This window comes from Xiphias gladius, chromosome 5, assembly GCF_016859285.1.
Source record: "Xiphias gladius isolate SHS-SW01 ecotype Sanya breed wild chromosome 5, ASM1685928v1, whole genome shotgun sequence".
NCBI lineage: Eukaryota > Metazoa > Chordata > Actinopteri > Istiophoriformes > Xiphiidae > Xiphias > Xiphias gladius.
In genome coordinates, this window is record NC_053404.1 from 23,496,288 (window position 1) to 23,568,376 (window position 72,089).

Sequence of the window (72,089 nt, forward strand, 5' to 3'; positions counted from 1 at the left end):
TGTACTGAGACAGGAAAATATTTAACATTTACTCTACAGTCTGAATTATATATGTGTGTATATATATATGATTTATAATGTTACCTTCATAACTTCTTTAATCTCTAATTTTATTCTAATACATTTTAACCTTCTTGCTCTGAAAGTGTATCTAACGTCCCATTATCAACATCAATTCAAGTTTGACAGATACAATCATCCAGATAGGAGACATACATTATTTACACAAGCTTTGGCTCAGCCCCCAGACTCAAGTTCCTGTTCAAAAAATTGTTTTAATCTGTTCAGTTAAATGATAATTGATTGATTATTGATGAGTGAGGTCAAGCAGCTGAACGGTCCCAGTACCACTACTACTCCTACTGCTACTATTGTCAATACTACTGCTGCTAATACTGTTAACACTACTATCGAAGCAGTAGCAGTATAGTAGCTCCTTCTACTGCTACAGCTACTACTGCTGCACCTTCAAGTAATACTATGGCAACTGCTACTACTACTGTTACTTAGAAGTGATGAGTGACTGATTATCAGGAAGGACTATTGATATGTACTAATGATTGATTATTATATTAATGTTAATAAATTATTATAATGTATTATATTATTTAATATAATAATATATATATCATTATATATTGATTATAATATATATTGATCAGGAGGATAAAGCTGACCTCTGAACAGTCCAGATCACATTGAGGGGGAAGTATTAGTAAGTATTGATGACTGATTATTGATCAGGAGGATAAAGCTGACCTCTGAACAGTCCAGGACACAGTGAGGGGGAAGTGGTCCAGATTGAGCACTTGGCTCAGGTACTGCCTACTGGGAGGACTGATGGTCCATAGAGAGTTACTGCTGCCCTGCAACTCCGCCACTGTCACATCTTCTCGACCGTATGCCTCCAGGAACTGCAAGGCACTCTGGGAAGCACAGGCGACGGAGTTACTGCAAGAATTAATACTATGAACTGTGTGTGCTAGTACTGCGGATAACTTACAGGTGTGTAGCTGTAGGAGCTGATGAAGGAGCTGAAGTCTTCTTCGGTCAGATCTTTGAGCTGATTTTGCTGTGCACTCATCGTGAAGATTGGCTGTAAACAACAACAACAACATGTTATAGTACTAGTAATACTGCTGCAAATACTGCCAATACTACTGCCCCTACAACAACAACAACAGATCAGTAATAGTAATACTGCTGATACTGTAGTATTACTATGTTATACTACTACTAATACTATAGTTTTCAGCAATAATGGCACATGATTAATAACAGTGATACCATGACCACTACTACTACTACTGTTAACAAGAACCATTGGTCAGTATAAATACTACTGCTAATACTTCTACAAAGCATATTAAACCTACTTGTGCTACTACAAATACTACCACTGCTACTGCTGCAACTACTAGAGGGGAGTTTTTCCACTGTCACCAATTTCTTGCTCATGGTGGGAACTGTTGGGTTTCCCTCTGTAAAACTGTAAGGACTTGACCTTACTCTGTAAGGTGCCTTGAGATAATGAATGATATGATCTGGCTTTATATAAATAAATAAATAAATTGAACTACTACTACTACCACTACTACTTTATGACTATTATTTCCAACAGTACTTCCACTACAAATGCTACTCCTAGCAGCACTTCTACTATGATGACTACTACTAGTACTAATACTACTATTACTACTAGTAATGGTATTTCTACTACTACTATCATTAACATTAGGATGTCCAGGTAATGTTCTCGGTCAGTGCAGATGAGCCTGTACAGGTGTGTTTACCTGGAAGCCTCCCAGTGTGATGGTCAGAGAGACATCGAGCGGTCGGTTGACAACTCCGGCGACAGATTTTATTAGTGACATGAAGAGCAGCGGAAACCAGACAATACAGATCAGTAACAGAACAATCAAACCGCCCATCCCGTACTTCACCACCCGCTTCTTCTTCTGACCCCGAGGCTGAGGGTACCTCTGTGTAAAAACATACACAAAAATACACAAATAAATACGCATACTTCCTCTAAACACAGGGCTGACGATACCTCAGCGTACAAATACACACAAAACAACACAAACGTAACTATAAACGCACAGATGGACTCGTACCTTCTCAGACTCTCTCCAGCACTTTAAGACAAAGCAGTGAGCGTAGACATCCTCCACACAGATCCATGAGGACAGAGACAGGGTGGTGTCAGTCCACACCCAGTCCATCACAGCCCTCAGCTCAGTCAGGAAGGGAACCAGACGGAAACTGCAAGAGGACAGGCAGACAGACAGGTAATGAGACAGACAGAGAAAGGTTAAAACATGGCAACAATTAGGGAGCCGGAAGTAATCTCTGGGAACACTATTTAGTTAAAATAGAATTTTTTTAAATATAGCCTGATACAGAGCTGTAACAACATCTTGTTCCAGTCTTTGTGCTAGGCTAGGCTAGCAGTTCCCCCCTGCTCCCAGTCTTATTGCTAAGCTAACACTTGGACAGTTGTCTTTGTGTTTGTGTCGGTGTTGGACTCTGATGGTGACTCACCCCTGGAACAGGAACAGGTTGAGGTAGTTATGGCTCTTTGTCAGGAAGTTTCCCAGAACTCGTGTTGGGTAACCAGATCGAATCTGATAGGCCGACAGCCCGAAGTAAACACACTTCACAAAGTACCAGAGCTGAGCCACCAGGTTCTGATTGAAACGCCTTGAGACAGACAGACAACAACAGTAACAACGCTGTTGTGCAAGTCCTGTTTGTGTTCTTATAATTGTGTGACTGACTTATCTTATCCAAACTTAGTTCAACTTAACTCAACTCATTGTATCCTACCTTACCATAACTTATTTTCGAGTTGTCATATATATTAACTTGGCTTAAATCAGCTTTTCTTTGTTAAGCTTAATTTACTTATCTTTCTTATCCCATCAACTCAGTTTGACTTATTTCAACTTATCTTTTACATTTCTTGACTTAGTTTGACTTAACTTATATCAATTTAGTGAAAATGCAGCTGTTAATGAGGCAGCAGATAAAGGTGAGTTACCTCTCAGTGACTGTCGGCAGGATAAAGAACATCCAGAAGTGAATCCCAAAAACCAGAATCACCTGGAATACCAACTTCCCCAAAACTGTCTTCCGTAAATACAGAGCCCTGTCTATCACCATGGTACCTACAGACAGACAAACAGTGAGACAGGTAAACAGACAGACAGGTAAACAGTGCAACAGGCAAACATAGAGATATAACGATAGATAAGTTAACTTTTAGGCAGACAGATAGGTAAACATAAAGTTAAACAGGCATGTGGGTAGACAGACAGGTAGATGTACCGAACTGGATCAGGACCATCACCAAGAAAGCTTCAGGCACTTGATCTTCTGAGAGGGACGAAGTGATGTCAGCAGCTGCCGAGTGTTTCTAAAAGTCATTAGAATAAAAAAAAAAAGAGTCCACAGAGGTGAATACAGTTTCAGCTCAGAGTGAAATTTAAACAACTTGGTCAGTTAATCAAACTTTACTCCAAAGGCCCAGAAGCCAAAGACGATGATGATGAAGTCGACTGTGTCGGCAAGGAACATGAGGACGTAAACATCGGTGACGGCGCTGTACTCTGGTTGGACGAGAGCTCTGAAGAACTGACAGACTGGATGGTAAACAGACATACACCTGAGAGAGAGAGGGGTCATTTAGTCATGTCGTTTGTCAAAAACACAAAGAGTATTCACTGGACAGTTAGCTTTAGTGTTGGCATACCTGCTGACAGAGTACTTCTTGGCTCTGATGGAAAGTTCTCTGAGTTTCTCCAGCAGCAGATCAAACCTGCTGAGCTGCTGAGGTCTGGAACTCACACTGCCTGAAAACACATGAATGATGGTTGACCTTCTCACAAAGCAAGATTACAGTGTGGTGTGCCCCAGGCCCCATTCTTGGGCCACTGTTATTTCTTACTTATAGAAATGATCTAATATCCAACTGGAATGGCAAAAATATAAGACAACCCTGATTATGAGATTACCTCCACCCCTTTCAAACAACTGTGTTTCTGTTTCTGAACAAGAGAAACACTTTATCAGACTGATGGGAAAGTTTCCCCGATATACTGTCGGTCCAAGGATTTTCTCTGGACAAAGAAAAGGAGCCGCTGTTATAATGAACACTACAGACTGGGACCAAAATTATCTGATATTTTGAGGACAAACACTGTTAGAGAATTTTCTAATGGGTTACACAGGTCAAGGGCCTTGAGGTCTCAGTTGAAACAGCAGCAAACATTTCTGAAAGGCACACTGTCTTCTCTCCTTGAGACGTTGGGCAGCTGTCTGAGGTTACTTGGGTAAAAACAGAGCCATTCTGACTGTTTTTGACTGCCAAGACGCCAGAGATTGGGGTCTGATAGAATCCATGGGCATAGCCAGATAACAGTGGCTCCAGACCAGGATGCACTGATGTTTTACTGAAGGCTACATGCAACATGATCTGAACGAACATGGGTGAACACATTTCCCTGTTTACAGGGAAACCAATAGACTAACTCCACAAACTGTGGAGGCATTGAGATTGACAATTTCTGGGCATAAAGTATTTGCAGCATAATCTGTAAGAGTTAAAAGACTGAGCAAAGAAGACTGAGCTTCAGAATGGAGATGGCATCATGCACATAAACTTGAATTGATCATTTTTCCATTTTCCTCGGCCAAGCTTCAATAAATACTTTCAGCATAAAACATCTTGGCCTCATGAACACTTTCTTCACTGACGAATTGACCAATAATCAGCAAAATCTCCACAATAAATACTATCTTCAGACTGTCCTCTGACCCTTTATGGTTCTTCAGTCTGTCCTGATCCTTTCATTCAGTGTTGTTATGTTAAAGTATGTTCGATTCTACCTGCGGGAGAGCGCAGCTGGGTGGAGCTGGAGCGTGTCCGTCTCCTGCTTCGTTGTCGCAGTGTGTTGGTGGGGTCAGCCACATCCATGGACGTGGCACCATTGGCAGAGTTGGCCTGGTTTTCGTGGGGATTGAGAGCATCGGTCTCCATGGTAACAGTCTGGTCCCAGAGTCCATGGCACTGCAGAGGAGAATGAGGGAGGATGAGTCAGTTTTTGTGTAATTTAGTGTTTTATACCTTCAGTATGGCTCTGTGATAGTATAATTTAGTGATTTTTACCTTGAGTGTGGCTCTGTGGTAGAATAAAGTGAGCAGCTGCAGCAGATCGTACAAGACGTAGCCTTCCTTCTTCTCCACCCCCAGGATGTTTGGGGGGTGGAAAGGCTTAGATCGGTCCACCTCCAGCTTCTGGTTGAATGGAAAGAAGCCAAACTGGAAGAAATACTTAATGACGATGGTAACCTGAGGACGCAGACAGGTAGACAGACAGCTTAAACATCAATCGGACAGATGGATAAGTTACAGTTATTTATAGTTATAAATGATAAATATTTAGTGAGTTATAAATAAAGTTATGAATGTCAGCAGAGTGGTTTGACCTCGGTGTAGATGATGGCCGTCATCCAGAAGGTCTTACTGGGTCGAGGGACAGACAGTGTCGCCCAGAGAAACACCAGAACAGGAAGTACCAATGTCAGACAGCTGGCTGACACCATGTGGTTCAACACGATGACCAGGTAACACACCGTCTCCGACCTGGGGAGGGGGGGTTTACCTATGTTCATACTGTCTGAGGAAGCTTGAGTCATTTAATATTAGTCTAGCTGAGTCTTTACACCAAACACTTTTAATTCAATCTTTAGTCTGTTCAGCTGCTGAAGTTAAGTGATATTCAAAGATAAATGTCATTCAGTCTCAAAGAGAATCTAAAGAGCTTGTGTCATTTGGAAACGCTGAAACATAAAGAAGAGTATTGTTTACCTGGCTGCAAGAATGTTGTAGAGGGCGTAGCACAGCTGGAGCAGCTGTGGCTGGTTACTGTAGAAACGGTCTGATGCCCCCAGCTCCTCGTCGTAGAAAGTCCTGAAACACAGGAAGGCAGAGTGTCAAGCATCAGCAGATGACAAGTGACTGACCTCTGTGACTTCCCTGTCCTCACCTGTTCCTCAGCAGCTCGCTTGCCGTCAGCTCCTGAGTGCGAGATGCCAGTGGAAAGGAAGTGGAGGCCGAGTCAGACAAGAAATCACTCTGCTCCCCTGGAGTCTGAACCAGCAGCTGCTTCCTAAATCCTGAGCCTGCCTCCCCCCTCCTCCTCCTCTGTTCATCCTCCCTCTTCTCCCCTGCCTCCTCCTGGAGGTCCAGCCCCAGAGCGAGGCTGTAGGAGGGGGGGAGGAGGAGGAAGGAGGGGGAGGCAGGGGAGGAGGCGCTGGTGCAGGTGTGAGTTGGTTGTATGTCAACAGGGAGTTGTTGGTTCGATTCTTCACCACTGTTCAAACAGAGAGAGACACTTAACACCACAGATGGCCAACTGACTGAGCTAATGCCAATCTAACCTCATGGTTCAATACACCGCACACAGATAAAAGCAGTTGTTTAAAAAAAGCTGGGAAAGATATTAAATACCCCATAATTCAAACTACACCTTGATTGCTAACACGCTACAGTTTAATGCTATATCAGGCAGGATTATAATTGTTTGTTATGCACGTAGGCGAGCATGCACGGGAGTCACTTGAACACGTTTATGTGGCAGTTTCTTTTATACCTGAATGCGGTGTGTTAATGTTTGTTTTCGTCTCCGTTTGGAACTGGAGTCCTGATAGAAGCTGAATCAACCAATGAGCTTTCTTGACGCACAGGTCTGCATGGCTTGTTGAGATTTGGGAGGTGTGCACCTACAGTTACACATAACATCTTTCAGGAGAAGTGTTTGGATTGACATTTCCTGCCGCACTGATGGTAGGACTAGAGCTATTACATAGTCATAGGCCATAGTGAACAAGAGGACTCATACACCTGAATACGACAGTTCAAGTGGGTGGGTGCTGTGCTAGAGGCCACTCCGTAGGCGAGCATTAGTGAAACAGGAGCTGAAAAGCGAAGCGACATGAGCTGTGTTTGGCTGGTTGAAGACCAGGCGTGCTGCCATATTTTGCACGTCTGCAACTTGTTCGCACCCACAAACTGAACGACCCTTCCTCATTTGATGTGCACCTGACATTCATTAATAATCCAAGATGAGCAAAGTGTTAACTCCTGAAATAAAGGATGTGTGCTTGTTTTGTGTAATTCAATATACACGAATACTGTCATCAGATCCGACTGGTATCCCAAAAAATCAAAAACTACAATCAGATCTTTCCGAAAAGCTACAGTTAGCTAGGTAACAAGCTGATCTTTTCTAAACACAGAAGAAAACACATGAACATAAAGAATCATAGAATCATATATATTTATCAATTTATTATGTCTTTTCGGGAGGACCAACCTTTGTGTCCGACTGATCTTTTCTCCCTCTGAGGCTGACAAAGAAGATGAAGATTGGACCCTCTCCATTCTTGACAGTTTAGGTCGTGATCTTTGGCTGGTTTTAGCCACTACGCATTCTAGGAAATCTTCACTTTTAACTTCCACTGCTGGATCACCTTCTGCTGGTACTGTCTCTGGGACAACTCCTGAAGCTGGAGCATCTACTGCCCCCAAGGTTTCATCTGGTTCATCAGGACCATCTCCTCCTAATACTGGTTCTGTATCTGTTTCAGGTAGATCCCTTCCTGGAACAGTTTCTGGTTTTGTTTTATTTTCACAAACTCTTTCTAATACTGCCTCTTGTGTTTTCATATGTAGTTCACCTGGATCATCTCCTGATACCTTTTCCAGTCCTCTTTCAGTATGTGGATCTGCTGGACCATCTGCTCCTGATACTCGCTCTGGGCCTTGTCTAGTATGTGGGTGTTTTGGATCATATTTTCTTGACACTGGTTCTGTTTCTGGTTTATTTTCTGCTGTTTGACCTCCAGCTTCTTCATCTGTATCAGGACTTATTCCCTCTTCTTCTTCTGCTTCTTCCTCCCTTCCTCTCAATGCTGAGGCCTGCCCCTCTGCCTCATGGATACTGTAGTCCAGACCTGACTCTCTGGATGTTTTCATCATCTGCTCTTGGTAGTAAATGTTGATTGCCTCTCTGGTGGGCAAATTACCCTGATCAGCCAAACAAATAAAAAACAAAAATAAAAGTGAAGCACATCCTCCATCTTTGTTGTAGTTGTAACAAATTGCCCCGTCGGGAACTGTGGTCCTGAGTGTGTACCTGTTTGGCCTGCTGTGTTAGCATGCAGCGCTCAATGCGGAGGACGGTGGAGATGTCGATGTGTCCCTGACACAAACCGCTGAGCCATGCAGTCAGAGAGTCCAGCAAAGCCGACAGCAGAACCCAACAGAACTGCAGTGTGTTGGAGAACCGATGCAACACAGTTTCTGAAACACACAACATAACTTGAAGATAGTCGGCGTCATCATTCACCGTGGATCAACACATTTTTAATGTGAACCTTATGTGTTTCTAGTTTGTTTCAGGTGGGTAAAACCTACTACCTGGTCCCTCCTCTTTATCCTCATCCTCTCCATCCTCCTCCGTGTCTTCCGTCACTTCTATGACTCCAACTGCTGAAGAGAAGGAGTCACAGGTAACTGGTGGATTCAGGTAACATTGGTATGCAGGCGACACACAACTCAACATTTTACTATCTCTGCATAGCATGAATACTTTAGACTCAGTGTTTCTAGAAGATCAATCTCACAAACATTCTTGTAGTTACACAGAGAGGACACTGGAAGTCTTGTGTTGGGTTGTATATGGCTGGACCGTGTATGTTCAATGTGCAAAATTGAGGACGTAGTTGAAAACACTCACATATACAGTAATTTATTACAGCCAAATTCCCAATAAATCTGGTCTCACTTACATGTTTTTCTTTTTCTGTTGTCAGACAATGGAACAAACATGAAATAGTGACTGAAATTAGTCCATTTATACTACATGTTAACCAACCAGTCACTTCCAAGCTATTTCCAAGCTGCTGCTCTGCACTTCTAAAATTCTGATTTATTACCACGATGTTGTCTGACAAAATCACTATACACATAATTTAAAGACAGCGGCTGCGCTTTGATTTCGGCTGTATTTACCTGTAAAATTATCATTCAGAGAGGAAGTTAGAAGCTCATTCATGTCTGTGTTAGCTGCTATGCCGTCAATTGAATGAGACGCATATAAAGGTGTGCCTGCAGAGGGAAAGCCTGACCTTGCACTTGCGGGGCCATACTGGCAACTCTATTCTATGGAAAATAGCTAACTGTTTTTCCCCAAAGCCGCTAGATTTGTCGCATTTGGGTCTGAAAAGTCAGTAAATCTAGCTACAAAGACGCTAAGTTGGCAACACTGTCTGTAAACACCGCTCCCTGATGACGCAATAGCAACTGTTTTCACCAATTCATTTTGAAAGAGCATGACCCATGGGGAAACTCCAACTGTTGGTCCGGCAACCAGTGTTATAACTTAATCACTCAGTCATGTGGCATTTGGCCGACTAATGGTTTAACTTCATCAGTCAGTCAGCCATGGACATTCACGTTTGTAGGGCTGTCCTCACTGTTGCGGTCAAGCCAAAAACAGTGATGAAATATATTCAACATTTACAGTGAAAGGTAACTGGACCTTCTGCAGATTCTTAAAGACAATACCCTCTACTGAAAACTGACTGGTGGGTAGTCCCCACCATTTACCATCTGTGGGTTTGTATACATTTGTCATCGATATTTTTTCCTGTTTGTATCAGTGTTTTATCACTATTGTTTCATCACTCTGTAGATCCTTCTGTATGCTTTCGTATGAGATTGTGCTCTGTGAATAAACTTTTTTTTGTTGTTAGAGCTTAGGATTTCCTGTTTTCTTGTTTGCTGTACTTGCCGTCTTTAAGACTTATGTATTTCATATGCCATCTAAGACCACTGTCTTCAACACAGAGACCTGTCCATGTTGTTGACTTATTATGTCTTTTAACTCTAAAAAATAATAAATGTGTAACTCTTATCAAAAGATGCTGCTTTATCTAGTTAGTTCTGTTTGGAGTAAGGAAAATGGAATTTATGTTTTATGCGTGAAATGTGTGAAACATTTTATCAAACAAAAGGAGGACACTTCCTCTTCACCTCCTCTTTTCTCCTCCTTCCTGCTCTTTCGTTCAGAGGAATTCTTCTTCCAGAGTTTCTTTTGGTTGTTGCGAGCTCTCATTGCTGTTCTGGAGTCTGTTATCCAGGCATGGTAGACAAACTGAAAAATGCAGACAGACAGCAAAGATAATATCAGTTCATCAGTTTTGCCTCTGAAGGCAAAAATGATTCTTCAAACCTTTGTTAGCTATTTGTTCTCCATAAATCTACTCATAAATGTATTTAGATTTAAAACGTTCTCTCTCTGACATCACAGTTTTACATGCATCAACTCATCACACGTTACTGAACACTGACCTCTTCTATCTGTGTGAAACGTCTGGTGTGTGGTACGAGTGGTTCTCATCATCACCCTCATCAAAAGACCAGATTATGGGGGATATCATTAAAAGGAATGGTGTTCATCCCTCCAGTAGAGTTCCTCATACATAAAGAATCTATAAAAAGGAGCACTGGAGCTGTTCTGGAAACTTGAGGTAGAACATCTTACTGCTGGGCTTTATGTTCATCTGTCATGCAGCTGTAAATCAGGTTAACACTGACTGACAATTGGCATCTGCACTAGAATTTAAAATAAAGTCCAGTGGATTTGGACAAAAAAATGAGTCTATGTAGACATATAAAGTGTAGGATCTGTCGGAGTTACAGTCGACAAAGTATATTTTCTCTGTTCAATACAAAATCTCTTTGCTAAGACTGGAGAAAGTCCATAACTGTTCTTCAATTTTTAGTCAAGACATCAGTGGCTGCAGTTGATTCAGGGTGACTTGGACTGTATCATGATATGACAGCAGGGGGTGGAAAGTATTCTATAATAATTAGAAGTTAGGTCCTCAATTTAAAACACTTAGGTAACAGAGTGTCTCTGTATGCAGATGACGTTTTTTTCTACACATTCATTTCACAGCTTCTTTCTTCTGAGGTCCAAAGTTCATTTCTGACATTCAAAAACACTCTCATCTCAAGGTCAATTTAGTAGCTGTCCTGGAGCTTCCAACCATATCACATGGTATTTATCAGCTTGGTAGCTTTATTTATTGTTCAAAACTCAGACCAGCACATTTCACCCATCTTTACATCTCGACACTGTCTTCCATTAGCTTTTAGAATTAATTTGAAAATTTTATTGATAACTTCTAAGGATCTAATGGGTCTTACACCTGGTTATATTACCGAGCTGTTAACCCCCTTTGTCCTCCCCCCACCGTGTGAAATCTGAGAATACTCTTTTCTCATTCAACGGTTGAGATTTCTGTAACAAAGGTGATCATGTCTTTGCATTCAGAGCTCCCACACTCTGGAATAACCTACCTGTGGAGATTAGGGTTACTACAGTTTCCTCTTTTAAAACCTCACTTCTACACATGAGCTTTTAAGTCTTTTATCTTTTCACTCACTTATATTACCTGATGACGCTCAGTCTTATCATTTTATGTCATTTTATGTTTTCCTTTGGTCATTATGGGGTATTGAGTGTAGAGTGATGACTGACAAAATGAATTAGAACGATTTTAGCATAAAGCTGCAATATAAAATAACATTCTTTTACCTGTTTTATCTTGTGTTTTTGTAAAAAAGTTTGTAACCATGTTTCAAAAAATGTTACATAAACAAAGGTTATTGTTATTATTTATTAGCATATTTAGTTTGCTCAATTGCTGTGCAAATAGATGTTTGTCTATTATTATAATTATTGAACATTGACAGTTCCAGACAGACTCAGTCTGCTGATGAAGACCTTGTTATACAGCTGACAGCTCCAGAGCAGCTACTAATTAAAAACTGTCAACATGATAGTTATTGTGGTCCCCAACCTTTTTTCGGTTTGGGTTTCCTTCATACCTTCGACCCCTCATCACAGGTTAGGTGTGTTCATGATGTCAGGAGATCAGGTATACAGTCATGGATACTCTCACCTGGAAGGCTGATTTCTCAGGAAGTTCCTGCTCCTTCTTCTCCTCCTCCTCCTCCTCCTCCTCCTTCTCCTCCTCCTCCTCCTCACTGTCGGTCTCAAACAGGTAGTAGTCACCACTCCTCACCACTGCAGGCAGACAGACAGTTACTTAGACAGACCACATAATGAAAATAAAATGGACTGACGGGTGAAAGCGATGATGTCGGAGGTCATGTGACTCACTGGAGGCGTGGTTCACCCAGGGTCTCCACCACTCCTTCTGCCGCTGACCCTTCTTGTTTTCCTGACCTACAAATCAAAACATTATAAAAGTAGAAGCTCACATCAGCTGATTCTGTGATTGACATCCGTGTTTCCCAGTCTTTTACCATGACAAAAGATGTTTGTTTGCAGACCATCAGTATGGAAGCTGTCTTGAGTCAAAGTCAACATCTTTTCTTTTCCTCTGCGAAACTTCTGCTGTCGAGATTTAATCCTCTCCATCCTGAAGGATAGAAATAGACAGGAAGTGGTTCACAGGTCAGACCAGTCTGGTTTTACACATCCCCGGTCTGGTTCAGCTTTGGACATAAACAGTATGACTGTTCAGTGTGTCAGGTAGGACAGGTGTGTCCATTAACAACTGGCCCAGGATTTGACAGACAGAATTTGATTAACAGTGTGAAGTAGCAACTCAAAACCTGATGTTTAAACATATACATACGTATAAAGGTTTGGTCGTTATGTCTGTGGCTGGTGTGTGAGTGAACAGTTTTGATTTGGATTCATCTCAGTCTCAAAGTTTTAACTTGGACTTGTCTTTGTCTCAGTGATTTGAATCGGACACATCTCGGCCCCAGTGTTTTGACAGACTCATCTCTGTCCCAATCCTGTTTTGACTTAGACTCATTTCAGTCTTGAGCCACTTTTTACTTTGACTTGTCTTGGTGTTGGGGGCAATTTGATGTTTTGACGTAGACTTTTCTGGGTCTTGAGTACATTTGGATTTGTTCTTTACTTGATCTGCTACCTAAGTCTGTTTACATTCAGTCTTGATTTAATCTCTGAGCTGTTGGACTTGGATTTGTCCTGGTCTTGTGTGGTGGAATTGCAGCCCTTTTTGTTCCTTACTGTCTTTTCAGCAGGTCCATGGATGTCTTCTCCACCTCCAGTCTCGCTCTTACAGCTTTCACTGTGGATGCCTCGAAGAGCTCTGCCCCCCTGCAACACACACACGTATTAAGATCATGTGACTGTGTGTCTTAATGTGTATGCTATTCTACCTGAGTGTTGATAATGTGTACCTGGAGGCCAGTAGTTGTGTATTTTGCAGGTCCAGGACCACATACAGGAAGTAATGACTCCTGAAGACTCTCCTCTGCAGCAACAGGAAACAGAAACAGACGCCGTCCCAGATGATCCCCGCCTCGTCACTCGGCAGCTCACACTGTTTACTGCTCTGCTGCTCCGCTGCAAACATCAAACAAATAACAGAGATCACAGAGAGACAGAAAGGTAAACAGACAGACAGACAGATACGTAGACAGACAGTTAGACAGACAGACAGACGGACAGACAGATAGACAGACACTTTACTTACGTTTGGTGTATCCTTTGATGGTGCAGGCCAGACTGAAGAGCTGAATCAGCCAACAGTGATTCAACACCAACGACTTAATGAAACCACAGGCCAGGATCTGACAGACAGACAGGTGGAGAGACAGACAGACAGACAGGTAGACAAACAGGTAGGGAGCAAGACAAACATGTAGAGACAGACAGGAAGAAAGACAGTTATTGAGAGAGAGACTTCCCCATTTGACTCTGAATACCTTAGTAAATATGAATGATTGGGCGACTGTGATGATGATGATGATGATGATGATGTCTCACCGACAGAATATTCTTCATGGTGATGACAAACACGTTGTAGCCAATCAGACAGTCCCAGTACACCAGGATAGATTTAACTGGTTTCAGCAGCAGTTCTCCACCCACCAGGAGGAAGTAGAAACAGGCCACCAGGTAACCCATACAGAAGATACTGATCCTGGAACAAATCAGCACTGTACTGTTGGTGTTTTTTGTTTTTACAGAAAAAACAAGCTATAATCTTGAATCTCAAAAAATCAGGTTTAATACCAGATTTTGTGATTCACTCCTAAATTTTGTAATAAAATCCAGAACTTTTGAGTTTACCCACATTTTTAGGTTTAATTGTGAATTCTATGAGTTAATTCCAAATTTTTTCATTTTACAAACATTTTTTTGCTTAATTTTGTGAGTTTAACCATAGTTTTGGGTTATGATTTTAGATTTTCAGATTTAATTCTAATTTCTAAATAATTTACCATAAAATTTATGGTATTTTGTGTATAATCCCAAATTCTTACATTTTATAAACATTTTAGTTGAATCTCAAATTTTTTTAATTTTTTTAAAAAGAATATGGTTTAGTCCCAGATTTTCAGTTTTAACCAAAAATTTAAGGTTTTTAGTTTAAATGTTTCAGTTTCATCAAATTTGCTGGGTTATATAATTTGTTCAGGTTTATGTGAAAGATGTTATCTTAATCTTAAAATTTCACGGTAGCAAAAATTTTTATCCATGACTCTATGAGGGTTTATAAAATTTCAGGTTTAACCCCCTATTTTGTGATTTAATCCCAAATTTTTTTCTTCAAACCTGAATTTTAAGGTTTAACATACCTTCTTCTGGTCTAATTTTGAGACTCCTGTGTGTCTGTTTTTAGGAGCTATGATGTTACGTAAAGAGGAAACTTTACTTTGAAAAAATAGAGTAGATACAGATATATGTATATTGGTAGAAATAGAGTACGTAAGTAAGTGTGGCCCCACCACTCACCTGGTGGTCCCAGTAATGAAGATGATGGTGAGGACGAACCAGAACATGTAGCTGAAGATGATAACCTTCAACATGTCCAGGTAAGACCTAAACACATACAGAGAGGTCAGAGAGACACGCAGGAGGACAGGTAGAAAGAAAGACAGGTGGACGGAGCGGGCTTTACCTGCACAGCATGAAGTCAGGGACCATGTTGAGACGGAGTCGTTCGATTAGATCACAGATCTGTCCGTCGTCTCCGTCCAGCTCACTGTTGTCTCCTGCAAGGATCTGAACTGACGACTGAAGCTCCTCCTCAAACACCTGCAGCTGCAGCGACGCCCCGAGGAGGAGCAAGAAATCATCTGAAAAGTCAGGAAACACACAGCCGCACTGTAAAAATATAATAAATATAAAAATATGATAAAAATATGCACATGTATCTGCCACTTTCAGGGTTAGCCTCAAATTTTCAAATAAAATCAAAGTTTTTGGTTTTACAAAATATTTTGGATTTAAATTTCCGGTTTTCCTTTAAAACCCATTTTGGGTTTTCCAAAATTATTCATTACAAACTAAAACCAGAAACCATAATTTCAAGATCTAATCAAATGCATTCATGTTTTTACAAAGATATTGGGCTAAAAGCCCAATATTTTGCTACTAATCCACAATTTTCATGGATTTGATTCTTTGGAGTTTTATGTTCAGGTTTTAGATAAACATTTGAGGATTTTTTGGGTTCAATTGTAAATATCCGTATTTAACACCAAATCTTGGAGTTTAATCCTGAATTATTTGGCTTTACAAGACTTTTCGGTTTCTTCCTGAATTTTCACATCTGGTAATTCATTTTCAATATTTTACAAATATTTGTGGTTTAAAATTCCTTTTTGTTGATCTAAATCTGGTTTATTAAAAGTAATTATTTCTAAACTTGTGTTTTACATATCATTTGGGAGGTTAAATTTAAATTCTCTGATTAATCCCAGGTTGTGGGGGTTAATCTCAATGTTCCCAAAAAGTTTTTGTTTTAAAACAAAAAAATCTAACTGTACTTCTGGCATTCCTGAGACTCAAAAATGTAATAAAATGTTGTTGTGAATATATATTATTAAACATTGTGTTATCTGATGATGATGATGATGATGATGTTGATGATGGTTTTACAGAGGAGGAAGAGTGGGTTCGGTGGTGTCAGGTGATCAGGGAGGAAAAGCCATTTCACCACGTTGGAGTCCATGTTGGAGGACGGAGGTCTCCAGGGATAATCTGAAAATACAAGACACTTTCAGGTTTTCCCTTATTTCTTCTTAATTTCTAATTTCTAGATTTAGTTTTAATTGAGAAATTTACAAAAAAAATGTTCAACATGAAATTTTGTGGTTTAAATTTTCATGTTTAATCTCCAACGTTTGAGTTTAATCCTTAATCCTGAAATCGCTTTCATCTCTGTGTACAAAGAGAAGTCAAGGACATATTTAGCCTATTTTAGCACTAAAACTGGAGGCAAGGGTTAAGTGTTAGTTTAGCTCCATCAAAACAGAAAACATCCAACTTCCAGCACTACCTTTATCTCTTCAGAATAAAAGCCTTGATGAGTTTGCTACCATGATTTTTAAACTTTATTGTGGAGTAAATAATACCAACATGTCTTCAGATGAGTTTGTACCTTTACAGGCAGCAGGAGGGAATCCGATGCACAGCAGGTACTGGAAGCACAGCAACCCTGACAGGAAGTAGCAGTACTTGGGCCACACTGAGGCAATGCATTTCCTGCTGCGACATGATAGGACAGCGATGAGGCCAAAGGCGTGACCTACGGCGAACAGATCCATCCGCTGACCAATCACGTTCACGGCCAACAGGAAGCAGGTCTGAGAAGGAGCAATTTGAATGTTTTTATTCAAGGAGCGGTTAGCTTGTTGCAATGCTCACGTGAATGTGTCTCACCTCCAGTCCGAACTTGTAGAAGAAGTAGTTGAGGAAGTATTTAACGCAGCTCAGCACATTGTCGTCCAAGTGACGCCTGGTGATGTCATGAAACAGTGTTCTGGTGGAGGGTGGGACTTTGTTGTGGCGGAGACGGTAGAGCTCCTGGTGTCGGTACACGGTGACCTCGAACGCCAACAGTGCTAACATCATCAGGTTATACTGTAAAGGTTAAGACGGGTTAGTATGATGCTAAGTTATCAGAGCTAACATCATCAGATGGTACATTAGAGACATGTTAGCATGATGTTATCAGAGCTAACGGTGCTACAAAAGCCTGATTGAAACAAGAATTATTTCAGGCTATTTTTGTCTTTTCCAGTGAGAGAAAAAAAATGCGCTTCGGAGGTTTTGAACCTTTTTAACTTGTCGTAAACCTCTTTACACTTCATACTTTTACCAAAAAACTTCATTCAAACTTAAAACAACTCTTTAAACTCAAACATATCATATCAGCTCAGTTTTTTCAGACATTCATAGTTTTTCTGTGATCGTAGTTTTAGTTTTATACTTTTTTTCAGATTTCACTCACAGGAGATTCGTCCTGTTAGCACTTCAAAATAATTCCATTGCATCTATTTCAGAACCCTTAAGTATCTATTTGACCTGACACTTTCAACTATTTTAAATGTTTCAACAGCAGATATTCAGCTTTACTCTAAATTTTCTTGAAAATGTATTGATTGGTTATGACACCCCTCCTCACCCTCAGGTAGTCGAGCAGTTTTCCATCTGTTTTGCGAAGCCCCACCCACTGGGCGGGATCAACTGGACCAGAGTACAAAACAGAGCACGACAGGTCGGTGCTGGAGTTATCTGGCTACAGAGAGACAGACAGGTCGGAAATAGGCAGACAGGTGTACGGGCAGACAGTTAAGACATTTTTGCCATGGTTACCATGGTGCAGTTGGAGGAGTATCTGATTGGCTGGACGACATTGAGTTGGTACAACATCTTACAGACGGTCACCACACAAGTCCAAACTGTACAGACTCCTGACAGCAGGGGGCGCCAAGCCCTGCAGGGTAGAGCCACACCCACACACAGCACGAAAAGCAGGTTAAACACACACACCTGCAGAGAGAGAAACAGGTCAGAGAGAGAGAGAGAGACCAGACGGGTTCAACACATATACCTGCAGAAAAACAGTTCTGACAGAGAGACACACAGACAGACAGGGAGACAGGTCACTCAGACAAACTGTAACACACATCAGACAGAGAGACAGACAGATGTTAAGACAGGCCAGTCGGACAGACGGACAGACAGATACACCATCAGACAGTAAAGAGACCAGATCAGACTCTGACCTCCTTCACAGACACCCAGATGATGTAGGAGGAGACGATCTTGACGATGTGTAGTTCCAGGAGCCACCAGAGGAAGCGCTGCAGGCGCTGCAGGGAGAGCAGGAGGCGCAGGAACAACACAGACAGACGATCCACCACCAACCTCCAGGAGACCAGCACTGAGGAGGAGACACCAGGAGTCTGCTTCCTGTTGCATAGTGAACCACTCTATTTCAGGTGTGACGATGCAGTGTGTTTACCTGTTATGCGGTCAGACAGGGTTTCCCTGTCAAACACACAGGGATACTCCTCCTCCTCTTCCTCCTTTATCCACTTGTCTTCTGTCTCCTCCTCTCTCTCCCTCTGTCCACTTCTCTTCTCCTCCTCCAGGAGGATCTGTGGGCCTCCTCCCACTGACAGGTCAACCAGGCTGCCGTCAGAGTGGACCAACCTGCAGAGGGGGAGAGAGAGACAGGTGGGCACAGGTGAGGATCAGCAGGACAGTCAGACCTCCTTCAGGGGTTGAGGGTAGAGACACATTTGGCTCTAAACTTTCTAACCCTTACCTGAATTACAGAGGTCTAGAGACTAGTTGTAGAGGTCTGGGGACTAGTTGCAGTAGAGGTCTGAGGGCTAGTTATAAAGGTCTGGGGACTAGTTGCAGTAGAGGTCTGAGGGCTAGTTATAAAGGTCTGGGGACTAGTTGCAGAGGTCTGGGTAGGTCAGCTGCTTTCCAGCCCTCTGTGAGCTTTGATTAGACAGTCAGAATCAGGGTATCAAACAGGTCAAACAGCCAAAGGCAAGCAGGTAAATGTGTGTGTGTGTGTGTGTGTGCGTGTTACCTGGTGATAGTGCTGTTGTGTGTGTCCACCACAGTCTTCAAGTCGGTCAGCTGCAGGAACGGCTCATGGAAGTAATGCAGGTGAACAATACATACCTGCAGAACAAAGACAACAACACACTCCGTTACCGCAACAATGATTTAAAAAAAAAGAAGAAAAAAAAATCACATTTATCACGATCATGAGAAACTCTGTTGCTGCGCCTGTACTGTAGAACTGTGTACGAGTGAGCACCAGTAAGAACGCAGCAGGTATGAAGATCCGTGTGAAGAGAACAGGAACAGAGAACTTCTCCAAACCAACATCCTCCAACCTGGCGAGACAGAGACACATTAAAGACATTAGAGATATTAGAAACATTACAGACATTAGAGACAAAAAACAAGAGACGAAAACAAACAAGACATTAGAAACCGAGACATAGGAACCATTAGAAACATTAGAGAACCAATCAGCCGACTCACATACATAAAAACCAATCAGAATACAGTTACAATCACGAATCCGATTAAACATTTAACAACATAATAATCAATCAGATGTAATCAATATCCTATTTGTGTACCTGTGTGTACCTTTGTGTGCACCTGAGCGTGTACTCGTGTGTGTACCTGACACCTACCTGTGCGTGTAACTGTATATGTAACTGTGCGTGTACTTGAGTGTACCTGAGTGTGTGCCTGCGTGTGTGTATCTGAATGTACCTGTGTGTACCTGTGAATACCTGAGTTTGTGCCAATGTGTGTACCTGTATGTATGTACCTGAGTGTGTATCACTATGTATCTGTGTGTGTACCTGTGTGTGCTGAGTCCAGTGTAGTAACTCCAAGTGTGGGGGGATGAGGGGAATTGGAAGGTGTAGACCAGGATCAGAACCAGCATGGAGTAAACCACCACGGCTACCCAGAAACCCCTGAGTAAGGCACGCCAGCGTTCATAGTTCAACTACAGAGACACAGACAGGTAAAGAGAGACAGGTAGAGAGAGACAGACAGGGGGAGAGAGACGGGTAGATTTTGTAAATCAGGTTAATGAATCTCCTCTTTCTAGAACAATCTTACGCCTCGTCATTTCAAACCTCAGGGATCAGTGACCCAAATCAAACAGTAGTAGTACTTGCAGTAATGACTTATAGAGGGCAACACAGCAGAGGTACCAGCAGTACGTAAAGTAGCAATACTTGCAGTTTTACCTGGTACATAGCGATGTAGCAGTACTACACACAGCAATGGTAATTTTAGTGCATATATGTATTACCTGGTACAGGGCACCACAACAAGGGAACCAGCAGTAGTACATGCAGTAGTAATACTTGCAGTACTTGCAGTATTACCTGGTACAGTGCTACACAGCAGAGGAACATGACCATGTAGATGACTTTGTAGAGGACGATTTTTCCCTCGAAACTAACGAAGAAGAACATCGTTCCACAAACATAGATCCAGTATTTAACAAACATCCGGGTTACGACGGCAACCAAAGCCTCCATCTGAACTCCTCCTCCCCCCAGGAGCAGCACCTCCTCATACGACACCTCCTCCTTCTTCTGCAGATCCTGATCTGCCCTCTGATCCTCTGGAGGACAGGAAACAGAATCAGGCAGAGCGGTCATCAGTCAGACAGATAGGTGACCATCAGACAGACAGTTGACGGGTGATGAGTCGGACAGATGAACATCAGACAGACAGGTTATCGGTCAGATAGACAGGTGTCTTACCTTCTATGTGGACAGTGATGGTAGACAGCTGCGTGTCTTTCTGTCTTTCTTTTTTCTCAGTCAGCGCCTGACGCAGCAGCAGCCAGAAGGTCAAAAGACACAACAACTGCAACAAAATAATCAAATTAAACCATCTGATAATCAGATGAATTATAATCAAATTAAATATAAGGTTAAACTGTTTGATAATAAGATTAAATATAATCCGATTAAACCATCTGATAATCCGGTTAATTGTAATCAGATTAAATATAATGATAGATTTGTCTGATAATTAGATTAATTATATAGATTAAATGTAATAATCAGATTAAATACCCTGTCGATCATATTGTATTCTGTATTGATCAAATTAATCAGAATAAATATTGAATAATTTAATACAATCAGTTCAACAGTACAGCAATAACAAAGAGACATTTTATTTTATTCAAATCCATTGCAGTAACAGTAGCAGTAGCAGTAGCAGTAGTAGTAGTAGTAGCAGTAGCAGTAGTAGTAGTAGTAGTAGTAGCAGTAGCAGTAGTAGTAGCAGTAGTAGTAGCAGTAGCAGTAGCAGTAGTAGTAGTAGCAGTAGCAGAGGCAATAGTAGTAGTAGTAGTAGTAGCAGTAGCAGTAGTAGTAGTAGTAGTAGTAGCAGCAGTAGTACTAGTAACAAAAGCAGTATCAGTGGCAGCAACAGTTGTATTAGTAGTAGTAGTAGTAGTAGTAGTAGTAGCAGTGGCAGTAGTAGTAGTAGTAGTAGTAGTAGTAGCAGTAGTAGTAGTAGTAGCAGCAGTAGTACTAGTAACAAAAGCAGTATCAGTGGCAGCAACAGTTGTATTAGTAGTAGTAGTAGTAGTAGTAGTAGCAGTAGTAGTAGTAGTAGTAGTAGTAGTAGTAGCACTAGTAGTAGCAGTAGCAGTAGTAGTAGTAGTAGCAGTAGTAGTAGTAGCAGTAGCAGTAGCAGTAGTAGTAGTAGCAGTAGTAGTAGCAGTAGCAGTAGTAGTAGTAGTAGTAGCAGTAGCAGTAGTAGTAGCAGTAGCAGAGGCAGTAGTAGTAGTAGTAGTAGTAGTAGCAGTAGTAGTAGTAGTAGTAGTAGCAGTAGCAGTAGTAGTAGCAGTAGTAGTAGTAGCAGTATCAGTGGCAGCAACAGTTGTAGTAGCAGTAGCAGTGGCAGTAGTAGCATAACAGTACTAGCAGTAGTCCTAGTGGTAGTAGTAGTAGTAGCAGTAGTAGTAGTAGCAGTAGCACTAGTAGTAGCAGTAGCAGTAGTAGTAGTAGTAGTAGCAGCAGTAGTACTAGTAACAACAGCAGTATCAGTGGCAGCAACAGTTGTAGTAGCAGTAGCAGTGGCAGTAGTAGTAGTAGTAGTAGTAGTAGCAGTAGCAGTAACAGTAGTAGTAGTAGTAGTAGTAGTATCAGTGGCCGCAACAGTTGTAGTAGCAGTAGCAGTGGCAGTAGTAGCAATAACAGTACTAGCAGTAGTCCTAGTGGTAGTAGTACAGTGGTAGTAGTACCTTGGAGGCGAGCTCCCTGCAAGGGTCATTTTTTCTTGGGAACAGTCCAGGGACTTCCTGTATGGAGGGGAAGCTGTAGATGTACTGTAGGATGACCAGCAGGTTGCCGTAGGCGACCAGCCAGGGCGATGACATCAGCGTGTACTGCCGACGCTCTCGCATCATCCAGAGGACACATGACCACAGCAGCAGGACACATGTGAGCCAGGACACGTATGTGATGGACCAGGCCATCATGGAGATCAGAGCGCAGATATAACTCTGCTTGAGGAGGAAGCTGAAGGCCATGGACGCAGCACTGACTCCCCCTTCCTCACCCCTCGACACCTCCTCCCCCTCCTCTTCCCATCCGTCTCCTTCAAAAACACAGGTCTCCAATGTGTCTGCAGCATCAAACACAGCAGAACAGAAGGACGGTCACAATGTGTAACTACACCTGATCGGTTCCTGAGACCAAACACATGATTCCGGAGCTCAGTCCACCCTTTCAGACTGTTAAAGAACAGCACAGAGAAACTGCAGAGTTGCAGGTACCTCACTACTTCTACTGATAAGAAACTAAGCTTTGATGTGAACATGGAGGGAATTTACAAAATGTTCAATGTTTTGAATGTTGACAGACGTGATGGTTTTATTTTACAGATCCATCAGTCAGTCCTCACCTTCTCAATGATTTCCTGGTTTGATCATCTAAATGGAAGAAAAAAATCAATTATGAAACAGAGAGTGAAATCACCCGTCTGACATTTTTAACAGACTAATCACACAGAAACCTAAATCCATCGGATCAAACCCAGATCACCTCCCCTCTGCTCAGAGATACAGAATGATCTGCAGCAGGTTTGGGTTTTAATTTATTGCATGTGTGATAAAATTTTAAACAGCCTCTTGGTTCCTCACACAACTTAACATTTTAGTTCTCTTTCATGACACAGCCTTTATGTTATTCTGCGTAGTCTTTGTTGTACTTTATCCCCTATTTTATTTGATTGTGTACCCGCGCATGGCAGCAGGAATTTTTTTGTCTTTGAATGCCTAATTGTGTTTTACTGTCGTTATGTTTCATGTTTTTATGGTTTTTATGCTGCCTTGCAAAAAGAATTTAATCTTGTGGGGCAACAAAGAACTGAACTGAATTGAGACCTTTTCTCATAACAGAGTACACTGAGTTCAGACTTGTCAAATTCAACTCTAGAGTCATAACTCCCAAGGACAAGAGCACACAGTACAATCATTTTCTAACTAAGACGTCAACTCAGCTTCAACTCACCTGTACTTGACTGACCTGTGTGTACCTGAATTTATCTGGGTGTACCTGACTGTGTCTGTCTGTACCTTGACAAAATAATCTCAACTCAAAGCTCCACTGACAGTTTTTTTCTGAAGAACAAAATAACTAGTTACTGTGAGCTGGAGTCAAGAGATTCATCTCTAATCTGATCTGTAATGTAGATGAAAAAATCTCTTCCTCTGTTCATGTATCTGTACAGATGTTAATGTAAATGTGTTGTGTGAACATCTGCAGAGTGCAAAGCACCACAGAACAGCTCTGATGTTAAACTATCTAAATGTTAGATTTACACTCAAAACTATATCTTCCAAAATCTTCTGTTTAAAACTCTACATAAACATCACATTTCTCCACAGGAGGATGACCATGGACACTGACTGAAAGCTCATCTCAGGAGTTGGGCTGTTAGCCGCTGAGATGACCAGTTGGTCCTCACACATCCAAAAACATCAGAGCACATTTACAAACAGACTTTATTTTAATAAACTGGTCACATATTGTAATGCTACATGTTTACTTCCTCATCTGAATTGATTTCAAAACCTAATAAAGTGACATAATAACAGCTGGTTGATGTGAAAAGCATGCTGGGATACTTTTTCAGCTCCCAGACAGAGTTACACCTCTTTTGGTCATCTGGTCCTAGCTCGTCTCCATGTGACTGAACGTGAACAGATTGAGAAAGGCCTCTGCTCTGCTGGGATTCAAACCAAAGACTCACCTGATTGGCTGAGAGAGTAGTGAGGCGTGGCGTAAACATCCAATCCCAGGGCAGTGCTCTGTGTGGGCGGGGCAAAAGAGTCCGAGGGGCTGTCATTGGTTGATGACAGCAGCACCTGACAAACAGAGACAGGTTTCCTGTTCACCGCTGTCAGTTTAAACTATAAAACATGAAATCGGCCAAAACCTGGAGCAGCAGCAGTGAAATTCACTGAAATCTGACTGTTAATTAGATCAAATTAGATCAAAATAAAAGCATTTATTCATACAAATAAAACATTTAAAAAAAATAATATTTAGTGTTTCTCCGTACGTCTCTGCACTCAGGCCGGTTGTGAGCTCTCCTCCACAGCTCTCTCCGCCTCTCCGCTGCGATGTCACCGTTGACCTCATCACTCAGGTTGCTGGTGGTGGTGATGATGTCACAGCTCCCGCTGAACGCTGACTCCGCCCTCTCTACGCCCTGCCCCCCATCACCGTTGATCAGCTGAAGACACATGTGACACCCGGCAACCAATCACAGCTGAGGAACACTGACTCATCAGGACAACTACGTATATGATGCCACAAAAAGTAAATCATGACGTCATCCTCACCTGGTTCCTCCACAGACTGGCCACAGTGTGATAGACCAGCAGCAGCATCAGAGGACTGCTGAAGTGAAACCAGCTGAGCTCAGAGTTCACCTGCAGCCTCCAAGGGGCGGCGCAGTCCACTGACACCACCGACACCAGACCAAACACGCTGCAGAGAAATCAATGAGTAATCAATAATCATACCAAGAGGCAATACAGTCCAGCGACACCAGACCAAACACACTGCAGAAGAAATCACCAATAATCAATACTGAGTAATCATAAAAAAACAATGACTCTACAGGACTGTCTGCTGTGACTTTTTTATGAATAAATCAGAATTCAAAATAAAACACAATAAAGACAATAAACAAATAAGTATAAACAGATCCAACCAATAACAGAACAGTGGATGCTGCATTGATGATCAGCTGATCATCAGGTCTCCAGACCTGTTCATTGATCTGTCTCTTAGTGACAGTCTGAATGAGAGTCTTATCTTCCTTTTAAAATCAACACGTTTCTTGGTTACATTCAGTTTTAAAAACCAGTTCTCACACCACTGAACAAAACCATCAACCCCTGGACCACGAGCAGAACCAACCCTTGGGAATAGGCTCCCAGTGACTGAGTCATGTGCAGACTGTCAGGATGGGGAATTGTCCATGTACAGGACACAGCCTTGTGGACACCTGTGCTTCCAAACGACCTTGCATGGATTATGTTAATGATCATATCTAGCAGACTTTATCCTCCTGACGACCAGTTGTTTTTCATCAGCCTGAAGGACTGACTTAGAGAGCTGTGACAATCTGTCTTCACTTAACGAGCAAACTAAAAAGAAAAAAACTTTGGGACAAGAATATGAAAATTGGAAGTGGACAACATGAGAGCAATGTAAATAAAATTATTCTTCAACTGTCGGGACTGACGTCTAGAATCTAAAATACAAGGTATTACAAAAGGTACAACCAAGGGAGCAGAGGACTGTATGTAAAATACAGCTGAAACTATTAGTTGATTAATTAGTTAATCGACAGAAAAATAATGGTTTCAGTTATAGTTCAAGCAAAAATTGCCAAAAATGTTAAAAATTCTCCGGTTCCAACCTCTTAAATGAGAAGCTTTGTTGCTTTTCCCTGTTTTCATAGTAACTGAATTTCGTTTTTTGAACATTTCACCTTCAGCTCTGAGAAACTGTGATGGCTATTATTTCACTATTTTTAAATTTCTACATGATTGATGGAAAAATGATCAGCAGATTAATTGATGACGAAAATAAATTCATTAGCTGCAGCCGTAATATAAAAACTCTGTTACAGTTTTCAGGGTGGGAACTATTGATAAGAAGTCTCCTGTGATCAAAGCTGTTCTCACAGTTACAGATTGATTTAATAGATTTATAAATCACAGTGTGTCTGCGTTGACAGGAGCTTAAACCTTATGACAACAAGAAGAAGCAGTCAGGGGTGACGGCTGTCTCTGCTTCCTTATTTCCTTTACTACTTCCTTCCTCCACTCTCCTTTCGTCCATGTTTCCTCATCTACATCAAGCTCACCTGAAAGCTTTCAGTGATCTGATTTGCTGTTTTTAAATGTCCCATTTACAGTGACTGTTCCTGTGCACATTAGGTCACCTGAACCTGCTGGTCTGAGGTCAGTCTGTATATAAAACCACCTGTAATTGTAATATACAACCTCCAACTCACTGCTCCTCCTCCTCTACTATTCAATCCCTTCTCTGCCACTGTCCTTATCTATCTCCTCCTCTCCTTCTCCTCAATGGTTTATGGTGTTACCTGGTGCAGTTGTTTTACCTGGCCGAGGTGTGTTACCTGGCGGAGGTGTGGTTGGGAGGCCATGCCTCCTGCAGCGAGGGCAGCTGGTAGCAGTAGAGTAGCAGGAAGTGGGAGGAAGAGTAGAGCAGTGACATCACAGAGACACACCTGAAGAGGAGGGGTGGGACCTGACCTGACCATGCCCACCAGGTACTCAACACCTGGAAACAGAGGAGGTAAAGGAGGGAGGAGAGAGAAGGGAACATGATACCTGGGGGTTGGGATGGGGGGGCAAGAGAGAGAGAGAAAGATTACCTTCTGTTAAACAACTACCACCTCCTCCCTCAGTTCTTCAGTTCTACTGGATTCTATTGTTTCCCTGTCTGAGAATCACCACCTGAAACAGTAATTTACTACTGAACCCCAGTTGTTTAACTTGTCATCTGGCAGGCTGTGATGTACATGTACATGTACATCACTGCCTGCCATCACTGTATGTGATTGGTTACAGGTGTAACAGACCACACCTGTCAGTGACGCTGCTGTGGTTAAAGGTGAAATAGGATGAAACTTTTAACCAGAGAGGACAGAGAAAGTCTGCTGTAAGGTTATTGATGAACATGGGGGGGGAACAGCTTCTGGTACGGTCACCAGAGGCATGGATTGGAAACTTTATGGACTGGAGACTTAAGGGGAAAAAGCTGTGGAAGGAGTTCAACGTTGAAGGCCTTGTGGCCCAGGATTACAACCATGGGGCTTGGGTGGGGTCAGCCTGAAGAGACAGCAAGGAGCCGCTTGTCGGGGATAATCAAAAGCCCATGGCTAAATGCTGCTGTGCTTGAGTTTTCTCTGAACAACCCGAGGAATACCCAACTGAGGGTCTCTGAGAGGATGGTACTGACTGTTGTTTGTGCCTATCCAACAATCATCTACTGGATTCTACTGGTTACCAGTCATTTTTCTTACTGGATTGTAATGGTTACCTGTGAGTCCCAGTAGGGCTGTCAGCAGGACTTTCCCTCCTGTTGTCGTCATGTTTCCCACCATCTGCCTGGTTTTACAAACCACGGCCTCCAGTTCAACCAGAACCCTGTTTCTGCTGCTTTCCTCTTCCTCCTCCTCCTCTTCCTCCCCTGCGAGCACAGAGTCCCCCTCAAACATCAGCTCCTCCTCCTGAGGTTCCTCCTCCTGCTGTGTCTCCTCTAGCTGGGGCTGAAAACAGGAGAAGTAACAGAGCTTTGTTTTATTGCTCTCTACTTACAGTTTACCCAAACTCTACTGGTGGTCTTTAGATACCTGTCTGTTCACCTGTGGACATTATCGTCCTCCAGCTAGACAGACTGGTCTGTTTGAGTGACAGTGATGTTATGAAGAGTGAGGAGGAGAAGCAGGGGCAGGAGGAGGAAGAGTAGGCCTGGTGTCTTGGTGTCTTGATAGTCTGTAATTGCTGCTGTCTGCTGGTCTGGTTTCATGTTAACAAACAGACTCCGACAGTATAAATAATAAACTGATTGAACCTGAAACCTAATCATTATACCCTGAGTATGTGAGTGTGTGTGTGTGTTTGTGTGTGTGTGTGTGTGTGTGTGTGTCTTGATGCAGTCACATAATGAGGTTACAGTTAATAAATAGCTTACTGAGTTACAGGCTAATAGACAGCAAACCTTGTTAAGAAACAAGAGGAGACGAGTTAACAACGTTACACCTGCTTCATTAGTGTGTGTGTGTGTGTGTGTGTGTGTGTGTGGGTGTGTGTTACCCGTGTGTGTGTGTCTGCGTTAAGTCGTACAATCAGCCTCCAGGTCAGCAGACTGACGAACAACACGCCGACATCCGGAAAGACATGTCTCACTGCCGAGCCCGCATCACTTCCTGTCAGACTGAGACAGACAGAGAGACAGACAGTTTATATAATTATTTGATGCAGCATGTCAGAAACACTGAAAATCTTCAATCTGTCCAGGAATTTACACAACAAATACTTTTATCAAAATCTTTACTGATTGTGGAAACACTTTACTTTAACCCCCTGTATTTATCCCATATAATCAGTATATAAAGACGTAATAACTGGTTTATTTATCTTTATAACTGGTTTCTAACAGACTCTAATGCAGCTGTGATCAGATCTCCGTGTTTATTAATGTCTTTGTTAACAATTCTATCTCCTCCTCTGGACATACGTCAGTGGAGGCTGCTGGATGAACAGACAATGAATGACAATATAGTAAAACACAGCTGGAATAATATAAAATATGTTTTCATAGAAGAAGTTAGAACAAATACTGAACATTAATAAACACTTAAACATGTCCTTACATCTAAATTACAGTCTGTTATAAATCAGTTATTACATGTTTATGCACTATTCAGCATAAATACGAGTTAAAGTGTTACCCTGTTTGTTTTAAAGTAATAAAACATTCAAATTCAGCATCAAAGTAAAATCAGTTACAGCTCCTCACATGGCAGATATCTGAAAAAATTACTTAAACATCCATAAATAAAATGTAGTAAAATGTAGTAAAACACACAAAAGAAAACCAAAAAGAAATAAATTAAAAAAAAAATACATGAATCCAAAATCGTAAAATCATTAATAAATAATATCATTCTCATTCTCTTCTGCTTTTCAAAGCTGTTCACTACTATATTGTCACATTTTGAATCATTATTTTATTGCTGTAAAGACTCAAATTTAAAATTCCACCAATCTCCACAATATCTGCATGTTATTCTACAAAAAAAGATCAAACTGGAAGATTTTTTGTTAGTTTCACCCTCGCTACAGTTTTCAGTGTGACCATATTCCCATTTTTTCCTCCACAAACGAAAACAACTCAGTGTTTCTTAATATTTACAGGAACAGAGTGTCAGGTTGGACCAGACCAGAACATATCGTTGCACTGTCTACTTTTGGAGATTTAGTGTATGTGGTTCAGAGCTGCATCTAAAATCTCTGGCTGATGATCTCCTGATGGTATGATGATGATACTTCTCCGATGTGAAGAAACGGTAAATTTCTGCTGCTCAGATTCAGACTCTGTTCCCAGGTCAGAGGTAAAGATTCAGATTTCTGATCTAGAATCAGGAGACGAAGAGTCAACTCTGAACACATGTGGTTCAACACCTGTGTTTGTTTGTGTTTGTGCGTGTGTGTGTGTGTGTGTGTGTGTGTAACTGTGTGTTTACTGGTGTGTGTAGGTGTTTGCTGAGCCGTGTTGTCCAGACAGAGAGACTACTGTCTGAACCGCCTACTGCTTTCTCTCACACACACACACACACACAGACACACACACACACAGAGACACACACTCACTCACACACACACACACAGAGACACACACTCACTCACACACACACACACACAGTCAGAGGATCAGATGTCAGCGAGGTCATCCTGGTTTGTTGTTGTCCTGCTCTGAAGGGACAGACTGCTATAACAACATGGCTCTTATTTTGGTAGTTTGTCTTTATTTCCTGTTTATTATGTGAACCTTGTTGACAGAATATCAGCTACTGAGATTTAAAGAGCAACTTGACTCTCTCCCTCTGTCTAAGCTGACATTTTTCAGAAGTTTGCACACTTCTTATTGCCTCAATGTTTCTTCTGATGATCACCGAGGATTTATGTAGTGTAACTGTAGTTACCCTTTTAGCTCTCCTTTTAACGCAGGTACCGGCCGCTTACAGCTCACATTACACAGATTATTTGTGGGCTTTAGACGACATAACTACTGGCTTTCTCTGGAAAAATAAAAACTGTCAGCAGTTATTGAGAAGCAGGTTTATCATGTGACTCCTGCGTAATTATCAGGCTCGCGATGGAAAGTTTAACAACTAAGGATGAAACTTATTTCACTCCTCTTCTGTTGTCAAAACCTGAGGCCTACATTTCCCACAATGCACCCCTCTCTCTATCTCTGACAGCTGGGGGTAGTAGATTGTTATGCTAGTAGGTGCTAATGTATCCTGCAGCAGAAACGGGCGGGGGGGGGGGGGGCTACGGAGGTCTGGTGAGCTCAGCTCACTTCTTTCTAACTTTTTCTTTTCAGATCCGACTGACGCTGACTCAGATGACATCACCTGAGGACACGCTCCCTCAGCAGACTCTAAAGGATTTATACGACTAAAACATATATGTAGTAGAAAACACACACAGAGGAGGTAAAAGCTCTTCAGCTTCAGAAATTCTGAATAACACTGAGAAAAGGACAACAAGAACAGTCAGTACCAGGTCTGTCAGTCAGAGTCAGAAACACACCTCCTCCTACATGTATGAAATTATACACTGATGTTTGACTTTTACAGGAGCTGAGTCATAACAAACACACACACACAGAGGAAACCGTATGTTTGCAGTGTACTTCTCTTTGATGTGTCAGTAAAGTTTAGCTGGGAACAGACCCAGCTGAGTGTGTGTGTGGTGTGTGAGTATTTCAGACAGGGAGTGGTTCATCAAACAGTCGTCATGTTTGAGTCAGTTCAGTTTGTCAAAGAATGATATAATGAAAACGTAAAGTAAAACTGTCTGTCTGTCTTACCTGTCCACCTGTCTGTCTATCCCACCTATATGTTTGTCTGTCTGTCTGTCTGTCTCGCCTGTCTGTCTTTGTGTCACATGATGTCATTCTTACCTCACCAGGCCAAGCTGACCGAGAGCTTTCTGCCAAGCTGTACCTGTAGACAGAAAGGTGCAGAGACAGACAGGCTGTACATCAATACGCCAAGAGACAAACAGGTAAAAACGGGACACACACAGACAGACAGACAGACAGGTTAACAGAGAGATGAACAGATAGTCAGATGTTCAGACAGACAGATGAACAGACAGGTAGCGAGACAGACAGGGGAAGAGACAGTCAGATGAACTGAAGACAGAAAGGTGTATCTTACAGTTGTACTCTGGTTGCAGTGTTGCAGTCGTCAGCTGGAAGAAGGACTGCAGTAACAGGAAGAGGAAACTGGAGACACAAACCGCCATCACGCAGCGACAGGTGTTACCTGGGAGACAGAGACCTGACTTCAATTTGAAAAACTTGCAGAGACAGGAAGTGATGTTAAACAAAGCTGTTCCTCAGTGTTGTGTTCAGGTTCATCAGGTCAGGCGATTCACCTGATTTCAGTCACACTTGCAGGATTTCATCGCAGTGAAGGAAAAGAGGTGGAACAGACCACTACAACAACATGGCTCTTATTTCGATGGGTTTGTCCTTACTTCCTGTTTGTTATGAAAACATTTTATGAAGAAAAGAAACAACTAAGATCTGAAAACATTAGCAGAGAAGAAGAGCAGAAGACAATGATTTACCTTATTTGACTTTATTTCATTTACCTCGTTACTTTACTGTACTTCACTGTGCTTCACTTCACTCCACCTCACTCTACTTTATTGTACTTTATTTCAAGGTGCACTTCCTTGTACTTTTCTGTACATAATTTCCCTCCACTTCACTGTAATTTACTGTTCTTACGTGCACTTTACTGTATATTTCTTTACTGCACTTCACTTCATTGTGCTTCATTTTATTGTGTTTTACTTCACTTAACTGTATTTCCCTTTACTACATTGTGCATCACCTCCCCTTTTTCTTCACTTCACTTCGCCTAAGTGTACTTTACTGTGTATATATATATATATATATATACATATATAATTATACTCATATAAGCATATGTAAACAGGTATAGAAAATCTTAGAAACTTTAGAAAATCTAAAGTACGACAAACCTGCCAAAGCATATCAAACTGCTACAAGTGAAAAGTTGGAGTTAAAGTGAAAACAGTAATACTCCTTCACTTTCACTGACAAACTGAAGAATCAATTATTCATGATAAAAACAGAGTGAACCATGAGAGAGCAGCAGCTGTGATGCTGATTCAGATCAGATGGTAGATGTCTGCAGTATAGAGATGACACATGTAAACAATCACTCTACTATCAATCATTGGTCAGTCATAAATTCAGCTGAAAACATGTATCATTAGACCAGCTGCTGTTTACGTTTGATTTATTAGAGGGATGTTAGACCACCTTTTTTTTCTTTGTTTACATTTCTCAGGGTTTGAACAAAATAAATGAAGCTGACATTGATTTTGTTGTCAGTCACTCTCCATACATACATCTTTATCATCTGTTCTTCTCACTGTGGAAATACATTCTCACATAAACACACATAAACACACATGAACACTGATACTCATATAACCAGGTTTAAACACAATGGCTGTTTCATTATATTCAGAATAACTACAAACCCCTCCAGAGCCCAACCAGAGGTGGCCTCTCTATTCTCTTTGTTTCCTCAGGAAGATACTCCAGGAAACAACCAGCATCCTGTTATCACCTGAGACCTGCTGCAACAACACACTGTGTATTAGTGTGTGTGTGTGTGTGTTATAGTGTGCTACTGTGTGTGTCCCTCAGGCAGCAGAGACATCCCCCCTCCACAAACACAGGAACAGACAAGCTGGGTCTGGTCTATTTCCTGGCGTTAATGACCTCATTGTGTCAGTCAGTGACATCATCACTAAATAACAGGTCATTATCATGATGTCATCAATTAAACATCTGTTTAAACTGCAGAAGCAATTTGTGACACAGATGTTAACATAAACAGTGAAGTGGTAAATAAAACTCATAATCAGTTCAATTCAGAAACTTTGCTCATCGTGTGTCTCTGACATCAGGCTGAAATATTTTACGTTCAACACATCATTCATTCATCTTTGAATTTAACTCTGACGAGAGTCGAGCTGCTGATGCAACGCAGACCCACAGTTTCCTTCGGGTTTTCCAACCTGTTGTAAAGGTGTGACACCTCCGACCGCTGCCGTCACCTCACAGGTGAATAGCAGCTTCAAATAGCTAGTATCATAATCCAGCTTTCACACTTTACAGTATTGAGCAGTACTGAACAGCACTGATCAGTATTGGTACCTGTGGTGGAGGAGGGGTCAGGCAGCAGTGGCAGCAGCAGCAGCAGGAGGACGTAGACCAGAGAGAATCCATTATACCGCAACACACAAGCTGTGAATACATTAATCAATTCATCAGTCAATCAATCAATCAATACACAGATCCATCAGAGGTAGATTCATTACAGGGAGATCAAACCTGGAAATAATCAAAAACAATATCCAATAACTGAAGTAAAGACTAATTCGAAGCTTTAAAGTGCTTCAAACAGCTTCAAAGTGATTTTATAGATCCATAAAATCCCTTTGATCTGATTCAGTCTGATCAATAAGATCTGATCAGATCTGATCAGCTTCTATTAATTTTAGGTAATATCACTTATCTTTAATCTGAATCTGAACTAAACTAAACTACTTCTTATCTAAATGTTATAGTCTGTTTAATCCAGTCTATTATGTAATCTAATGTCATAACATTTGCCTGCAGTAACATTACTATACTGTCAGTGTGTTTCTGTTTACTGTCTGTGGATTTAACTGGACTGTGTAAACACTGCAGACAGAAATACACAACCACAACCACATCCACACACACACACACACATCACTGCTGCCAAGAGAAAACCTGGTAACTCCAACATGTTGTCTGTTCCATAAACAGGAAATAGTGATGAATTAATGACGACCAAAGCAGATCAATTGACCTGAGAGAATAAAATGATAAATTTAGTTTTGCAGATGATTTGTTTTTCCGACGTGAACCAACCTGAAACTGACTCTCTGTGAAAGACCTTTAAGATCAGAAATGTGTTAGAGGGTCATGTAAACTCAGAGCCTACTCTTCAGTTGTTTTGAGTCTCTTTGCTGTAGTTTTTTTATGTCTCTGTGGTGGTTTTGAATGTCTTTGTGGTTGTCTTTAGACTGTGGTGTTCTTTAGACTTCTGTGGTGATTTTTTGTCTCAGGTCGTGGTTTGAGTCTCTGTGGTGATTTTTTTTGTATCTCTGAGGTGGTTTGAGTCTCCTTGGTGGTTTTGAATGTCTTTGTGGTTTTGAGTCTTTGCTGTTTTTGAGACTTTTGTGGTGTTTTTTTGTCTCTTTGTGGTGGTTTTGAGTCTCTTTCTGGTGGTTTTGTGTCTCTGTGGTTGTTTTGAGTCTCTTTCTGGTGGTTTTGTGTCTCTGTGGTTGTTTTGAGTTTTGAGTCTCTTTGTGGTGGTTTTGGCCCGTACCACCCTCTGGTCATGCCACGGTGAATTTTTTCTTTTACCGATGTTGAAATATTTTTGTTGAATGCTACCGGTGGAGTTTCAAACCTCTAGTAGCTGTGGAGCTGCTCTGTATGAGTGGCTCCTCGTTCAGTTTTTCTCGTGCATGTGCATGAGGACACATGAGCACTTGTGGTTGACGTGATACACAGTCCTACCAATGGTTTCACATCATCGCGTTGATCTACAGATGGAGGTAACACACCAACATACGCTACAGTGTACCAACACAGGTAGAGAAGAAGAGCTGGTAGAGCTCAAGGTGTGCAGTATGACACAGGTGAAAACCTGTGAGTAAAACTGTTCTGATCCAATGAAACAGTTTTTAAACTCAGACACTGAGTCACATACAGCGATAGAAAAACTTTTCATCTGACAGACTCATAAACAGTCTGAAGACACACGTACACACACACACACACACACACACACACACACACACACACACACACACACACACACACATACATACACACACACACACTCTGCTTCAAGCTTAGTGTGTGTGTGTGTGTGTGTGTGTGTGTGTGTAATGGGGGGGCCAACAGGAAGAGTGCACCCCACTGTTTAACATCCCTTCCCCCAACACACACAGATTGGTTCCACTTTCTCAGGTAACAATATCTGGCTGTGTGTGTACATGTGGCTAGCAGTGTGTCAACACACACACACCTCCCCCTCTTTATGGAATGTGAGGCACTTTAAAGGGAAATTCCACCTAAAAAACAAATTTAAGGCTCCACATTGCTCTGTCCTGGAAGGTCCTGGAACATGCTGGAATGTTTTGTAACATCATTAAGAAAACTGCATTCAGTAGCCGTTATGTTGAACGAGAAATGCTAACAATGCTAACAATGCTAACTTGATGTGAAGACATTATTTAAACTTCTCCAGGGACGAGTCAGTAGTTACCATGACAACATAAACAGACATGCATCTGGAACCCAGACGGTGACGTCAATGACCCGTGACATCAGTAAAGGTTGCTAGAGGTCAGCAGGTTCATGTCTTTAACTGGTGAACAAACAGGAAGTATAGGAAGCACGCAGGGGATGTTGTATCGATGTACTGAATCTCTGATTGATCAGAATAAGCCAATAATCAATAGAAGTGTTAGTACTACTGATAAGATACCTGAGGTTCAGTTCTGATACCAAAACGATCCTTGTGTTCGATTCCTGACACGAAATAAAAACATTTTTTTGTGAAACTTTATATTGTTCAAAGACGTCAAAGTTGCTTAAACAGACGCAGCCAAACAGTTTGAAACCATAGAAAAAATGATTTAAATCAGATCTGATAAATCTGATCAAAGAAGAAGTCAACAACATGATCAGTCTGAGCAGATGTTTAATAAGGGTTTTTAATTCTTAGAGGGTTCACTGATGAACAAAACACAAAACTGTTCAATTCCTGAACACATCAGAGATACGAGGAATCAAAAATCATAAACAGTAAGAAAGGGATTCCCAAACTTTCCAAGATCTCCAGGCTTCTTTCCTGTCCCTGTCCTGCTCTCGTCTCTGTACATTCATCGGACAAAAGGTTCTTCAGAACCAACAGTTTCTCTATTCATTGATAGTTCTTGCCTATTTAAAACACTAATAATAACGTTTGATCATTTCTTTTGTTAAACAGCTTGTTCTTTTTAACTCTGTATTTTAGTTCCACGTGTGTCCACATAGAAACAACATTAGACTTTTGTATTAACAGAAGACAACCAGATGTTCCTTTCACCTGGAGAGACCTGAGCTTGTTGTTCCCACTGCAGCACTACAGTCAACTGTACGCTATACATGCAATTATCCAATCAGCCAATGATGTGGCAGCAGTGCAATGCATAAAATCCTGCAGATACAGGTAAGGAGCTTCAGTTAATGTTCACGTCAAAAATCAGAATGGGGAAAAAATGTGATCTCTGGATTTTGACCAAGGCAGGATTTTTGGTGCCAGACGGGCCGGTTTAAGTGTTTCTGAAACTACTGATCTCCTGGGATTTTCATACACAACAGTCTCTAGAGTTTTTGCTCAGAATGAAGTCAAAAACAAAAACATCCAATGAGCAGCGGTTCTGTGGACGGTAACACCTCGTTGATGAGAGAGATCGGTGAAGAATGGCCAGACTGGTTGGAGCTGACAGAAAGGCTTTTTACAACTGTGGTGAGCAGAAAAGCATCTCAGGATTAACAACACGTCCAACCTTGAGGTGGATGAACTACAACAGCACAAGACCATTTTAGGTTCCACTCCAGTCAGCCGAGAACAGAGTTCTGAGGCTGCAGTGGGCACAGGCTCACCAACACTGGACAGATGAAGACTGGAAAAACATAGCCTGGTCTGATGAATCAGGTTTTTTTATGCTGAGGCAACAGATGGTTGGGTCAGAATTTGGCATCAGCAGCATGAATCTATGGACCCAACCTGCCGTGTGTCAACAGTCAAGGCCGATGGTGGTGATGTGATGATGTGGGGAGTGTTTTCTTGGCTCACTTTGGGCCCTTGATACTAATCAATCGGGTTTGAAGGCCACAAACTATCTGAGTATTGTTGCTGACCATGTGCCTCCCTCTATGGCCACAGTTGACCATCTTCTAATGGCTACTAATGAGTTCAGTGGACTTTAGTGGCCTCCTCTGTAACCAGATCTGGATCCAGTAGAACACCTTTGAGATGTGGTAGAACAGGAGACCGGCAGAATGAATGTGCAGCTGACAAATCTGCAGAAATGATGTGAGCAATCATGTCAACATGGACCAAAATCTTAAAAGAAAGTTTCCAACATCTGGTAGAATCCAGGCCACGAAGAACTGAGGCTGTTTAAGAGCAGAGGGAGGAACCACCCGGTCTTAGTGTGGTGTTCCTAATACAGTGCTCAGTTAGTGTACATCACAGCATGAAGATATGCTTCTCCTTATACTACACTGTTTTTTCTGAACACACATTTGTCAAATCTCAGTAATGAAGATGATCGTTAGTTGCAGTCTTAATGACACAGATAATTCAGAGGTGTGGAAACACTTCCATAAGATGGATGCAGACATTTAGTGTTTGAATAAAGAAGTATTGGAAACCATGAAAGATATCCAGCAGCTGAGACCAATCCAGACTTTGATACTTAAGAGTTTTCAACATGCAGTAATTAACATTTTGTTTAGGTTCCTTAAATGTGTTTTTTAATGAATAAGTAAAATGTGTGGTGATTGGGACATTTTACAGAGAAAAAAAATCAAGTCATCTGTTTTTGAATGACACATTAGAGAAATTGCAGTAGAGGATGGATTTTTCTCACGTTCGGTTTTTCTCTGTTTTCTATCACAGTAAATTGAATCTCTTTTGGACAAAAGACGTCTGAAGAGGTCACGCTGTATTGCTGCAGCTGCAGCAGCTTCACTCGGCTTTAATATGCAACCACTGTCTCCGCACAGAAGATCCGACTGGATCGAACTGAACATGGCTTGTGACGACCCTCTCTGGGCAGGGTTTTCCCTGTAGGAGCCTGGTGGCCAGAGTCTGGTCTTCAAGGGGATTAAGCTCACCTGGTCTGGCTGGACTATATAAGATGGTGGCAGTCAGCCAGTCCTCCTCTTCCCTGGCTTCCACCCTGTTTGGGTTTGTTGTATTTTGTTGGTCTATATGTTAATTTACTTTTCCAGTTTTGTAAAATCAACTTATTTTTTGTTACAGCTCATGTGTGGTCTCCCCTCCATTGTCCAGCCTTGAGCCAGGTTGTGTTTGAGTATTGGGGGCCAAGAAGAAGCCGTAACAAAGAGGATGGTAGGCCTATTAGTTTGGTATTGGCTATGAGTGATTCTTTGGTTAACTGAGTGTGTCTATATCAAACCTATATTGTGATCTTTAACAGTGAGGACTAGATTAATATTTTTCCTTGAAATGTTTCTGTCATACTTCAAACAATTTAACCTCTGTAATCTTTATAATAATCATAATAATAATAATAATAATATATTTTTTTATTCTTTTCTAACTCTAAATCTTACTGAGTCTTACTTAAGGCCAAACTTGGTCTGCAGCTAACCCGAACAACGATAGCAGCCTGACAGTTACCAGCACAGCTGGATAAACGTGTTGAAACTCTTTTTATCTTTCAGCAAATGGAATATTTTTACACCCAGATTAACAGACGAGTCTTTGAGGAAGAACCTTCAGGAACCTGCAGGAAGTCTGGTAAACCTCCATCTGAGTATTTCTTAAGATTATCGTTCTGATGCTGAACCCATCGGAAATATTCCTCTCCTGTCAAATAAATATGTATAAATTATAACAAAACAGAAGTTATAATAGTGACCAGAGGTGGAAGGTAACTAAGTACTTTAGTACTGTACTTAGTACTTCTTGGTAGTATTTATTCATGTCTCACCTCTACTGCTTTTACATTTATCTGACAACTGGAGTTACTTTTCAGATTCAGATTTTACATTAAAAAAATATGTAAATGAGTTCATGCGATTATAGAATAAGCTTTTTATTAAGAAAATTAAACGGCTCAACAGTAAATACAATTTGTGTTTCATTAGTTGATTAATCAATCAGCCACAGTTCTGATAACTGATCACTGAAGCCATTTCTTACCTAAAAATGTCAGATGGTTACAGCCTCTCACAATGAAGATTTGCTGTTTTAACATCTTACATGACAATATAAGAAGAATATCTGAAGACGTCCCTGTGGCTTCTGGGTCATTCTGATAAACTATTTTCTGACATTTAACAAACCAAACAATACATTTCCAGCAGATTAATCCATCATGAAAAGAATCATTATTTGGGGCTTTATGTTTTATATAATATACTAGATATCAAATTGTATATAAACTAGTTAAAAACGAGCTCCACATCTAGCGACCGTGTATCTCTGATAATAATCTAGTGATATTTCACTAGATATTTTACGAGTACACACATCGGGTTCTTTGAATAAATTAAGTACATTTTCCTGATTATACTTACACACTTACTAATGCAACTTTTTCAGCGCAGCACTTTTACACTGTGGTATTAGTACTTTTACTGAAGTAAAGGATCCGAGTACTGCATGTCTCCTGCATTGCTGCCTAATGACCCAGAAACAACTTGAAGAATCATGAACTATATAAAATCTTATCTTACCTGCAGTCAAAGTGAGGGGCAGCAGAACCCTGAACACCAGACCTACAGCCAGCTCTGAAGACATCCTGATCCCAGCTCAGGCCACTTCGGTATGAATCCACCGTTTTAAGCTGGTTTTTACAGACCCAGATCTAAATCAGACCCGTTCTGGTTCTCCCTCAGCAGTAGCAGCGGGCTGTCAGAGCTCTGTGTGACCGCAGGAGGAGCCGCAGGTCCAGCTAAGGGCGGCGACACACCCCGGTGACATCCTCCGTCCTCCGGGACTCAGACAGACAGGCTGGAAGACAGACAAGTAGACAGAGAGACAGACAGATGCTGAGTGTCTCACTGCCTGCTTCAAATTGAACACAGATGTAAGATTTGAGAAAGTTGTCTATCTGACCCCTGTCTGTCTGTCTCTCTTCCCGTCTGTCCTCCTGTCTCTCTGTCCTCCTGTCTATCTGAAGGTCTGGTTCTTCTCCGGCAGCATAAGTTAATTTTCTGGAGCAAAAACACTAAAATCCCAGAAACAGAAAAACTTTGAAAACTTCTTTGCTTTGCTTTCTCTCCACAAAGGTTCTTCTTTTCCCCTCGGTTTTCCTGCAAGAAACCAAAAACAACCTGTAGGATACTGAACTTCTTCTTCTTTTTTTCTTTTCTTTTCTTCAGTCTCTCTCCCTCCGCTGAAAAACACACCGACGCTCAGAGACACTCGGGGACTGACTCAGGATCAGTCGGGACCAGACCAATAGAAGCTGCTTAATGGGCTCTCAGGTCCCGCCTAGCGTCTGACTGACAGCTGCCTCGACAAATCGGAGGTAGGATGAGGAGTAAATCATTTTAAATGAGACCCGTAGACCACGCCCCCAACAAATAAAAAAACAATACATTTAAATTAATAATCGATAGGTCTATCTATAACATGTGGACAAACGTACGGCGACACTTCTATACACTTTATATGTTACAGTACTTTTTGTTCCATTTTTACATTAAAGTTTTATCGATTAACCCACTAACAACGATTCGACTGAAGTTGTTTAAATGGGATGTTAAAGGACTAATCAATAGACGACTTTCGAAATATGTATGTCTGTATGGTTTTAGGGTTTTTCAACACGAATCCAATCTGACAAAATAAAAAGTACAAAACTGTACAAAAGTACACTTTGTTCTAAATGACGATCTTACAGCTTCATCGCAAAAATATTTCCGAGAAGACTTCAAGCTGCAGACGGATGTTTTATAACAGTCAAAACAGCCATGTCCAAAAACATGCATGATCTGGGGCCCAGCGCCCCCCCGTAGATACACACTGTATCTGAGGCGAACCCTGAGCCATCACACACACACACACACACACACACACATCACAATCTCTCAGCCTGCAGCTTTTTCCGAAGCGAAGCAGAGTCGTTCTCCTACACTTTCATACTGACGTCGATGAGAGCCGAAGTTCATCTTCGGCCTGGACGCTCGGAAAACCGCACAGAATCAAATCCATCACTTCACCCACTGTCCAACAGAGCAACAGCCACAGGGGCAGATAGCGTCGGAGGTGACCGCTCACTGTGCTTCAGCCTCTGTCCTCTGGGGGGCGCCGCAGCAACCAGACGGAGAAGCAGCTGTTTCCTGCTGCGGTGACAAGCGTGAACTCTGTCTCTCGGCCCCGCTCCTGCTTCTGTGGCACATTCAGCTCCTCTCTGGGATTATATTTACTGTCTGAAACGTTTTGTCTGTGTGCGGAGTGTGTTCTGCTCATGTGAAGTCCAGGTTTGTGTTACATCTCTCACGGGATGTGAAGCTGACTGAAGGCAATTTAAAGATGTTTTTTATTCATGATCTACAACGGGAAAAACCTCCTGTCATCACCAGTGAAAGCCACTTGCGTTTATTTATTTATTATTATATTATTTTTTTAAGTTGATGGTTTTGATCTTTAAACAGGATAAGGTTTTTCCTGGACTGGCTTTCTGGTAAACAGAAACACAACACAAGCTTGGTTTTGATCCAGCGACCCAACGATAATATAAAACGTTAAATTAACACTGGGTCGGTATAACCCAGTGACTTTTAATGTCTGTGTGTAACTTTTTCCTTTTTATATATTTTTTAAAATACTTTCTTTTTTTCTTTTTTTTTTAATTTTTGTGTGCCAAACACCTGCTCCAGGTACAAGTCAAACAAAATAAAAACACTAATCATTTATGATAATATTATTTTATGCATTACAGATCACCTTCAGGTCCTATGAAAGATGTTGTTATTAAATAATTATTGGTGGATCAATTCAGATTTGAATGTAAATAAAAATTCAGTTTGATAGAAGCTGAAACTAAATTGTCACTTGAGCTAAGACACCAAAAACTATACTTTTAATGTTATTTTGTCAAATTTCAGGGTTTTTTTTGGTCGGTTTAAGTCTTTAATTTAATTTAGTATTTATTTATATGTATCTTAATTCATCTGTTGAATATTCAATTTATTTATTTAGAATGTAAGATAGGATTTTTTAGTGTGTATATGATCTTCATTGGATTTATTCTAATTCATACACATTAATCTGACAGGAAAGAAAAAATTTAGATGAGGTCATTATCAGAAAAAATTATCTTCATTACCAATATTATCAGTTTCAGTCTTATGTCTCTGATTATTTACTGGATTTACACTGAAAACATGTAAAAAAAAAAAAAAAAATACTGGTATAACTGAGTTTAACAAATAAAGAATACAATCAGGTGAGGTTTATCAGACTGATTTAGACTTTTAGTAAAAACAGTGTGTCCACATGAACATACAATCATGAGCCTCAACGGGGGAAAAATCAGAAGCTTTCAGGAGGAAAAGAGAGAAGAAGTTGTCATTTTAACAATCTCCCAGTTCAGCTTTGAGGGATATCAGATCAACATGTGAATGAAATCAGCTTCATCGCTGTGAATCAGTGTTTGGAGTCAGAAGCTGGTGAAGTTCAGGAGGCCACAGCTCTTTATTCAGTGTGTCACATGCATCTAAACAACATTTCATATCTTATGCTCTTCAGATCATTTTCACATTGTCAGCATTTCAGACTTTCTGCTTCTCACACAACAAAACATCGTCAGACATAATTGACTTATTTTATACTTAAGTTACACATGTTGGATGATAAACCTGATCAGATTCCATAATTCGATCTAAATTTAATAAAATGGCATCAAACCACATTCCTAGTCATGAGAAAGAGTCCATAATACAATTACAGCTTTTCAATAAACTATCAATTTATTGACTCATTAGCCACGAAGCTAACAGAGTAACTGATGAACTAACAAACTTAAGATTCAGAGAATTAAAAAAATATATAATCAAAAGTGACGATGTATTAATATAGATTAAACAACCCAGCAGTATATAAAGTAGAGCCCAACCGATACTGGCATTTCGAGGCTGACGCCAATAACTGATTTTAGGGAGTAAAAAATGCCGATATCGATATATCAGCTGATATTCTCCTTACAAATGTTTGTATATGTATGGAGATGTATATATATGTGTGTGTGTGTGTGTGTGTGTGTGTGTTAAGAGTTATATTGAAAAGGGAAAACGATGAGGTCGTTGTTTATCAACTTTCCAGCGACGTATTTCACAAACTACTTGACAACTAACAGCAGAGACACCCCCTGACTCCGCACCACATCTGCACAGCTGTGCAGCTATTCTGCCACATGTGCTGCAGACAGTGCTGAGAGTATCGTAAACCGTGGAGTCGGAGCGCGTTCTGCTGGACAGAGCATCGTTTTCTGTATTTTGTTCTGTAAAAAAAGTTTTCATATCGGACGACATACGCCGATACCGATATATATCTGTGATAGGCCAATATATATCAATGTATGTTTAGGCTCTAATATAAAGTCATTAAAATCAGCTCTACCTTTACCACCTGCAACATTAATGTGACAAGCGCATTAATGCATCAATAATTATAATCCATTCTGCACAGCGAGTAGATCTACTTTTGGTACTTTAAGTATATTTTGATGCTCAAATTCACTTTATCAGAATAATGTCTGTAGGAAATCTGCAGCAACATTTTCATAGGTGTTTTCCAAACTTTTTGATTGACAGGAAGTACAGAAACAGCTCAGTAGCGAGCGACAGAGATGGAGAGAAAATCAAAAGTTTAATGAGAAATAAATCAGAAAGTCACATTTTGCTGCTTTAATAACTCCTGTCTATTGCATTTCACACAACTCGGCAGATCCCGAACAAACCCAAAGTCCAGCGTGTAAGGGATGGGTGAATGTGGTCTGGACTCTGGGGAGGAGGGTCGCGGTTTCGGAGACGACGTAGAAGGACAGAATTCCTGCCCTGTGATCCAGGTGCCCTCCTACTCTGGAGGACCAAGGGCCTGAGAAGGAGTTGTGGTCCTGTTGTGTCTGAACTCATTATTGGGAAAACATAATGCCCGGACTTGTCTTTTTTTTCCCAAAGTTACTTTCACTTCCTGTTCTGCTAATATTGTTGTATGCGATTCCTACTAGAACAAGCCAGCTCCACTTCACCCCCCAGTCACAACATCCTGTCAGACTCTCTCTCCTCAGAACCTGAGGATGGTCTGGATGAGGACGACGGTATGATTTACCCATATCTGTTACTTTTCTGTTCCCCTCGGACTATAACAGCTTTGCGTTGGCCCTGTACTGCTTAAATAAGATAACCACCCGATGGCAAATTGCTAAGCCTAGAAAGCACTGAGGTGGACATCAACAGCACCCTTTACGGCAACCTCTCCCTAAGAAATGAGGAAGGACAGAATTATGAGCGTCACAGATGATTTGACCGGTCAAGAGGAACTGGGTAACTAAATTTGTAGCAGGGGTTCTTACGTTTGTAAAAGCTGAGCCTGTGTACATTTCTGTAAGTCTGAATCCCCTGAGCTGAAACTCAACATGAGAGCAGAGCTTCACCTGTACAGTCTGACCTGGAAGTGAAGGGTGATCCTGCTAGACCCTTCCTTCTACTTTCAAAATAAAAGCTGGGGAAGACAAAGAGCAGTATTTGGTGTCAGTATTTGGTGCCCCCCCCCCCCCCGTGTTCAGATCTGACTGAGTTATAACTGAGAAGGAGAAGGATTTTTGGATTGTAATTCACCTCACACAGTGTCTTTGCCCCTTTTTCAGCTCTGTGGTGCCCCCCTGTGGGGAAATATGCTCCCCTCACCACCAACACCAACACAAGTGAGGTTGATTCTGTCTGCATTTATACTAGGAACTACAAATCCCACAGTCCTCTGCAGGGAGACCATCATGACTGAGTAAATCCAAAACAGCTGTATGCCACCCCCCCAGCGTGTATGTGTGTGTGTGTGTGTGTGTGTGTGTGTGTGTGTGTGTGTGTGTGTGTGTGTGTGTGTGTGTGTGTGTGTGTGTATGTGTGTGTGTGTGTGTGTGTGTGTGTGTGTGTTTGTGTGTGTGTGTGTGTGTGCATGTGCGTGTGTGTGTGTGTGTGTTTGTGTTTGTGTGTGTGTGTGTGTGTGTTGGGGGGGGATTAATCTGTGTGGGCGGGGTCTAATGTGTCAGAGTAAAAACCAATAATCCATCCAAACAACAGACTGGACGAGAGAAAGAGAGAGAAAGGGGATAAAAAACAAAACAAACAGAAATTGTTGTAAAGGAGTTGAACCTGCAACATCTTCATCTGTCTGAATACCTGCACAGGTAAAAAAAACTTGTTCATATTTAACATACGATGTGAGCTCCGTGTGAGTGTGTTTCAGTGATGTCACTGTTTCATGTCGAGTGATCTGTTCTCCATCATCATCATCATCAACATCATGTTTTATTAAATGTTGCATGTTTGTCTGTGTCGAAGTTTAAAACAGTGAACATGTTGTAGTAACTGAAGTGATGCAGCTGTTCATAATTCTACATTAACTCTTTTTCTAACAGGCTGTGTTTTACAGTGTAATTTGGTTTTATGAATCAGGCACCAGTGAAATATTAACTGGTTCTTTCTGTTATTTAACTGTAGAAGACACAGAACGAAAACTAGACTCTGGGAAGAAGAAATCAACTATATTTCTGTAAATACTGGGTACACACATGATACAGTACTGAGAAACAAAACTAAAGCTTGAAGCACACTCATTTTTACTCAGAGCAAATTTTTTAAAATATAGTCCCATTTCTCTACCCGTCCTTATTTCAAATTACACAGTGAAATAGAAGACATGATAATAAATCCCTGTAGTGTGGGTGTCACTGAGCTCCACTCATATATTTTCTCCTCCACAATGCAATAATGTTTGTTAATGAGTGAAATTACATGTGTTTTACATTTACATTTTACTGTTTGATTACACGGTAAGAAAAAAAAATTCCCCAAATTTCCCTTTGGTTTCCCAGTACTGTACCTGCAGGTACTCTCTATTTACAAAAAAATACTCAGAGTATAATTTATTTCTCCTTTCCTCTAAAATACACAGTTGTTCCCCAGAGTCTTAGTTTCTTCCACTGAACATACGGTTACATAGGTAAAGTCTGGTTCATGCAATTCAATTTCAGTGTAAATCACAGGACGGATTATAAAGTGTTGCACTACATTCAATTCTTTTACAGATTCACACGTGATCATTTTATAAAATATATTTTCTTGTAAGTGACCAAACAGTATATAAAGCAGTTAAATTATCTCCACCTTGACCGGCTCCAACATTAAAGCCCTTCTCACGTTAATGCATCAGTAATACAGTAATATCACACCGCATGGGGTCATTCTGCATAATCAATACTTTCACTCTTGCTACTTTAAAATGGTTTAGCTGGTTATACTTGTGCATCAGCTCAGCTGTGGGAGTTGCTGTTTGTCTTTAACCTTCAAACCACCAACGGATTTAAGAGTCAAAACTAAATTTAGATTAAAATGTGGACACTTACTGTTTGGGACTGATGTTTCCATGCCAGTGGAATATTTTTGGATGAATATTTATTAATTTCTCTCACGTTTCTATGATCTATATTTATAAATACCATGTGAGGTAACACTATGAGTGTTAACTGTGTACTTTTATTGAGATAATTATTAAATTACATGAACCAAAAATGTTTTAAACTCATGTTTCTCTCTTAGCTGCTTCAAATTATAAAACAAAGTGTTTTATTATTGCATACCAATAACAAGGCTGAGTCCTTACTGCAGCAACTCAGGTTCGATTCTAGCCTGGGCCCTTTGGTGCATGTCACTGCTTTTTTTTTAAGGTGTATTACAAAAAATAATAATAAAACATAAATACTCACACAAAATAAATTAACATGGTGTCTTCTTCTTTTTCTTCTTCTTCTTTTTGGGTGAATCACTTCCTTTCTCCGATTTGCTGGTGAGTAACACACAGACACACCCACACACACACACACACACTCAAAGGTCATTACTGGAGGTTTTGACCACATCTTTTGGTCTTCAGATTTTAAGGTGTAATCATGTGACCTGAGAACTGTAGTCACATGATCACAGGTGGTCTTACATGTGAGCAGGAGGTAACACCTGTCTGAGGTGTCTCTGTTCAAACATGATAATTTATATATTTAAGGAAACTAAACTATAAAACAAAGACATCCGAAAAAAACATGAACATGAAATAAAGAGTTGTTTCACCTTACAGTTAAATCTTTGTAAATATAAACACTTACAATCTGACATGAATTTAAATTGTTTTAAAAATATTTTGGTAAAAATTTTACAGCCCACACACAACACTGTAATACTTAACAGTACACTGTAGATACTGCACAGTACCTTACACTACACTATAATACTTTACAGTATTGTGAATATTTTACTCCCCACTGTAGATAGTTTACACATTAGATACTTAACAGTCCACTGTAAACACATACTGGTAGGTAGAAGTGAAGGAGTACTGGGGATGAAAGGGAATAAAAAAAAAAAATTGTGTTTAGGGCAGATTTGGAAATAAGTTCTCATTTTTAAAATTACGCGGTACAGACGGGAGACTTGCATTTTCTTTTACAACATCTAGATCATAAAAAACTCATGTTTAGTCCCCAACAATAATGCAAGTGCTTAGTTTAAAAATGCTAACAGTGTAATTCCCCGAAGGTATTTCTTAAAGTTTATAATAATTTTATGGAAAATAATAAATCAACATCAACACTGTTACACACAAATTGTTCCTACCTATTCATCCAAGAGAGTTACTGAATCATTATTTATACAAAACAAATTAAACAGGAGGTCGTTCAAAAAAAGCTTTATAGATATTTAACCGGAAACAAATCCAATCAAATTTTGTTATATAAATCATGAACAACAACAATGTGTAGTATAACCCTGTTTATAAGCATTAAAAAAAAATAGAATGATTTTAAAATATATTCACTTGTTTTTTCAATTTGAAGATAAAATTTAGATAAACTTTATTGATCCCCTAAGGAGACTATAGTGCTGCAGCAGTAAAATGAAGTGTAATATGAGTAGTAAACATCAGAGAAATAACTTAATACGCTGAGAATACTACATTTACTTCTCTTCTGTAAACAATCAGGAGGCAGAAAAAGAAAAAAGAAAAGGGAGAAATACAAAGTAAGTAAATCCTGACTGATGTTTTAATATTTGAAACGTAATCAATCACAAATGAAATATCTGTAGAACACATTTAATCGATCTCATCGTAAAGTCGTTAAAACATTAGACAAATACAAATCTGATCGTTAAAATACAAACTTCTGCCTCTGCACGGTGCGTCCTGACGTCACCGCCCCGCCGCCGTGCAATGTCGTAAAGAGTGATGACGTAGATTTAAAAAAAAAAAAAAAAGGAAAAAAAAGGCCTCCGTTACCGGGTGGAAGAGGGCGAGCGTCCTGCACGAGGACAGGTAAGGATGCTGGTTTGATTTACAGAGGAGGACGGGAGGTTCCTGATCACTGATAGATCTGATTATCAGTTAATTATCGATCATCGGAGAGACGGAGAGGGAGAGAGAAAGAGAGAGAGAGAGAGAGAGAAATCATAATTTTTGCTTCATCACACTGCAGCTCCGTGTTTATGTGTGTGTGTGTGTGTGTGTGTGTGTGTGCGCGCGCGCGCGCGCTCGTGCGTTGCAGCGGGGTGTTTCTTGCTGCAGGACGACAAAGACTCACCGGGACACTCCCGACCACCGGAAAACACCGCAGCATGTCTCCGTTTTAACGTTTAATGTATATTTCTAATATTTAATGGATAGTACGTCTGCAGTATTTCTTTAATATCTCTAAAATATGTCTAAAATATCTCTGTGTTTTCAGCCAGGTTCTTAAATTTAGATTTGGTGAATGAGTTTTACAAAATAAAAATTTAGAATTTATTTTCCGTCTACCATAAACAATATTAAGGTGAATAATGTGTTTTTCTTCAAGGCTGCAGTTTAAACTATAAGATCAAATACTATAAAAACAGAGTAAAGGTACAAAGACAGTAGAGTGCAGTTAGTATTGAATAAAGTGAAATAAATGAACAGTGTCATCCAACATGTAAAGATGCACCTCATTTCATTAAAAAAGTAAAAGGATCTAATAAGGAAAAACGTACATTAAACAAAAACTACTTAAATTCTCCTAATAATAATAATAGTAATAATAATAACAGAACAGCTGTAACTTCACTGTTTTTCGAAAATGAGTTGATAAAAATAACATTATGACGAGAAAAAATAAAAATAAAGAGGACACTTTATTAATGTCTGACGGTAAATTCAAATGTTCCACAGACACTGAGAGGAAAAATCAGGAGGCGCATAATAAAACAAAAAATAACACCGCAACACAACAGAATGTATAGTGTGTAAAAGAAAACTCCTGCAGCTCAAAAGTGTGAACATTATACATTTTAAATATGTAGCAATGACACTGCTGAACCTGGACTGAACCACTAGTAAATTTGGTAAATTTGGTCCACTCTTCTGACCCACATCATCATCGCTGTCGTCTGCCTGAATCAAAACCAGATTATATTAGATTGTCTCTCGGGCCTAATCTCTCTCTTTGTCTGCCCCCCGATTACCATGGCAACCCTTCACCTGACAGCTGGAGGGGTCAACAGATGGTAACCACTGCATTCAAATATGGCTCTGAAATCTGAACTTTCTGGTTTCAGTGTCTCGCTAGTGATAATGTCCTGCTTCTTTTTATATTATATAATATAGGTTGAACATCTTTGGTTTTAGGACGACCGGCAAAGGTAATTTGAAGACATCAGTCTAAATCAATTGAAATCAACAAAATCAAACGTACCTTTAAGTTGTTCTGATGGAAGTTTCCTTTTTCCAAGTGCATTTAACACAGCATTTCCTTCACAGTCAATCAGCTTCCTTTCACTTCAGGAGCAAATCAGCAATCTATCCAGCTCTGATGTCACATCATTAATTTGGTAATCATGGTAACCATGCCGTCACTGTCTTTCAGGTGAATCACCATGACGACAGAGCCAGGTGAGCCACAGGAGGCCCAGCCCAAAGAGGCGGAGTCTTTCCCTGAAGCCGCCGCCCACTCCACACCTAAACAGGTAAAAATACAAAGTAATAACCAATCATCATAAACGATCAATAAATAAGATTGTTAATTAGGAATGTGAAATATGACGCCACTTCCTGCGTCCTCAGGGCGGTGAGGGCGTACCAACCCACAACCAACCTCAGAGTTCATTGGCTGAGGACTCAGCCAGTCACCTGTCGTCGAGCAGTCGGATCGCTCGCTCTCCCGCCAGAAACCCCCTGAGCTTCAGGACAATGCATGCGAGAGTGACCCTGCTGGACGGCTCGCTCTTCACCTGCACTGTGGAGGTGAGACAAGTGGAAAGGGATGAAACAGGTGGAGACAGGTGAGACAGATGGAGACAGGTGGAGACAGATGGAGACAGGTGGAGACAGGTGAGAGTGACCCTGCTGGACGGCTCGCTCTTCACCTGCACTGTGGAGGTGAGACAAGTGGAAACAGGTGAAACAGGTGGAGACAGGTGAGACAGATGGAGACAGGTGGAGACAGGCAAGAGTGATCTTGCTGGACGGCTCGCTCTTCCCCTGCACTGTGGAGGTGAGACAAGTGGAAACAGGTGAAACAGGTGAGACAGGTGGAGACAGATGGAGACAGATGGAGACAGGTGAGAGTGACCCTGCTGGACGGCTCGCTCTTCACCTGCACTGTGGAGGTGAGACAAGTGGAAAGGGATGAAACAGGTGGAGACAGGTGAGACAGATGGAGACAGGTGGAGACAGGCAAGAGTGACCCTGCTGGACGGCTCGCTCTTCACCTGCACTGTGGAGGTGAGACAAGTGGAAACAGGTGAAACAGGTGGAGACAGGTGAGACAGATGGAGACAGGTGAGACAGATGTGAGACAAGTGGAAAGGGGTGAAACAGGTGGAGACAGGTGAGACAGATGGAGACAGGTGGAGACAGGTGAGAGTGACCCTGCTGGACGGCTCGCTCTTCACCTGCACTGTGGAGGTGAGACAAGTGGAAAGGGATGAAACAGGTGGAGACAGGTGAGACAGATGGAGACAGGTGAGACAGATGGAGACAGGTGGAGACAGGTGAGAGTGACCCTGCTGGACGGCTCGCTCTTCACCTGCACTGTGGAGGTGAGACAAGTGGAAACAGGTGAAACAGGTGGAGACAGGTGAGACAGAGAGAGACAGGCAGTGGGTCTGACTGGACGCGCTCTTCCCCTGCACTGTGGAGGTGAGACAAGTGGAAACAGGTGAAACAGGTGGAGACAGGTGAGACAGATGGAGACAGGTGGAGACAGGCAAGAGTGATCTTGCTGGACGGCTCGCTCTTCACCTGCACTGTGGAGGTGAGACAAGTGGAAACAGGTGAAACAGGTGAAACAGGTGGAGACAGGTGAGACAGATGGAGACAGGTGAGACAGATGGAGACAGGCGAGAGTGACCCTGCTGGACGGCTCGCTCTTCACCTGCACTGTGGAGGTGAGACAAGTGGAAAAGGATGAAACAGGTGGAGACAGGTGAGACAGATGGAGACAGGTGAGAGTGACCCTGCTGGACGACTCGCTCTTCACCTGCACTGTGGAGGTGAGACAAGTGGAAACAGGTGAAACAGGTGGAGACAGGTGAGACAGATGGAGACAGGTGGAGACAGTGATCCTGCTGGGCTCGCTCTTCACCTGCACTGTGGAGGTGAGACAAGTGGAAACAGGTGAAACAGGTGGAGACAGGTGAGACAGATGGAGACAGGTGGAGACAGGTGAGAGTGACCCTGCTGGGCGGCCCGCTCTTCACCTGCACTGTGGAGGTGAGACAAGTGGAAACAGGTGAAACAGGTGGAGACAGGTGAGACAGATGGAGACAGGTGGAGACAGGTGGAGACAGGCAAGAGTGATCCTGCTGGACGGCTCGCTCTTCACCTGCACAGTGGAGGTGAGACAAGTGGAAACAGGTGAAACAGGTGGAGACAGGTGAGACAGATGGAGACAGGTGGAGACAGGTGAGAGTGACCCTGCTGGACGGCTCGCTCTTCACCTGCACTGTGGAGTTGAGACAAGTGGAAAAGGATGAAACAGGTGGAGACAGGTGAGACAGATGGAGACAGGTGGAGACAGATGGAGACAGGTGAGACAGATGGAGACAAGTGGAGACAGGCGAGAGTGACCCTGCTGGACGGCTCGCTCTTCACCTGCACTGTGGAGGTGAGACAAGTGGAAACAGGTGAAACAGATGAAACAGGTGGAGACAGGTGGAGACAGGTGAGACAGATGGAGACAGGTGAGACAGATGGAGACAAGTGGAGACAGGCGAGAGTGACCCTGCTGGACGGCTCGCTCTTCACCTGCAATGTGGAGGTGAGACAAGTGGAAACAGGTGAAACAGGTGGAGACAGGTGAGACAGATGGAGACAGGTGGAGACAGGTGAGAGTGACCCTGCTGGACGGCTCGCTCTTCACCTGCGCTGTGGAGGTGAGACAAGTGGAAAGGGATGAAACAGGTGGAGACAGGTGAGACAGGTGGAGACAGGCAAGAGTGATCTTGCTGGACGGCTCGCTCTTCCCCTGCACTGTGGAGGTGAGACAAGTGGAAACAGGTGAGACAGGTGGAGACAGGCAAGAGTGACGCTGCTGGACGGCTCGCTCTTCACCTGCACTGTGGAGGTGAGACAAGTGGAAACAGGTGAAACAGGTGAGACAGGTGAGACAGGTCGAGACAGGCAAGAGTGACCCTGCTGGACGGCTCGCTCTTCACCTGCACTGTGGAGGTGAGAAAAGTGGAAACAGGTGAAACAGATGAAACAGGTGGAGACAGGTGAGACAGATGGAGACAAGTGAGACAGATGGAGACAGGTGGAGACAGGCGAGAGTGACCCTGCTGGACGGCTCGCTCTTCACCTGCAATGTGGAGGTGAGACAAGTGGAAACAGGTGAAACAGGTGGAGACAGGTGAGACAGATGGAGACAGGTGGGGACAGGCAAGAGTGACCCTGCTGGACGACTCACTCTTCACACAAGAGACAAGTGGAAAAGTGGACAGTTGGAAAACCACAAACAGGAGCAAAATCACCAAAGAAATGACCCTAAGCAGGACAATAGTACTGCCTCCTGAGTGACGATGATGATGAACATGTACAGTAGGAACTGTTAGTCAAAAGTTTTACTGAGGTAATAAAATTAAAACATGTTTTAAGTCTTTCCTCTCTCATGATTTTAGAAGAGAGCTCGCGGTCTGCAGCTGTTTGAGAAGGTCTGTGAACACGTCAACCTGCTGGAGAGAGACTACTTCGCCTTGTCCTTCAGAGACGCCGACAACAATAAGGTCTGTTTGCCTGTCTTTCTGTCTGTCTGTTTACTTGTCTCTGTTTGCTTACCTGTCTCTCTGTCTGCCTGTCTGGCCGTTTACCTGTCTGTCTGATCCCTGACCTTTGACCTTTTTGTCGTAGAACTGGTTGGATCCAGCGAAGGAGATGAAGAAACAGGTCAGAGGTGAGTTTAACCCTGATTGGTCAGTTGTGGACAGCACAGTCTGGTCCAGCAGACTGTCCAGTTAACTGGATAGTCACGTTAAATGTCTGTGTGAAATGATTCCCTGCTCTCTGTCTCTCAGGTGTTCCCTGGAACTTCTCCTTTAATGTAAAGTTTTACCCTCCTGACCCCGCCCAGCTGTCTGAGGACATCACCAGGTAGGTTCACTCACCTGTCAATCAAAGCTCAACACTGACTCACTTTTTTTACCTGGTGTAGACTACAGGAAGGTGATGTCTTCCTGTCTGTCTGCAGGTACTTCCTGTGTCTTCAGCTCAGACAGGATATAGTTTCTGGTCGTCTTCCTTGTTCGTTTGCGACTCACACCGTCCTTGGCTCCTACACTGTGCAATCAGAGCTCGGAGACTACGACCCTGGTACTGACAATCTCCTACCCTGCCGTACCCTTTGGACATACCCTACTATGTTTTGATGTCCATGCTCTAGATAAATCTTCAGATTACCTGTCTGTCTCTGACCACTTGTCTGTCTCTCACTGTCTGTCTCTGATCACCTTTCTGTCTCTCTGTGTGTCTCAGACCAACTGTCTGTCTCTCTGTCTGTCTCTGACCATCTGTCTGTCTCTCCCTGTATATTTCAGATGAGTGTGGTTCAGATTACATCAGTGAACTTTGTTTTGCTCCGAATCAAACCAAAGAAATGGAGGAGAAGATCATGGAGCTGCACAAAACCTACAGGTCCTAAATCTTAAATACTAAATATTAACATTGTAAGCAGTCAAACAAACCTAAACAAACAGCAGTTAAAATGAGTCATTGTGTTTTTAGAGGAATGACACCAGTCGAAGCAGAGATGCATTTCCTGGAAAATGTAAAGAAACTTTCCATGTACGGAGTCGACCTTCATCACGCAAAGGTAAAACACGCACACAATGTTAAAATAACCTTTACACGACAGGCCTTTATTAAACAAACTGTTCATACACTCAAAATAACAGTTCAGTCTGCAGTATCACTACATTGTTTAGTGGCATTAGTAAATGTGGTGGATAAAACAGACAAAAAAAATCAATCCAGAACAGCCTCAATTCAATCAATTGCTGTGACACAGTAGCAACACCTGATCTTTATTTAGGATTTATTCCAGGATTTATGCTAGGATTTATTTCATGACTGTTATAGTGGATTGCCTTGAAATTTAACAGGTGAAGCTTGAGACTGAAAATATTCAGTGTTTCCAGGTATCATGATGCTTTGTTATTTGACCATTCAGATGTCATGTTGTTGCTGTTTTATGTTTTTCTTAATCTTTGTTTGGTCTGTTGTGTGTGGATTGTTGGTTCTTTTTAAACAGACCTCTAGTTTAGTTCCTTGTTACTTCTTATCTGTGTTTTTTTGTTGTTGATGCTTTGGTTTTACAGAAGGGTTATTTGGGTTTTAATATTTCATACCATTTTAATTCATTCTGGATCATCTCCCTGTTGCTCCCCTGCAGCCATCTCTGTGCTGGGATTGATCCTGGCACATGTGACTCTAAAACTTTATACTTAAACAAACTGTCTTTTTGACATCGTAACAGTGACTTTCAGAAACTATTGTTGATTATCATTGTTAGCAGTGCAGTAAAGAAAAAATAGGTGTGCGTCTGCATGACTTAAATTTCAGTATTGAATAAATAATTTAATGTAATAAATATCTGGATGATTCGCACTGAAGGATCATCCCCCTTCTGAATAATTGGACACATTTAAGTGTCTAAAAGTGTCAAACATCCAGTTTCCACCTTTAATAGCCCCTTAAAAAGCTTTTATAGTTGGAAAACCCATCTTATTTGGTATCAAATGGTGATGCGTGTTTTTAATTTACTGTATATTAAATTACATTCTTAGTGTAGATCAATTTGCCCTTAAATTAATATATAAAGTAAACAGAGCACAGTGTGAGTGCTTGAATGCTGCTGCTGTTTAGCTGTCTGCTCCACAGCAATATGATCAATCACCAATACATGACCCACTTCCTGTCCACGAACAGTCACATCTGAGTGTGTGTATGTGTGTGTGTGTGTGTGTCTGTGTGTGTGTGTGTGTGTGTGTTTGTGTGTGTGTGTGTGGGTGTAACTAATGATTTTTCCATCATGGCTGGTTTTCACAGATTTAGTCTCTCAGTAACACCGAGGGAAGTCTGCAGTTTGAACTGGTTCATGGCGGCCAGATCTGAATCAGCAGCAGGTCTAACAGGGTTGACCAAACTGATCAAACTGATCACAGATCAATCACACAACACATGACACACTGGAAGGATTTAATATGCACCCAGTAGTTTAAGGATTTGTGCAGAGATCAAGAGGAGGATCTAGTTCAGGAGAAGCAGCAGCAGATATTTCAAGTGTTTGAGGAAACATGAGAGTAGCATTAGCTTTAATACTAGCTTTGACAGGTTTGAACCACAGTAGAAGAGCTAACAGTTCTGTTGGCACTTCTGTCTTTGAGTGGTGAGCTACGTTTAGACCAGCTGTTCTTTTTATTTTTCTTTTTTCTTCCTGTCTGTCTGTTTTGCTTGTCTGTCTGAATGGAATAGATGGTAGGAAGCCGCTTTGATTGCTTGTCTCCAGCTAAGGCAGAGGTAAGACTGTTTCCTGTGTGTAGGTGTGTTTACAAGTGAGTGTTCATACAAACATCTTCATGTCGTTGTTGTGTTTCCTGTTTTTATAAAATCAGTTATTCAGAAACATTTTTTTCATGTCACCATCAAGACTCTCTCCACCCGTTCCTACAATACCCAGAATCCACCTCCATACCCCAGTGCTCTGAGATCCACCCCCCCACAGGCCATGACCCCACCCATCTAAAGCTATTCAGTAATCTATTATACTGTTAGTATTCATGCTGTAGCTTAAGAACATACAAGTGCAATAGCTGAACTGTTAGAAGATGAACAATTGAGGACTGTAGCACTGGAGTCCAGTCATGAGAAGTCTTTTTCTGTTGTTTCAGACTCCTAACAGGCTGCTCTGCTGTTAGTGTCCCATAGAGACGTTAGATTTTCTAACAGCACATCACTGTTCTGCGAGTGATGATGCATCCAAACGACTGCACTAAGAGATTAAAGTTATATCACAGCTGAATTTGCGAACAGCAGGAAGATTACTGGACAATTAATACCGAATAGACACAGCTGTTCCTTTGTTCTCTGTCTTGACTCGGACTTGAAACTACCAGATTTGAACATGTCTGACTCGACTTTGGTTGTCATGACTGAATCTCAGAGACTGTCAGAGTACAAACAGTGAATCAAGAAGTGTGATGAGGTTGGCTGACAGTGACAGACAGGAAGTTCAGAAGTCCGATAAAATAAATGACCTCTGACCTGCAGGTCTTCAGATAAACTCAGTTGTGAACTGAGATTCAAACCTTCAGCAAGAAGTAAAAGGACATCCAGAGGAGCTACAGCAAAAAAAGGAAGAAATAAAAACAGAAGTGAAGTGTTACCCATGAGGTGAACTTAAGTCCCGCTGTTTAAAATATACTCTTATTCAATAATATGACTTACACTATGTTAGTCATTCATGAGTCTGTGTGTGTGTGTGTGTGCGCTTGTCTTTCTATGCTTCTGAGGACAAGAAAATGCTACATTAGGCTCCTGCCTCTGTATAAGTTTCAGAAGATGTCCACATAGAGACAGTAAGCACAGAAACAGTGCTCTATGGTTCCCCCTACAGGAGGGAGAAGAAGTCATGTTAGTAACAAGCATTGATGGGATATGAATGCGAACAGATGGAGAGGAAGAGGAGGAGAGAGGAGCTCCGTGCATCATGGGAAGTCCACTGGCAGTCTAGGCCTATGGCAGCAGAACTAGGGGCTGGTTCAGACCAGCCTGAGCCAGTCCTGACTGTAAGCTTTTTCAAAAGGGAAGGTTTTAAGCCTACTCCTAAACCTGGAGAGGGCATCTGCGTCCTGGACCCAAATCGAAGATGGTTCCACAGTAGAGGAGCCTGATAACTGAAGGTTCTGCCTCCTATTCTACTTTTGGAGACTCTAGGAACCACAACTAAGCCTGAGTTCTGGGAGCCCAGTGTTCTAGTGGGGTAATTGGGACTATGAGCTCTTTAAGATATGATGGTGCCTGACCATTAAGGGCTTTGTAGGTGAGGAGGAGGATTTTAAATTCTATTTTGGATTTTACAGGGAGCCAATACAGAGAAGTTAACACAGGAGAGATGTGATCTCTTTTCCTAGTTCCTGTCAGTACTCGTGCTGCAGCGTTCTGGATCAGCTGGAGAGTATTTAAAGATTTTCTGGGACAAACTGATAATAAGGAATTACAATAATCAGGCCTAGAAGTAACTAAAGCATGGACTAGTTTTTCTGAATCTTTCTGAGAAAGAATGTGCATGATTTTTGAAATCGGTGAAAAAAGGCAGTCCTTGAAGTTTGTTTAATATGGGAGTTAAAGGACATATCCTGATGAAAGAGAACTCAGAGATTCCTAATGGTGGTGCTAGAGGGCAGGGCAATGCCATCTAGAGTAACTATATCATTAGATAATGTGTTTCTGAGGTGTTATGGGCCAAGTACACTAACTTCAGTTTTGTCCGAGTTTAGCAGCAGAAAGTTGCTGGTCATCCAGGTCTTTATGTCCTTAAGGCATGCTTGAAGTTTAGCTAACTGATCGGTTTTCATCTGGCTTCATTGACGAATTACAATTGGCTATCATCTGCCTTAACAATTGAAGTTTATGGAGTGTTTCCTAATAATATTGCCCAAGGGAAGCATATATAAGGTTAATAAAATTGGTCCAAGCACAGAAGCTTGTGGAACTCCGTGACTAACTATTGCACACATGGAGGATTCATCCTTAACATTAACAAACTGAAATCAATCTGATAAATAGGACTTAAACCAGCTTAGAGAGGTTCCTTCAATGCCAGTGAAATGTTCCAGTCTTTGTTACAGGATGTGGTGGTCAACAGTGTCACATGCAGCACTAAGAGACAAGTCCTTTGTCTGATGCAATTAGGTCACTTGTAAATTTCACCAGTGCTAGCTCTGTGCTATGATGCACTCTAAATCCTGACTGAAAATCCTCAAATAAACTATTGTTGTGTAGAAAGTCACACAACTGATTGGTGACAGCTTTCTCAAGGATCTTAGAGAGAAAGGGAAGGTTAGGTATGGGTCTATAGTCGGCTAAAACATCTGGATCAAGAGTAGGCTTTTTAATAAGAGGTTTACACCTACTTTAAAGCACTGTGGTGCACAGCCTGTTAATAAAGACATATTGATTATATCTAGTAAAGAGGTGATAACTAAGGGTAAAACTTCCTTAAGCAGCTTAGTTGGGAGGGGGTCTAAGAGACACGTTAATGGCTTAGATTCAGAAATCGTTGGAAGTTAGTTGCTAAAGGTTGATGGGTGAAAAACAATCCAAATATATATCAGATTTTACAGCTGTTTCTGAGGTTCCTGTGTTTGAAGATAAATCCTTGCTAGTTGTTGGCAGGAGGTTGTGAATTTTGTCTCTAATAGTTAGAATTTTATCGTTAAAGACGCTCATGAAATCATCACTACTGAGAGCTGTAAGAATACATGGCTCAATGGAGCTATGACTCTCTGTCAGCCTGGCTACAGAGCTGAAAAGAAACCGAAGGTTGTTTTTATTTTCCTATATTAGAGATGAGTAATAGGCTGCTCTGGCATTACAGAGGACCTTCCTATGTATTTTAAGACTATCGTGCCAGGCTAAGTGGGATTCTTCCAGTTTAGTAGAAAACCATATCTTGTCAAGTTTTCACGTTTGCTTTAATATACGGGTTTGGGGGTTAAACCATGGAGCTAACCTTCTTTGTTTTATTATCTTCTGTTTTTTAGAAGGGCAATAGAGTCAAGTGTCATTCTCATTGAGCCTGGAGTGTTATCAATAAGCTGATCAATTTGGGAGGGACTAAAGTTAGCATATGACTCCCCTGTTATATTGTAACATGGTGGTGAATTAAGTGCTGATGGAATCAGTTCCTTAAATTTAGCTACAGCCCATCAGATAGACATCTAGAAAAGATATTTCTGCCTACTGGTGTGAAGTCCAGTAATAGGAATTGAAGAGTTATTAAATAATGGTCTGATAAAAGAGGACTCTGTGGAAAGACTATTAAATCTTCAATTAGGATGCCATAAGTCAGAACCAGGTAGAGGGTGTGATACTGCTGTTTCCACTATTACTACAAGTAGTGTAGATATTACTACAAATACTGCTACAACTACTACTACTAAAACTAGCATGCCTATTATAATTGCTAGTGATATTATAGTTTCTGAGAAATGTAAGTATTGCACTACAGGCACTTGAAGAAAAAGTACTAAAATCTGCTTATTCACTGTTTATTTAAATAGAGTTATTTAACGATTTCAGAAACTATTAGAACCATTCTCAGTAGTACTTTAAGCACTACAAAGACAGCTACTTAAATACCATGCTGGTGTGTCTGGGGTTAAACAGAAGAGTCTCTCTTCTTGTCAAGGCCTTAGTCAGCATCTTAGAAATACTGAGGTCCTAAATCCATACCACATTCCCCACCAGTTGCAGCCGATGTTTTTCTACAACTTACATTTTTCTAATAATTTGAATTTTTAAACATGTAATTTATTCATTTAACTGGTTTTAACTTTCTGTTATTTGTGTTATCTATTTAAATGCAGCAGTGTGTCCCAGAGATTTAAGCAACCTCTGAATTTCTGTATTTTTCCCATGTGTATTAAATTGAATTGAAGTTAGTTAGTGCAGTTAAATCAATACCTGTGTCACACAGTACAAGGAAACAATTACCTCATACCTGTCAAAAAGGTAGTTTTCATTTCATGGCATGGGGTTTTGTTATGACTACGAAGCGAATATTTGAGCCGCAAAATAATCTTTTGACTGGAAAGTTTGTAGACCAAGTTGAGCAAACTTTGCCCGACTTTGTTTTGACTTTGGCATCCCTTTGAAAAAAAATGTATATAACCTATGTACATTGTATGTATATAATTCACCTGGTGAAAAAGCCTAATGTTAGCTTTCTCAAGAAGCCGTGCAAACATTCTGTATTTCCAGCAAGAAAATATTTCTAAAGTATGTTTTGGGTGTGATCTTGCAGGCTTTATAATTCTCATGTTCAAAGTGCCATGATTTCATCTATTTCATCTTCTCCTTTATCCTGCTCATTCCATTTGCTTAGCTTTACTAACATCTCTTGTCATTCCAGACCCTGCTATTTCTCACCTGCCCACTGGTTTGTTCTCAGTGTTTTTCCCATCCTGACCCATCACACAATTAGTCTCCTGCCCACTGACCTGCTCCCTGCAGATTCCCCAGACTTAGCTTTTCTAGCCCTGTTTTTGATCGACCTGCCTGTGTGCATTACCTTTTGCCTGTTTTCGATACCTCCTCGCCTGCCGTACCCCTTTTGCGCCAATATGTAACTGCCTTCCCAGTTGTGAGTCTGCTTTTGAGTCCTCATTTCTATTCCAGTTTCCTTAAACCTAACTTAAAAGATTTAATGTTCATTGTAGCCTTTGTTTTTATACATTCTGAGATCTTTTCTTTTCTCAGTACAAAAATCCAACTGAGTTATAGAATTTACTATTTTGGAAATGGCAGAGTAAGGACGAGTGGAGACTTGGTGTAGCAACTATGAGGCCAGGCCAGCTAATGCTATCTATTCATTGTTACACATTTTTTTTGGACCCATATGCCATGCCATGACAGTAGTAAGGGAGGACCTGGTAGGAATGGCCCTCCTGGTGACAAGCTGCACCTTCTCCACAGGCTCAGGGGCCAGTTCCAAGAAATGGGCTAATTTAAAACCTGATATAGCTGAATATCTTAGATAATTTGACACAAAATCGGACTTCCTTGAATAAGGATTTATATAAAATGAGCTATAACAAGTTTTACTCAGTAAAGTTATCCACATAACTTAGTAAATCTCCCTGAGCATAGAACCTGTTAGGCTTTTGGACAAGAACATTAGAGCCTTTGGAATCTGGCCTCAGATCCCAACGCCTCTAGTTTAACTTGGTACCTGTGATATCATCACAAGAGTGTCAATGCGCTTGGGACTGGTTTTTATCAGTTCTCCGGGAAAATAATTGCTACTCTGCTTTGAATTATATAAATGCTTGTTCCTACTGGATCGATTCTTTCTCTAAACATTTACACACACCTTTGAGGATTTATTTAGGGTAGTCCTGAATATCATGTCTCCTCTCTTAAAATGCGGTAATCCAGCAATGAAAATATAAAATAAAATAAAATATCAAAACCACAGTATCAGAATCTCTTAAATATTATCTAAATTTGAATTACACAGGTTCAAGTTATTTTGCACAAATAATATAATGATAATAAAACAGAATGTAAAATATAATAATGGAAATAAAAAAATAAACAGCATAAAATAAAGTGTTCTGTTGGGATATCGGTCCAACTGAATTTAGGCCCTGCTGCCTGTATCTCCGTTGGAAAGCTAACAGCCAGGGCATCTGAGGAGAGGCTGAGGCTTCGGGTGGGGAAGGGAGAACAATCGAGCACCTCCACCTGCAAACTTTTCTCAGCAGCTAATGCTGCAATCATGGGTAAGGGAATTCCAGTTTTATTGGCCCTGACTAAACATGTTTTATGCAAAAATTGAGAACTTTTGAAGCCTTATGTTGCACAGATTATTCAATAACAACGACAGTAACAATTTTAGCTACTTGTGAGTGATTCAAGGCATCCCCTGACTTGGATGACAGAGAATCTTAGTAGACAAATTTACGTTATTATCTATTAGACTTGAATGTTACTGTTTTCGACACTGTATGAAAGATTGAAGTAGATTCTCCCTAAAACTATGTTCCTTGGTGGTAATTTCCAGTGAGAGAGATTAACTTCTTTTGGAGTTGAAACAATTTGTAAAACTTCCCTCCAACGAGAAGTCCTACACTTCTGCAGTCTCCCCGTGGATGTGAATGCACCGTCAGAAACTTGATTGAGCAGGATGCAGAGACCCACGGAACAAGAGCTGTGTCCCCGGAGATAAAACCTGCCACCGATCCAGGTGAGACAGGTTTCATTTCTATTAGACTGGGTAAGTTTTGGTTTGAAAAGAAAAGTCTGGACTAACCCTTGGGTTGATTCTCCAATTAAGCTTCGTTAGCTAATGTTAGTTTAACTGGTCAGATCAGTGTAATGTCACTTTACCCTCTGAGTGAAGCTGGTGGGTAATGAAGCAACGCACGGAATGAGTCAGTCTAAGTCACTGTAATGTTGTCTGAGTTTCATTTTCGGGTTTTTAAGGCAGACTTGTTCTATTAATATTTTATGGACGGAGAAAACGTAGTGAAATCACCATGTTATTTCCTTGCATGTATAAAATAAAGGTTTTAACATTTCGAAAGTGGGTGTCAAACACCTTTTCACAACAATAATTGGCGCAAAAAACTGAGCATCGATTAGGTTCGTAACCGAAGTTAAAGGGTAACTGTCGATTCAGAGGCTGTATGGTTTTAAAGGGATTTCCTCCATCCACCATATTATGGCTAACTTTGCCAAAGCACAACATAATGCTGTTTTGTACAGGAGTCTTGGATTTTTTCTTTGAAAGCCTTAGGTTTGCATCGAATAATAGCATCCGTATTTAAACCTTGGCAATCAGCATTTCACGTGCTTGTAAAAGGCACGTGATCCAAGCGTGCGCATTTAAGAGCAGCCCTGCTGCAGCAACTTGCGTGTCTGATTGCAGTCACTGACCACCTGCTCTGCAATGTTGACTTTAACAACACCGCAGTCAAACCCGTCCTTAACCATTTAACTTAATGCCCGGTTTTTTAACCTGACAACTAACATGAATCATGCCCAACCCAAATCTTAAACAAATGTTTCTCATCCTAAAATATTTCTATCTAGCTAAAATGTATTTACTGCCAACTTAAACTAATTAAATTTAGGATCACAAACCAGTTGAGCTGCTTTATTTTTATGCTTAGCATTGGAATTTTTTTGTCAGTCCGTTTTGATCCTGGATTTTATGTCTCCAGGGTCTTTTTAAACCCCACCTTTTAATTGCACTTTCAGTCTTAGGAATGCAAAACAAAGGGGAAAACATTTAAAGACGCTGTATGTAGGCAATAACATTCATGGAAAAATGTTTTGACCAGATTCTGCAGATCAGCTCTAGACATCTTTATCTGCCTTATTTGTATGTTAGTTTGTCTGTAAGACTGCATTTTGCTGAAATGTTCCAAATGTGCACTGCATTTTTGCTTTACAGATGATTAATACAAAAAAGGAGTAACAGGAGGAAGTGGTATGTATTCCTTTAGACTTGTTTCTAATTTTCATTATCGATTCATCTGCCAATTATTGTCGCTTGGTGTATGAAATATCTGAAAATAGTGAAAAATGCCCAATGTGATGTCTTCAAGTGTTTTGTTTCATCTGACCAACAGTCCAACACCCAAAGCTATTCGGTTTACAATCGTAGAAGGCTCAGAAAACCAGCAAATGTTCACGTTTGAGAAGCTAGACCTGGAATTTTGGCATTTTTATTTAAAAATATGCAGAAAGATTAATCAATTATCACAATTTTTGCAGATTAATTTGCAGATTAATTCATCATCTATTGACTAATAGATGATTATTTTCCACAATTTCTCTCAGTCTCCCCAGGGTTCCACACAAGCACTTGCCCATTGCCAGTGAATCTTACTGACAGACTGAAATTTGCCCAAAATGTTTAAGTGATTTTCAGGCCATGTTTGAAAAAGCATATAGTTTTAAATTGTCAACTCTTGTTCAATACCGACTTAACATATCCTCTACATCAATCGTTATAGTATCCTGGTTCTAAAGTGGCTGTGCTAGCCAAACAATTATGCTTACAACTGTAGCGTGTTGTGACACGAAGCATTGGCATTGTGGAAAACACATTGATGAAATCAAGTTGGAAAACCCTCTTCTATATACTGCTCAATAGGGCAGATGAGTCAAAAACTGCTGTCTGAGCCACTGAGTAGTAACCAGAAAAATAACTGCAGAGTTAATATCTGTTCTGTGAAAGTTACTGCAGGTATAAAACCAACAACATCAATGCTTCCGTTAAAACACGATGCCAGACTCAGTTTACATTTCACTATTTAAGTCACTGCTCTTCGTCCTTGCATATTAGAACAGGAGCTTGGAGAGAAAAAAAACACACAAACAAATGAGACACAAACAATAATAATAATAATAATGTTAATAGTAATAATAGGTTAAGACTAGAGATGTCTGAGCCGATCAGGCATATCTTAATGGATCGGCATCAACTAAAATAAAGCTTATTAAATTCTGATTTAGTACAGTAGTCCAGTTAGTACAGATTGCATCACTCTCCCCCGTATTCCATCGCAGAATTGAAGAGTATTTTCTCCAGCATTGTAAATCTAGAAAGGAATTTCACTGCACATCACGGGAAGGATAATCAGATAAATTTAAAAACTAATAGTCGGTCAGTATCTCAGAGATATTGCCAGGACAGTTTCCCAGCAGGTCTGTTAAAGTGTGCCATCCACTTAAAAGCTGCATCCATGTACATACACTCAAAAGGTAGAATAATAAAAACATCCATACATTATGTATGACAGCTTGACATTTTATTAGTGAGAAGGTCACTAACTTTTTACGTTTGTAACTTCTGTTCCAGGGATAGACCCACAACTTCTTCAGCAAAAAAAGCCATTGCAGGCCTTGAAGTTGAATTGAAGCAGCGGTGTGGCAACAGTTGGGACATCACTCTGCAAAGAGTTTCTGGTAAAGAACTGTGCCACAAGGCACTTGAAATAGAACCAGTACTGAGCAGTCGCCACTAGAAATATGTAAAGAACCAAGTCTTCAATTCCACATCTCAAGAAAGGGAAGCTTTGTAGTTCATATTGATGTATTGTTTTAAAGAAGCTGGATCAGTATTATGTTATTAATGTCACGAAAACCACTGGAAACTTTTGTCAAGATCTCTTGACCAGTGAGCACATACTGCAGAATTCAAGGCAAGCAGTACTATGTTGGTTGCAAACCTGCCATTTCACCTGTTAGAATATACAAAATCCAGCTTTCTCAGGAAAATACTGGCAAGTTCAGGATGTTGTGCGTAGTGCTCTGGTGTTGCAGTAACAGTAGTCCACAAGGTTAATACCAACTGTATAGAGATTTTATGTACACTTAGTGGTTAATTTATAAGGTAAACTTTTACAGTCAAATGCAGTTCAATACAACAGCTCAGCCATGAATTCTACCTGTATGAAGTTTATACTGCGTAGTTCTTGTTGACCTTGAAATCATAGTTAAAAGTGGTGTTGGACTAAATTTATACTGAGGGGTGTTAATATTTTTTGTCCTCCCTATTTACACACATGAGGTGGTCAGATCATTAAGAACACCTCTGAATATAATGCAGTCCATTACAATACCACCAATAACGCTGAAGTTAATGCTAAAACATAGAATTAAATTATGTTTTAAACTCAGTTCTTAGTAGACAGTGACAGAAATCTGAGGTACCCTTTTTACTTGCCAGTCAACTCAATAAGCTTGATTAATTATACTTTTGCATGTTGGCTCTTTTAAATGGTGTCTGCCTCTGAAATGTCATTGGCGCTGTTATGGTTTGTAAATGTACACTAAAAATCACATTTGATGTTAAACAACCAGTCAAGCTTTTGCTGACTTGCTATGTTGCCTGAAAGATCACATCAAACAATGTACAGGCGGGTGACAAAAGAAATGAAAAACCTGAAAAATGAGTGGAGAACCAGGATGATAGTGCCCCCATCCATAGGGCAGGAGGGGGTCACTGAATGGTTTGATGAGTATGAAAGCGGTGTGAATCATATGCTATGGCCTTCACAGTCATCAGATCTCAAACCAGTTGAACACCAATGGGAGATTTGGACCGACATGTTATATAGTGCTCTCCACCACTGTCATCAAAACACCAAATGAGGGAGTAGCTTTTGGAAGAATGGTGTTCATCCCTCCAGTAGAGTCCAGAGGACTTGGAGAATCAATGCCAAGGAGCACTGAAGCTGTTCTGGTGGTTCGTGGTGACCCAACACCTTACTAAGACACTTTGTTGGTTTTTCTTTTAATATGTCACCTGTCTGTAGTTCCGAAATGTCACCACGTTAATACTATGGTACTAAAATAAAGTATTTCTGGCATTACATCTTGCGTTGAGTTTTATGATATTAGGAAATATTTGCATGGGCTCAAAGCAGTATACAGGATAATCTTAAGGTAATTACTATACAACAAAGGGGATTTAGCATGGAAAAGTCTGGTCCGTAATAGAGTGAATGTAATTTTTTTTTTTTTGATAAAGGAATGTAAATGTTAAAATTATTGGACTTCCAACATTATTGGAAATGTTTTTAAAATAGTACATCAAAATTAATGTCATCAGAAAAAAAGAGCACAGTGAGTACATTTGTTTATTTCAACTTTCAAACATAATTGTCAAACCACATTTTCAGTAATGTTATGTACATTTAGGTACGTTAGTATTTGGACAGTGACACAATTTTCGTAATTTGGTTTCTGTACACCGTAACGATGGACCTGAAACAAAGCCATCAAGATGTGGATGATGGCAGAATTTTTCCTTGGTGAAGAAAAACCCATCACAGCATCGAGCCAGGCCAGGAACACACTCGAGGAGGTCGGCCTCTCTCGAGAACAGAGAGGCCAGATAAGACTTTGCCAGAAAACATCTAAAAAAAACTTATTTACCTAACTGTAGCTTTACTGACATTTCCTGATCTATCTATAAGTGATATTTTGATAGAACCATGTATTTAGTCCTTTTGATCAGTTTTAATATATTAAGATTTTAATCAAATCAAATGCAAATGATGTCAAAACACAAAACAGATTAAAACTGGAGAAAGAAAATGCTAAAAGCTACTATTAACTAATAGTAGGCTGAGTTGGTTGAAGTTAACTTGAAAAATAAGTTGGGTCTGTTTTTAATGTTGTTAAAACCAGTGACCGTTTTTAATTTTGTGGCTGATCGGTGTATAGCTACAGTGGAAGTGGTGCCTCTCACAAAGAACTGAAAGAACCTGCTCCATACAAAGTAATAAAGACACGTGTGTGCGTGCGTTTTTGTGTGTGTGTGTGTGTGTGTGTGTGTGTGTGTGTGTGTGTGTGTGCGCAGGACTCAGAGGGCGTGGCTATCATGCTGGGTGTGTGCAGCAGTGGTCTGCTGGTCTACAGGGACAGACTGAGGATCAATAGATTCTCGTGGCCAAAGATCTTGAAGATTTCGTACAAAAGAAACAACTTTTACATTAAGATCCGACCTGGAGAGGTGAGGCACCAACAAACACCTCTACACAACAGGAGAAGACTTCAGAACATGACACCCCACATAAAACATGTCTGAGAGTCATTTGACTGAACCCAAGTCTGGACCTAGGCGGTAACTAGATTGTTGAGTTTTGTATTTAACTCTTTTCTAGTGTGACCTTATGCTATAAACAAAACAAAGGGTCATGGGGTCACCAGAACCGTCTGGCTTTATCTTATGAAGACCATAAGCATTCACAGCATGTTTTGCTCTGTTCAACAGTCTGAGAAATTTTGCTCTGAACCAGAATTTTATGATGATCGACTGATAGCACTGTGGCTCGCAACAAAACACATTATTTATTTCATTTCAACTAAAGTGAAGTTCCTCTTGGGTCTGGATATCACATTTTCTGACATACATTGTATTGGTGAGCAAATCTAAAAAATGTGGCACCATCTACTGTAGTATTTGGCAGAATTTAATATTGCTAATGTGGAGAACAAACTGGATGTCCAAACCAAACCAAACGTAATGTAATTTAATTTGGAGAACGTTCAAGGCAGCACATAAAATATGATCAGTTACAGGAGGATAGACTGAATGTGCGTCAAATTTGGTGATATTTGAGAAATGTACATGCATGATATTACCAAAAATGTCTTACCGCGCCACCTGTGGATAGCTTTGCACTAAAAATGCACGATGTATCACCAGATCAAGGGTCTCTATCTCTATCTGTCACCAGTTTGACCAGTTTGAGTCCACGATTGGTTTCAAGCTGTTGAACCACAGAGCAGCGAAGAGACTGTGGAAGGTGTGCGTGGAGCATCACACCTTCTTCAGGTCAGTCGTGATGTGACGTGTGATACGTTTCATGTCGTGGTGTGATATGTGGTGTGTTTAAAATCACGATGTGATCTGTCTCTCTCTGCATCCCCCCTCCCCTCCCTTTTCCCATCCGTTTTTCTCTCAGGCTGGTGTCTCCTGAGGAACCTCCTAAAAAGTTTCTGTCATTGGGTTCAAAGTTTCGGTACAGCGGTCGGACTCAAATTCAGAGTCGCAGAGCCAGCGCTCAGATCTCCCGACCTGCTCCACATTTCCCAAGATGTATCAGCAAGAGGAACATGCTGAGCCGCAGCCTGGATGGAGGTACTAATCATACTAGTACTGGTAGTCAATTACTTCCCTGAGGTGATACTGGTCTCAGTAGAATTGTCAAACGGCCCTTCAGTTGTAGCACTGTTCTTGGTAGGATTACTACTGGTCCCTTTGGTAGTAGCACTGGTCACAGTAGTCTTTGTTCTGCTCCTAGTTGTTGTAGCCCCAAAGGTTGGTAATAGTAGTGGTCCCAGTAGTAGTAGTAGTAGTAGTAGTAGTAGTAGTAATACTGGTCATGCTAGTATCAGTTCTGGTTTGCAATAGTAGCACTGTACCTTGTGGTCATAGTTCAGATACTAAAAATCGTTTTGGTCCCAGTTGCACTACTGCAGTACTACTACTACTACTACTGTAGTAGTAGTAGTTTTAGAACCAGAAGTGTTCAACCAGCCGTCCGTACTTGTTGCGGTACTTGTCCCAGTAGTTGTAGTACCGATCCTAGTGGTGGTAGTAGTTTGGGGGGGGTTCTTTCTTTACTTGTTGGTGACCTGAGTTTTTGATTGGTCCTCAGGCCCGAGGACCACACCCACACCCTCTCTGATTGGCTCTCCAGCCATTACAGCTTCCCCCAAAGCCAACGGTGGTACACACACAGGTAGAGCTCATTACTGTACGAACAATGCTGCTGGCTGTAGTACTACTGCAGTACTGCTCTGTTACTGTCCACAGCTCTGAATGCCTCATTTCATTCAGCTTGTTGAGGAATGCTGCCTTCTGATTGGCTGGAGGGGCTCTGCTTCACTGGGACACACTTGGTATCAGAAGTGTTCTTTTCTGTCCAATCAGCTCTCAGCTCTGTTTCTGCTGATGTAATCACATGTCGTCCGATCTGTGTCCTGTCATAATAACATGATTGGACAGAGAATTTAAAATGGTCACATCTGACAGGTGTGTAAACTAAAGAACCAAACATGTAAAAAAACTATCCAGGTGTTCACACTTTTCTGTCCAGTTTAGCAGCAGATAAGATTTCCCTTAGAATATGGGTAGAAAAATCTTAAGTATCATGTTTCTGCTTTAGTAATATATAAGTCACGCCCACTAGTCAAACTCCGCCCCTTTTATTCAAGGCTACGTGGGGCGGGGTTTCAGTAGGCTTTAAGTTTGTACCTCCTGGTTTAGCTCCTCCCATTCCTAGTTGACGTTCATGTTTTTTTGTGAGCTTGACAGGAAGGAGGTCTGACTGCACAGGGTTACACTCAACCCCATCTACAGGCAAGGCAGGGTGAACACCAATTTGGACATCACAATCCAGACGGCCAAAAGATAGACTGGCTTTATGCAAATGAACACACACAGAGTTGTTAAAACCATTCCCTGAACCAACACAGTCACCAGTAACAGAAGCTAGAGTAACAAAATCGTTTGCTACTTTATTTCATAGGATATTCACCAGCACCTTAACATCACTACCAACGAGACAAAAGCTAACTGGTACTGCTGCATCTCTTAAAAACCACTTGAGGGAGAAAGACAATTGCAAAAACAGTGACTCCCTTGGGTCTATGCATATGCCCTTGAGACAACTGTTGTCACTGTTTTCACAGCAACACTGCAAAGAATTAATGAACAAATCCCAAAGGGGAAAACCTACATTCTACAAGGGCAGAGCTCCAATTCTAACGTGCACTACAATCAATACATTTACGTGTACTTGTACTCATTTGGCAGATGCTTTTCTCCAAAGCAACTCACAAGTGAGGGACAACACTCAAGCTTCAGTACAGTAAGAGACCTTGGAGTAAGTACTAAGTACTGAATCTGTTCAATATGACAAAGTGCAAGTAGAGTAGGTAAAGAAGTGTACAGTTAGTCTGAGTTAGAGGTTGGAAGGGGGTGTCTTTGCATTGGAAAGGGCTGCTGATACTTTCAACCGGAGCTGTTATGCATCCGCTTCTGTTAAATTGTTTTTCCTTATGGCTGATTCTGTTGCTGTGATGAGGTCAACTATTGGTAAATTTTGTGGTGTAATGGAAAAGTTTAATCATTTGGCTTTGAAAGGTTCGTCACCTATCTGTCATATATTTCCTCCTGTGTGGAATAATCAGCACCAACGCTCTACCGCTAACAGTCTGCACAACTGAAATATACTCAGCAACCACACACAAACCACTCAACCAGACCTCTGTATACTACAGACAGCCTACCTCAATCACAAGCAATAGTCAAAACTCCTTTAACTATGTGGCCTCCCAAAATAAGTTCTTTAAGACAAACACCACCAACTCAATTTATACATAGATAAACTTGATTCAATGTCTTCTAAGGGCAAGCCCCAGACCTTTACTGCCGAAGATTAATGTTAAACAGAAGTTAGACAAAAGAAGTACAATTACAAGTTTTTGCTGCAGATAATAATTGTTTCTAACTTACACATAAAAAAAAACAGTGTAGATGAGCCCCCATTTTTTCACAACCTGACTCAAGTTTACTGCATCTCTGACACGGTCTCAGCTCCACCCTCTGACTTCCACAGCCAACCAGAGAGGGCCTACCCCGAGGCTGTCACAGTACAGAAGAAACTGTATCTTACAAAAAGAAACTACTGTTATTACAGACATGTCTGAACTTGTTGCATCCCCTCAACTCGTTAATGGACTTGCCTCTACTGTTGAGCTGTGATGTGTAGCCCAAAAACATCTAGGGCTGATGGGAAAAGGTATTTGTCAAAGGCCCCTAAAAACATAAATATTGAATAAACAATGCTATTAGATTGTGTTTCAAAGAATGACCGTCTTTATCTAAACATATGAAGCATGACACTCGATATAATGTTG

The 72,089-nt window shown here is 41.1% G+C and overlaps 2 protein-coding genes and 1 long non-coding RNA gene across 5 annotated transcripts in view; 1 reads left to right on the forward strand and 2 right to left on the reverse strand.

Annotated features, from left to right (window-relative positions):
- Positions 1-221: 221 nt before the first annotated feature.
- On the reverse strand, positions 222-40,560 carry LOC120790222 (piezo-type mechanosensitive ion channel component 2-like). The gene is made up of 51 exons (XM_040127582.1): positions 39,872-40,560; positions 33,506-33,595; positions 31,461-31,568; positions 31,202-31,244; positions 28,324-28,444; positions 27,548-27,776; positions 26,622-26,835; positions 24,808-24,955; positions 24,525-24,698; positions 24,213-24,327; positions 22,201-22,583; positions 20,702-20,807; positions 20,318-20,559; positions 19,781-19,929; positions 19,219-19,297; positions 18,985-19,079; positions 18,403-18,593; positions 18,164-18,321; positions 17,751-17,927; positions 17,560-17,673; positions 16,815-17,015; positions 16,534-16,738; positions 16,032-16,133; positions 15,049-15,226; positions 14,883-14,969; positions 13,911-14,067; positions 13,618-13,714; positions 13,322-13,487; positions 13,149-13,238; positions 12,434-12,522; positions 12,261-12,326; positions 12,040-12,164; positions 10,103-10,223; positions 8,486-8,557; positions 8,202-8,368; positions 7,380-8,092; positions 6,051-6,377; positions 5,873-5,974; positions 5,491-5,647; positions 5,171-5,353; positions 4,891-5,071; positions 3,755-3,854; positions 3,520-3,667; positions 3,331-3,418; positions 3,044-3,170; positions 2,545-2,703; positions 2,118-2,265; positions 1,794-1,982; positions 1,004-1,096; positions 760-926; positions 222-258 (listed from the first exon to the last, which is right to left on the reverse strand). The coding sequence occupies exons 1-51, from the start codon at positions 39,933-39,935 to the stop codon at positions 222-224; spliced, it is 7,842 nt and encodes a 2,613-aa protein (XP_039983516.1). The 5' UTR covers positions 39,936-40,560.
- An 8,082-nt stretch (positions 40,561-48,642) lies between these two features.
- Positions 48,643-72,089, forward strand: part of epb41l3a (erythrocyte membrane protein band 4.1-like 3a) — a 36,812-nt gene continuing 13,365 nt past the window's right edge. For all 3 annotated transcript variants that reach the window (XM_040126921.1, XM_040126922.1, XM_040126920.1), the window contains exons 1-12: positions 48,643-48,725; positions 50,290-50,389; positions 50,487-50,666; positions 53,543-53,647; positions 53,772-53,814; positions 53,936-54,011; positions 54,109-54,230; positions 54,455-54,551; positions 54,642-54,729; positions 68,020-68,172; positions 68,900-68,997; positions 69,128-69,303. In XM_040126921.1, the coding sequence (XP_039982855.1) occupies positions 50,300-50,389; positions 50,487-50,666; positions 53,543-53,647; positions 53,772-53,814; positions 53,936-54,011; positions 54,109-54,230; positions 54,455-54,551; positions 54,642-54,729; positions 68,020-68,172; positions 68,900-68,997; positions 69,128-69,303 (1,228 nt within the window). In that variant the 5' untranslated portion in view covers positions 48,643-48,725; positions 50,290-50,299. The remainder of the gene's footprint in view (positions 48,726-50,289; positions 50,390-50,486; positions 50,667-53,542; positions 53,648-53,771; positions 53,815-53,935; positions 54,012-54,108; positions 54,231-54,454; positions 54,552-54,641; positions 54,730-68,019; positions 68,173-68,899; positions 68,998-69,127; positions 69,304-72,089) is intronic.
- The window catches only part of LOC120789852, a 6,072-nt gene continuing 3,577 nt past the window's right edge, over positions 69,595-72,089 (reverse strand). Inside the window, exon 3 of the long non-coding RNA XR_005707467.1 lies at positions 69,595-70,148. This is a non-coding gene — a long non-coding RNA (uncharacterized LOC120789852). The remainder of the gene's footprint in view (positions 70,149-72,089) is intronic.

Bases quoted from the DNA above. Each gene is read 5' to 3' on its own strand.
- LOC120790222 (XM_040127582.1), bottom strand. From the start codon at position 39,935: ATGTCTTCAGAGCTGGCTGTAGGTCTGGTGTTCAGGGTTCTGCTGCCC. The intron at 18,594-18,984 runs GTAACACGCACA...CCCCCTCTGCAG, and splicing joins CACAACAGCACTATCACCAG to GTTGGTCCACTCTGACGGCA. The intron at 14,970-15,048 runs GTAAAGCCCGCT...GTATGTGTTTAG, and splicing joins CCTGACTTCATGCTGTGCAG to GTCTTACCTGGACATGTTGA.